Source organism: Juglans regia, chromosome 12 (genome assembly GCF_001411555.2).
Source record: "Juglans regia cultivar Chandler chromosome 12, Walnut 2.0, whole genome shotgun sequence".
Taxonomy (NCBI): Eukaryota; Viridiplantae; Streptophyta; class Magnoliopsida; order Fagales; family Juglandaceae; genus Juglans; species Juglans regia.
Window position 1 is genome coordinate 23,193,109 of NC_049912.1, and position 72,089 is coordinate 23,265,197.

General features: G+C 33.2%; 2 protein-coding genes across 2 annotated transcripts; both read left to right on the forward strand.

Annotated features, from left to right (window-relative positions):
- The first annotated feature begins 20,271 nt into the window (after nucleotides 1–20,271).
- LOC118344041 (protein VARIATION IN COMPOUND TRIGGERED ROOT growth response-like) lies at nucleotides 20,272–21,026 on the forward strand. Its single transcript, XM_035683788.1, has 2 exons — nucleotides 20,272–20,813; nucleotides 20,960–21,026. Exons 1-2 carry the CDS (start codon nucleotides 20,272–20,274, stop codon nucleotides 21,024–21,026), a joined length of 609 nt encoding a protein of 202 aa, XP_035539681.1.
- Nucleotides 21,027–50,804: 29,778 nt separating this feature from the next.
- On the forward strand, nucleotides 50,805–51,335 carry LOC109017930 (TIR domain-containing protein-like). The gene is made up of 2 exons (XM_019000115.1): nucleotides 50,805–51,142; nucleotides 51,272–51,335. The coding sequence occupies exons 1-2, from the start codon at nucleotides 50,805–50,807 to the stop codon at nucleotides 51,333–51,335; spliced, it is 402 nt and encodes a 133-aa protein (XP_018855660.1).
- The last annotated feature ends 20,754 nt before the right edge of the window (nucleotides 51,336–72,089 follow it).

A 72,089-nucleotide genomic window follows, 5' to 3' on the forward strand; every position in this document is an offset into this window, starting at 1 on the left:
ATTCACGTTACTTTCTTTTTTGTTGTTGGTTTTATTTTATTGCTCTATGCTTTATTATTGTTGATTTGTATAAAAATGTATTGTTTTGTTATGATCTGTCGGCATGTTCCATGCCAGTAGAAGCTCCTTATAGTCTGTACTCTGTAGCTCCAACCAAATCACTATTCTATGTTTTAGGGTAACAAGAGTTGGTCAAATTAAAACTTGGGGGAAGATTCAATAAGACATGTAATTGGGAACAACTTGGAGAGTCGATCACTAGGAGCAATATTTAGCTACTGTACTTATATTTCAAAGGTATGCTTTGTAGATTATCTTAAAGAATGGAGAAGTAGAGTATATTATAACAGAGTTTTGTAAAATGTTGTTATCTGTATAATATCATGTCATAGCCATGTTATAGTTGATGTGAAGTGTAAGAAAGAGTAATGCTACAAACAGATCCTAATATTGTCACAATCCGAGAAAGTGTTAACTGCATCCAATTTTCTAAAAGGAATTGTCAATATCACCATGAAGACTTTCATGATATCATTTAGGTAGTCTAGTTTCACCAAATAAATTTGTAGGACTTTGTAAACAATAAAATGTCTTCATAGTCATCCAATCTATTTGGCACATCATCAAAATCTGGAGATACTTGAAATTAATCTTGGCTTCTTTCTGTCCTTTTGACCCTCGTTTTAATCTTCTGCACACTTGCATCTCTAGGTCTTGAACATGAATCTATCATCTTTTATTCGATTGTTTTATGATATTATTAAATGTTGCATATTCCTTGTGTCACGACTCATCCATCTTATCATAATCATATAGACTGTATATTTTCTTAATAAATTATTTGTGATTGCCCAATACAACAATATTACATTATACAACTTGGTAGATCATGTGAGGTTTGGATAAGTGACATTACATATTTGCATCTCTGCTGCATTCTTTCCCTTTCTGCTTGTTTTAAGTACTTCATATACTTATTATTGCCCTTGCATTCTTTCCCTCTCCACTCATTTTTTGTGGAAAATGTTCTTTGAGAAGCATGATGACTACAAGGTAGATGGAATGAAATATTTCTTTTGTTCCTGAACACTTTTTGACTTGAAACTTTTTGTTTTCTGCAGGATATCTTTTAGTCCAATCACTTGAAGTTGTTATTTGGTGTGAGATTAAATCATTGATGGACATGCTACTGATTTTGTAATACATATATTGTAATTTTGTATTTTGTAATGTAATGTATAAATAACAAATAATGCATGCAATATGTAGTGGAATGTATTGTGATACATGCATAGATGAATATTGGAATTTTTTTTTTGTTTTTTTTGTTTTTTGTTTTATATGCATTTAGTATTTTTAGAATAAAACAATAAAATAAAGGCTTTTATATATATATAAAAAATTATGGTTTGAAATTTTTGTTTTGAAATTATGCGTTTCAACTTGATTTTCAACGTTTTTTATTTTGAAATTTTTTAAATAAATATAGGTTTTTACATAAAAGAATTATGCTTTCAAACATGCATTTTTCTTGAAAAATCTTTAATAAAATATAGGCTTTTATTGAAAAAACTTATGTTTTTAATTTAATTAGATATGAACTTAAAAAAAAAAAAAAACAGGTACAATTCGGTACCCAGATTTTCGGGTATCTAAAACCCGGGTTCATCCCGGTACCAGACCGGGTTATAAACCGTGATAATCCAAGCTGGAACCCAACCAGGATTTGAAATCCGGGTTCTGGCCTGGGTATACTCAGATACCAGGTCTAAAACCCAGATGAACAGTGCTAGTATGAGTTGTCTCCACCCGAAAACATAGTATTAAAACCGAGCTCCAAGTATGAAGAATTCTCTCTAATTTCTCTAAACTCAAGCACAAACTACTAGGGAGATATATTGACTTTAGTATCGGAGACTCCCTGGCCTCCACCAAGGCCCTCCACTCCTCGTGTTTTTTTTAAGTGTGCAAGTGAAAGACTCAAGACCCGAATTACTGGAACTCGGCTCAAAAGCATACAGAACACAATGTTAACAATGTTCTCCTAAAGATCTTGACTCTTGAAGTAGGTTCGCACTTGAATCGCCCATTCCACATAAATATGTTTCTCAAGTAATTTAGGAGCAGCCACAGAAAAGGCAGTCGTACGGTTTGTATATTACAATCTATCTCTAGTGGGGAGCATAAATATTAGAAGAAAATTAAAAAATGTCATACGGCGGCATGAAGAAGTAGATCTAAGAAGTGAACTACTTGCTGTCGTGAAGATGAGTTAGGGTAAGTGCGGTCATGGGCTGAGGACCGTGGGCTTCGTAATGGGCTGTTGAAGAAATAAGAGGAATGATGGACCTGAGAGATGTTGTGGGTCTCAGGCTAGACAGGACAGGCCAACTATATTAGTTACTTGTTTAGTTACATGCAGTATTGTAAGGGCCTTGAGTCCATATTAGAGTGAGGACTTATTAGTAATTCAATGCTTTCTAGTATATTAGCAGGCACAGTGTTCACGCCTGAGGAATTGGAATATTATTCTGTTATTGTGTAGTGGAGGTGTTTTCCTCGAACAAAGCGTGGTTCTCTGTTTTATAGCAAAAATACAGTTATCCCCATTTCATTACTCTCTCTACATACATCAATCTAGTACATTCTATTACAAGTGGTATTCCAGAGCCCATGTCCTGCTTTTGTGTTATCAATGGCTGAAGGCACCCGTTTGAAGGATCTTCAGGAAGGCTTCACTTCCTTAAAGAAGTCTACCGAATCCCAACTGAGCACTTTTGGCATGGAGCTCCTTGTAGTACGCAAGCAAATGGACATTATGATGCAACAGTTCTCTTCTTGGGCCTCAAATCTGAAAATGGGGAATGCAAAACAGGCAAACAACAATGGAGAAAAGGGTGGATAGCATATGGTAAATCATTCTGGTGAACTCTTACCAAGATCTGTGTGGCTGGATTTTCTCATATTTGATGGTGAGGACCCCCATGCTTGGCTATACAAGGTAAAATAGTTTTTTATCCTCCACAACACATTGCTTGAGCACCGTTTGAGATTAGTCTCAATTCACATGGCTGGTAAGGCTTTAATTTGGTTTCAAGGCCTTGATGAGTCTGGTTTGTCAGGTGAGTGGGAGGAGTTTGTCCATGCTCTCCTCATACGTTTTGGCCCTTGTAGTTTGGAGGATCCTATGGAATAGCTCACTAGACTAAGGCAGGAGGGAACAGTGGAGGAATATAAGTCTGCATTTGAACTAATTGCTAATCGCCTTAGGCGTTTATCTTAAATGGATAACCTAAGTTGTTTTGTTAGTGGACTCAAGGATGACATTCGTTTGACGGTGAAAATGTTTAATCCTACAAGTTTAATTACAGCCTATCGTCTTGCCCGAATCCAAGAGGAAAGAGTAAGCCTACACAAAAAGCCAAACACACACCCTCACTCCTTTCACTATACTGAACCAGCACACATCAAATACCAACCACCACAAACCCAACCCACGACAGAACCAAACCATTCCTTCAACAAAGTTATAGTACCTGTCCAGAAAATCAGTCCAAATCAAATGAAAAGCAGAAGAGAAAAAGGCTTGTGTTATCATTGCGATTCTAAATGGCATCCTGGCCATCGTTGTAGTAGCCCAAAGTCGTATTTGATTGAGGAGGTGGTTGAAGATAGCGAGGAACCTTTAGAAGATACCAGACAGCTTTCTGACCAGCACGAAAAGAAAGAGTTGTGTAAAGGGGAGACGACCCTACACAAAACTCCTGAAATTTCACTACACGCCATCATTGGTTCTATGAACCCTAAGACTATGAGGGTGAAAGGCAAGATTGGGAATCAATGAGTGGTCATCTTTATTGATTCAAGAAGTACACATAATTTACTGGATCCAACAGTACTATCTAGGGTGCACATACCTCTAGTGAATGAGGATAAAATCAGGGTCAAGGTAGTGAATGGTGAGATGGTTAATAGTGAAGGCAAAGTGACGGGAGTGAATGTTTCTGTTCAAGGCTCCTGTTTCTTGGTAGATATGTATGTTCTGGTGTTAGCTGGGTGTGATATGGTACTTGGTGTGCAATGGTTGCAAGGTTTCGGCCCAATATTATGGAATTTCAAAGAATTAACAATGCAATTTAAAGTCCAGCAAGTTGCTGTCCAGTTAAAAGGAGTCACAGGTAACACGTGGATTGAAGAAGGACCCATCCACAAGTGTAGCCAAATGGAAAGTAAGGGAATTATTTTGCAATTCATTGAACATACAGCCAAACACCAACCCAACCAGATCCCACAATTACTCAACGACTATCCTGACATTTTTGCCACCCCAAAAGGCTTACCCCTAGCCCGTTCCCATGATCATGCCATCCTTTTACAGCCAGGAACCAACCCCATTTCTGTCAGGCCCTACTGATATCCTTATTTCCAAAAAGACGAGATCGAAAAGATTGTTATGGAGTTGCTGAACTCTGGGGTTATTAGACCCAGTCGAAGTCCTTATTCCTCACCGGTTTTGTTGGTAAGGAAGGTGGATGGGTCGTGGCATTTATGTGTCAATTATAGGGCACTAAACAGTGCCACTATTAAGGATAAATATCCTATACCAGTGATGGAGGAGTTGCTGGATGAACTACATGGTGCTAAGGTATTTTCAAAGCTGGATTTGAGGTCGGGCTACCATCAAATACAGATGAAGCCCGAGGATATCCCAAAGACGGCCTTCCGGACACATGAAGGGCATTATGAGTTTCTAGTTATGCCATTTGGCTTGACTAATGCTCCATCAACCTTCCAACGCTTAATGAATCAGGTTTTTAAACTGTATCTCAGAAAATTCATTTTAGTATTTTTTTTATGATATTTTAGTTTATAGTCAAAATGCAGCAGCTCATTTGAACCATTTAAAGATTATTTTTTATGCCTTGAGGCAGCACCAGTTATTTGCTAAAATGAGCAAATGCAGCTTTGGTTTAAATGAAGTGTCGTACTTGGGCCATCTCATTTCTGGCAAGGGTGTACAGGCTGACCCTGAAAAGCTGAAGGTAATGCTAGATTGGCCTACCCCACAATCAGTTCAAGACTTGAGAGGTTTTCTAGGCCTCACGGGGTATTATCAGAGGTTTATAAAAGGATATGGGGTTGTTGCTGCCAGGCTAACATATTTGTTAAAGAAAGAAGGTTTTAAATGGACTAGTGAAGCACAAGTTGCCTTTGACAGCTTGAAGACTGCCGTGACCCAACCCCCTGTCTTGGCATTACCAAACTTTCATTCACCTTTTGTAATTGAGTGTGATGCATCAGGGGAGGCTATTGGAGCTGTTTTGATGCAATCAAGAAAGCCAATAGCCTTTTTCAACAAGGCTTTGAAAGGTAGGGCTGTGTGTATGTCGACTTATGAAAAGGAACTTTTTGCACTAGTTTCAGCAATGCAAAAGTGGCGCCCCTATCTGTTAGGCCAGGCTTTTGTTGTTAAACCTGATCATCAAAGCCTCAAATTTTTGTTGGAGCAGAGAGTAGGAACCACTATGCAACAAAAGTGGATTTCTAAACTGTTGGGATATGATTTTGTAGTGGAATTCAAGAAAAGAAGAGAGAATGTTGTAGCAGATGCCTTGTCTAGGCAGAGGGAGGAAATTACAGCAACACTATCTGTGATATCCCTACCTAGTTGGGACTGGGTGGAAGAAATTAAGACTTTATATGAGGGGGACCCTATTGTACAAGGGTTATGGAAGAAACATCAATCTGGTGATTTAAGCATCCCTTATACAGTGAAGAATGGATTGCTTTTATATAAAAACCAAATCTATATTCCAGCAATTCAGGGCCTAATTCAAAAAATATTAGAGTTAATCCATAGCAGTCTTATGGGTGGACATATGGGGTTTCACAAAACCCTACATAGACTTAGGAGGGATTTCTATTCGCCTGGCCAGAAAGCTAATGTGAAGCCATTTCTAAGGTAGTGTGATATATGCCAAGTGGTGAAGGTAGACAACTCCCTCCCCTGTGGGCTTTTACAACCCTTGCCCATTCCCTCTAAACCGTGGGCAGATATAATGATGGATTTTGTTGAAGGGTTACTTAACTCTAGAAAATTTAATGCCTTTTGGGTGGTGGTGGACAGATTTACGAAATATGGCCATTTTGTTCCCATTTCTCATCCATACACAGCAAAGGTGGTGGCCCAACTTTTTATGAAGCACATGTTTAAGCTCCATGGAATGCCACAGTCAATAGTTTCGGACAGGGACCCCTCTTTCACAAGTCGGTTTTGGAAGGAATTATTCTCCTTACAGGGGGTTCAACTAGCCTTCAGCACTGCTTACCATCCACAAACAGATGGCCAAACAAAGGCAGTCAATAAATGGGTAGAAAACTATCTAAGGAGTTATGTGGGGGGACAGACCAAATGATTGGGCTCAATGGATTGAATTGGCAGAGTGGTGTTATAATTCTAGTAAGCATGCATCCATAAAAATAACCCCATTTCAAGCATTATACGGGTATTTTCCCTCTAAACTAAGCAATTGTATTCCAGGTTCAGCAAGGTGGGAGGAAGTAAAAGTTACATTGCGGAACCGTGAGCAACTGTGGAACCTGTTCAAACAGAAAATGGTTATGGCCCGAGAAAGAATGCAGAAATACGCCAATAGCAAGAGGAAGGAACAAAGTTACCAGATTGGGGATTGGGTTTTCCTCAAATTACAGCCCTATCGGCAGTCTTAAATCAGCCGGCGCCAAAGTCTTAAACTTTCACCTCGCTATTACGGGCCATACCAAATAGAACAAAGGATCGGGGAGGTAGCCTATCATTTGAAGCTTCCAGCCGTAGCACAGATTCACAATGTATTTCATGTTTCACAGCTCAAGCCCAAGCTCAGCCAAGGAGTGTTACCACTAACAACACTGCCACTGATAGACAATAAAGGAGTTATCAAAGCAGAACCAGAGGAAGTATTACAGAGGAGATTAAAGAAGGTCAAGAACCAACCTTTAGTGGAGATGTTGATCCGCTGGCAAGGACAAAAGGTAGAGGAGGCTTCGTGGGAGCTGCACCACCGTCTTTGTGAAGCTTTTCCCCACCTTGTGGGAAAGGTTTTTTGAAGGGAGAGAGAGTTGTCATACGGCGGCATGAAGAAGCAGATCTAAGAAGTGAACTACTTGCTGTCGTGAAGATGAGTTAGGGTAAGTGCGGTCGTGGGCTGAGGACCATGGGCTTCGTAATGGGTTGCTGAAGAAATAAGAGGAATGATGGACCCAAGAGATGTCGTGGCTAGACAGGATGGGCCAACTATGTTAGTTACTTGTTTAGTTACATGCAGTATTGTAAGGGCCTTGAGTCCATATTAGAGTGAGGACTTATTAGTAATTCAATGCTTTCTAGTATATTAGCAAGCACAGTGTTCACGCCTGAGGAACTTGGAATATTATTCTATTATTGTGTAGTGGAGGAGCTTTCCCTTGAAGAAATCGTGGTTCTCTGTTTTATAGCAGAAATAGAGTTATCCCCATTTCATTACTCTCTCTACATACATCAATCTAGTACATTCTATTACAAAAAATGATCATGTGTTCAAGAGCATAGAGAGACCGCAAATTTCGTATAGAATAATTTTCAACATTGATTTTCTGAGTACATTAATTAATTACAGTCCTAAATTTATAAATAACTTGAAAGTGAAATCTAATACTAATATCAAAGACTTGAGAAAATATAGCATGCTTTTTCTTAAAAATTTATATCATTGATCAAATTAAAGGATATAGAGATGATCAAGTAATTACTTGCGAGGCAGCAAGCTGGAAGACGGGATATTTTCCAAAACTGTCGCTAGTAGCTGTAAGTCTCACTTGGCTGTTGTTGTCACCGGTACGTAGTACTCCCTGAAGATATGATGGTTGCACAACTAACGTGTGGTTACCAACTTAGCATGACGCGATCCAGCTAACGTGTGGTTGTTATAAATAATGTGCACTCTTTTTTGAAAAAAAAAAAGGTTGTTGCTATAGTCATCGGTAGTAGATGAACCCTATCCTGAAGAAATGAAGGCCGCACAGCTAACGTGTAGTTACCCATAACATCCCGTACCATATCTCTTACTTATGTAAATGAACATGTGATCACATTAATGATATTTGACTTGTGACAATGAAGATGTGATGCATGTTTACGGTATTTATTACCTTTCATGATTTTGATTGATTGCCCATCTTTTAATTGTACGTACGTAATCGTTTGGAACGAGGCCAAATGGGCATCATATGCATGCATGCAGCTGAAACTGGAAGAAATCTTATTGGATCATGCAGTACTCTTCCTCGCCAGCTGTAATATGCACTGGCAATAGTCTTGCATCTTATTGGAGCAAGTCGTCCTCTTCGCCATTAAATTAGATTAGACAGTGTAACAACCATTGACAAGTTGTCCATTGACGGCGAAACAAGCCCAAGACTATTCAATCCGGCTGTGTGCAACTGTAGCAACAAATATTATAAATATAACTGCTACACAACTTAGACTTCAATTACTTAGCTTGACAGTAAAAGCCATGTGCATTTTATCACCTTGCTCGTGAGCATATAAAACAAGTACTACAATTTACTTTAATCACCGTGAATAATCATGAAAATGCCTGTCAAACAATTAATTAAGGAGAAATGATTTATATGTGTAAGTTTCACACATTCTATTTAAAAAAAATGAATAAATTTAAGATCTACATAACAAAATATACTTTTTTAATAATAGATCTAACTTTTTTCATATGGAGAATACAAACTTTCACATTATAAAATTATATCTAGCATCACTCTTAATTAAGCAAATCAACCTCTCCATAATTCCAAAAACATAATATTGTCAGAATGTGCTTAATTTTTAAGTTTAGCGTAATTGGATACGGCAATATCTTGACACACGTATATTTGAGATATATTAAATATAAACTAATTTACTTTGAGAAGCCCTTTGTCAAAAAATTAAATATAGCATGGTATCGGAGCCATGTTAACAACCATGTTTGCAGTCCGCCACGTCATTAGTTATGTCTGCTTCTACATTCTCAGCATTCTTCCACTGCCTCTGTCTTCTCTGGTTGTGCCTTGTCACCGTTATCTAGATGTTGCTCACTATCGCCAAACATATGTAATCGTTGAAAGGACTACCACGTCTGCAGTCTGCTACGTCAGCAACCATGTCTACTTTGTCCTTCTCGGCATTCCTCTGCTACCTGTCTTCATGGCTGATCCTTGCCACCGTTCAGGCGTTTCTCACTACTATCAGACATCATATGTAGATGCTACAAGGACTACTACAAAATTTCTTAATCACTATGCCACATCAGCACAATAAGACTTAGTTTCGTTATTTGGTTGACAATCTCAAGTTGGTTTTTTATACACCTTGCATTTGAGGGGGCTGATAGTGTATATGTGAGTGTGTTAATTATGTGTATGAATATGAGTCTGACATTTCTTGAGTGAGACTTTTGTATTGTCTTAATCTCTTATATAAAAGCTATATTAAACTATATTAAAAGATGCACCATGATGTAGAGAATACAATTCTAACAACATGCATGTGATGTTATATAAGTAAATCAGTTATATAAATATAAACACTAACTTCAAACGTGTTGTATTTTTGAGCTGGATTTTGTGGAGGGTTAAATTCAATGTTGTTGTAGCATGGGGCAGTGTCTTATAACAGGTTATAGATTGGTTATGGACCTTCGTAGCAGAGGAGCCTTTCTCTTTAAATTATTATCACTACAACAGAATGTGCCTTTTGTGACAAAGGAAACTGTCACCAAAAAAGGACAAACCGTCACTAAACATATTTGGTGACAGTTTGAAACCGTCACCACAACCGTCACCTAAAGTGCGTCACAGAAAACATTTGGTGACGCTTTACTGTTCAACCGTCACAAAATATATTTTTAGTGACGGTTGGAAGTGTTCCGTTTGGTACAACGTTCGAACGTTCATATTTTTGTGATGGTTATAAACTGTCACAGAAAATAACGTTCGGACGTAAAATAAAACGTTCGGACGTTATACCCGACCGATTGGCGTTCGAATGAGATAATTTGACGTTTGCTGAATATCGTTCGAACGTATCATATTTACATTCGGACGTTCACCCGACCGATTGGCGTTCGAATGAGAGAATTTTATGTTCGTTGAAAATCTTTCGAACGCAATATATTTACGTTCGAATGTTAATGCGTCCGAACGTTAACTACAATAAACGTTCGAATATTTGTTCGAACGTAAACGTAAATGTTCAAACGTAGCGTGTATAATGTTCGGACGTTATTTCGAATGTAAATGAATGAGCGTTCGAATGCAAGTTCCTTGTTCGAACGTTAATCGCTTTACCGTTCGAACGGTTTGTTCATTTTAGCGTGAATACATTCGAACATACAGTTTGACGTTCGAACGATCAAATTGTATTTACGTTCGAACGTTTGTTCTGTGAACCAAAGTTCGAACGATTTTTATTTACATTCGAACGTACAGATCAGAAATACTAATTTCATAAAATTTAAAAACATAATACCAATGTTATATCATATTACATACCCAATTAACAATAACAATGTCTTATAAAAGCACAAAATTAGATATTAAAACTAGTCAGAAATATTGATAAAATTTATTTCTTCTTTTTCCCTCGCCCACGGGGATTCTGTTGCAACGACATAACACGCTCCATTTGCACCATCATCTCTCGTTGCACTTGCTCTTGCACTTCACTGCGTATTCTTTCCTCTTGGTCTCTCTGTTGGTCCTGCAAACGCGTCTCTAAATGAGACTGTCGTTCTAAGAGAGACTCTAACTCTTGCTGTCTCGACCTCATATACTCATTAAGTATATTTACTTAATTCCAACTCTACTTATTTAGTAGGTTCAAGACTTTTTTATTGAAGAGTATTTTAAAGGTTATATTAAAATTTTAATTATTATCATTCTTAAAGTATAATTTTAATTGTTATACTTAAATTTCAAAAGTTTTAATATAATTTTAAATATTATAATTCTTAAAGAGTTACTTTTATTTGTTATTACTTAATTTCAAATTATATTATCAATATTTAATTATTACTATTCTTAAAGTTTCTTATTTTAATTATCATACTTAAATTTCAAAGGTTATAATATAATTTTAATTATTATAATTCTTAAAGAGTTACTTTTATTTGTTATTACTTAATTTCAAATTATATTATCAATATTTAATTATTACTATTCTTAAAGTTTCTTATTTTAATTATCATACTTAAATTTCAAAGGTTATAATATAATTTTAATTATTATAATTCTTAAAGAGTTACTTTTATTTGTTATTACTAAATTTGAAATATTATTATCACAATATTTCAAATTTATATTTCAAGATATTCCCAATAACTCACAAACTATTTACAAACTATACAAATAATAATCACAATATATTCACAATAACATTGTATATATTCACAAAACATGTATTAACAAAGCTTAAGGACAATATATTTGTAACAATGTAAACATATTCAAACGTCATTCACAAATAATAATTTAAATTGCTCAAGTTCATATCACAATATATTCACAATAACACACAATATATTCACAAAATAATATGTCACATGTATTAACATATTCACAAAATAATATGCCACATGTATTAACATATTCCATATCACAACAAACTTTACAATAATTCACAAACTATTTACAAACTATACAAATAATAATCACATTATTTCAAGAGTAAGCATAAAATCACATGCAACAACATATTGATAAAGTTTAGAAATATACCTAGCACTCACATTGTTCTAGCCTCTTACAAATCAAAATCTTCCAACTTCCCAAAACAACAAATCCTTCAAAAAAATACAATACTAATTTATTAGAAATATTCTATAACAAAAACACAATATAAATATCATAAAATTCATAAAAGGACAATAAATTAAAATTTTTTCTTACCAAGACTCAACTCTCTCTCACTCTCTAACTCAACTCTCTCTCACTCTAATCCTCTCTCTCTCTCTCTCTCCTGCAGAGCCTCGGGCCATAAGGAATTTCTAACCCTCTCACTCTCTGTTGCGTGCACGGGAGAAGAAGAAATGATATATTTCTCCCGTGCGCGTACTGATTATGTTCTAATATATAAGTTCATACGTTCGAACGTTTAAGTTGTACGTCCGAACGTTATATTTTAAAATTTTCCCGCCCAGAACGTTTGGACGTTTAAAATACACGTTCGAACATAACCTTATTCTAATGTAACATAAAATGTAGCGGGAAAGTTCCCGCACTTTCCTTCCCTATGTTCGAATGTAGCACAATTTTCCGTTTGAACGTTCTAAGATTTTCAGATGAACGTTCGAACGTCTAACTAAGACGTCCGAACGTACATTTCATCAAAGTGTTGCCATATTTGAGCGGGAAATATCCCGCACTAATTTAACTAACGTTCGGACGTTAACAGATTTGGCGTTCGGATGTACATAATTTTCTGGTGATTTTCATTAATTAACGTTCGCACGTATAGTATAAATGTCCAAACGTCTGAATAATCACGCAGATACCTTAATCGAGCGGGAAATTTCCCGCTCTTGGTTTAACGTTCGAACGTTAACTTGAAAGGTTCGAACGTACTATTCCTACTATACTTATTAAATGAGAACATAAATCATGTATATTATATATAAACTATACCATATATATATAAATCTTAAGGATATATATTAAATTGTTATTTATTAAATTCTAACTTATATACTAACTTATAATATAATATATATTTTTAATTGTATATATCTATAACTCTATACTACACTGTATAGTATGCTAGCATAATACTTTAAATGAGAACATAAATCATGTATATAATATATAAACTATGCCATATATATATAAATCGTAACGATATATATTAAATTGTTACTTATTAAATTCTTACTTATATACTAACTTATAATATAATATATATTACATTGTATATATCTATAACTATATACTACATTGTATAGTTTGATAGCATAATACTTTAAATGATAACATAAATGTATATAATATATAAACTATACCATGCATATATATAAATCTTAAGGATATATATTAAATTGTTATTTATTAAATTCTAACTTATATATTTAATTATAATATATATATATTACATAGTATATATCTATAACTATATACTACATTATATAGTATGATAGCATAATACTTTAAATGAGAACATAAGTGTATATAATATATAAACTATACTATATATATAAATCTTAAGGATATATATTAAATTGTTACATATTAAATTCTAACTTATATACTAACTTATAATATAATATATATATTACATTGTATATATCTATAAATATATACTACATTGTATAGTATGATAGCATAATACTTTAAATGAGAACATAAGTGTATATAATATATAAACTATACTATATATATAAATCTTAAGGATATATATTAAATTGTTACTTATTAAATTCTAACTTATATACTAACTTATAATATAATATATATATATTACATTGTATATATCTATAACTATATACTACATTGTATAGTATGATAGCATAATACTTTAAATGAGAACATAAATGTATATAATATATAAACTATACCATATATATATATTTTGCTTTTAAGGATATATATTAAATTGTTACTTATTAAATTCTAACTTATATACTAACTTATAATATAATATATATATATATATATATTACATTGTATATATTTATAACTATATACTACATTGTATAGTATGATAGAATAATACTTTAAATGAGAACATAAATGTATATAATAAAGAATATTTATGTGTTAAATCCATATCACAGAATATTTACAATATTTTTACAACAATATTTATACACATATTAATTTATCAATAAACACCATAAACTCATAAACTATTCACAAAATTTACAAAAAATAATCACAATTATTTCAAGAGTAAGCATAAAATCACAACAACATGTATAAACATATTGCTAAACTTCATAAATATAACAAGTACTCACGAACGTCAAACCAATTTGGCTTAATTGTCAATAATATTATATAACATCTTAATATATAATATAAACAATTATAATATAATATATTATAGATATTATTGTTGAAATTAAATTGACAAACATTCGAACGTAATTATTATTACGTTCGAACGTTCTGTGTATATAAGGCCAAAACCGAACGTCGAAACAACATTTCCAAAACGTCATCAACAAACGTCCGTTACGTTGTACGCCGCCACGCCTCCGTCACCGCCGCCGTCAACTCCGCCACAACCGTCACAAAAAGGTAGGTATTCATCTTTTATTCAAATAACATATATTTTATTGAGATTTGGATTAAGTTTTGTTTAAAATGGGATAAGTGGTGGCCGGATATTCAACTTCATTTTCCGGCCATCACGGCCAGCCATTGGCCGAATACTCACCATAAATGTTTCTTGAAGTGTATACTTCATTTCTACGGTGACATTTCGACATTTAGAACCTTGTAGAGAAATTTTTGAGATTTCAATAATGGTTGAGTCGACTCAGCTCTGCATCGTAACGTTCGAACGTTTCACCGAGACGTTCGAGCGTAACCTTCTTACATTCGAACGTTTTATTCATCAATTTTCATAAACGTTTAATGTATACTCTAAATATTATTAAACGACATACGTCCGAACGTTATATTTTACTTTCGAACGTAAATCACATACGGTCGGACGTTTAATTATAACGTTCGAACGTAGTGATTTTCTACGTTATTCATGCTTCGACGTTCGGATGTTCGTATTTACGTTCACACGTAAAACAAATATGTTTGAACGTAAAACATAAACGTCCGAACGTACTTCAGCCAATATTTATTTACTGTTTATGTTCGAACGTCTATGTTTTACATTCGAATGTATATGTTTTACATTCGAACATCAATTTATTTACATTATTGATCGTGCGAACGTATAAACTAACGTTCGAACGTTTATCTTTACCGTTCGAACGTGAAAGACAAAATTTTCGAATATTAATGCAGAGCAGCTTCAAATTAATACAAAAAAATGCATTAATGTAAATAATTTTTTTTCCTTTTCTATTTTCAGGATATGGCTCTTCCACTGCATACTAGGAAACGAGGGAGGAAATGAGCCACGTCGGACACTGTGCGTATCGGAGCTCGTATTGTTATGGTAGAGCGAGAGGTCATGATTAATGAGTTCAACGAACTCTGTTGGCAGCAGACGAACCTGAGAGATGTTTTCCTCAGTAGAGGCTGGGGAAATATTTGCACATTGAGGGGGAAGATGTACCCCTCAATGGTTCAAGAATTTTATATGGGGATGTGTGACATGCCTCATGATGCATCCTCTCACACTGTGACTGTACGCGGTGTTTCCATTGAGGTATCACCAGATGTCATCGGCGAGCACCTTGGGATTCGTCGAGGAGTTGAGACATTTGCACATTCAACACCCCGTGAGGATGTAGGCACTTCTACATCATCTACTGGCCAGGCATTTGAGTCAGCATCAGCCAGAGATGCAGGCCAGTCAGAGGCTGAGGATACTGGCGTCGAGGCTCGGGATGATGACCGAGACGAGGATTTCTACATTCTCACCTGGAGGGATCGCATGCAGATCGAGCGGAAGAACGCCTTCAACCAGAACAATCTGCTGCATTTCTTCCGCATGTTGCACCTTATTGTTGCAACAAATGTCGATCCCGTGGCTCATAAAACCACATTTAGTCGGCTTCGGGCACAATTTTTTATACGAGTGGCACGTGGAGATCCTATAGATTTTCCACTGCATATCTTTGAGAGGATCCGTTACGAGGCTAGCATCGTCTCCACAGATAATCTCCCATACGGTGTCCTCATCAGCCGACTATTACTTGCACGGGGAGTGCCGACCCAGGCAGAGGAGCGGGTCAAAGATCAGATGACATGACCACGCATCGACGTAGCATTGGACAGGCGAGGGGACGTCAGCCATCCCCTGTAGAGGATCTAGTTCCTCCGACGCAGCCTGAGCCAGGTCATGTCGGGAGTAGTAGTCAGCATACGTCGAGCACATCTGCAGGAGATTTGCGGCCTGCTTGGGTTGATGCGGTCATCTCACAGCTGACTGCGCATATCGATCATAAGATCGATCGATCGCTCGAGGCTATATCGGCGTCTGTTGCCGAACTCACCCATCGTGTAACTATCCTCAACGACAAGGTTGATACCTTGACTTAGGAGGTACGGAGTTCGACTTTTGCGGATAACGTTATCATCTGACTGTTGTTTACTACATTTTATTAAATCTTGTATTTTATTTTTAATATTTGTAATGAAAAATATTATTGAATATTTCTACCGTTTGTTAATTTCAATTTTTAATCTTCTTTGATGTTATATTTTTCAACTTTAATACTAAATCACTGCATTTCAAATATATATAAACATAAATATATATTTATATATTACAAATTGTGTATATATAAATATATACAATTCAATTTTTTAGACTTGTTCACAAATTATGCACAATAAAAACCACATTATTTTTAAATTAAAGTCATTTAATTTAAATTTACAATGAATGTTCGAACGTTATTACTTAACGTTCGAACATTGACAGAAAATTTTTACGTTCGAACGTTAATTAATAACGTGCGAACGGTTGCGCCAAAACATTTTACATTCAAACGTAAACAGACATAACGTTCGAACATATATGTGACGTTCGAACGTATATTTCCCATATGTTGGAACGTAAAAAAATCTCATTCTATCTTTAGTGACGGTTTTCAGAAACTGTCACAGAAAATGCCTTTTAGTGACAATCTACGGACTGTCACAATTTCCCAACCGTCACTAAAAAGCAATTGTGTTGTAGTGAATTCTGTGTTGCTATTGTCCTTGTTGAATACACTTGTTTCCATTGTTTCAATATCTAGTAACATTTGATGCACTCTGTTCAGTACTGATTTAGGTTCAATCAAAATGCTTTTGAAAATAAATTCATTCCTTCCCCACCACAAATTCCAAAAAAACTAGAGACAGTTCTTCCATTTATTTCTTTTGCAAGTTACTGAACATATCTTCTAATAGTACCTTTAGACTCTTACATGATGCCTTGCTTTTTTGAATATTCATTGAGCATTGTCCCAAGATATCATTTGCCGAGATGCATTCTCATAGAATATGTTCTGTGGTTTCTGGTTCTTTTAAGCAAAGAGGAAAAATGTGATCTTCCAATGTCTTCTTCTTGCACAAGTTCACCTTACTAGGTAGAATGTTGAAACAAGCTCTCCACGAGAAATTTTTTGTAGCATGAGGGATATCTAGTTTCCATATTCTGGTCCAGTCTTCTACATTATAGGATTTTTGTGAACTTTGGCCTTTTTTATTTTTTTTCTTTCTTTCTTGAAGCTTTCCTTGTAGATAATAAGCATTCCTAGCTGTAAATATTAATGTTTTGAATACCGTACCGGTGACCATTTCGATTGAGGCATTGAAACGAGATATTTCGGTATCGGTATTGTTTCAGATATCATTTTGGAATAGTTTATATATAAATAAATTATATATATAAATTATATTTCAAAAGAATAGTATATATATAAATTATAAATAGTTTGGTATGAATTTAGGGGTTTAAAAATAAACTTGTAGTTTGAAGAAATGAAATAAAAGAAGAAAAAGAAGAAAAAAAGTAAAGCCCGAAATATCGGTCGATACGGGCCGAAACGGCTGAAATTTTGACCGGTACGAAACTATACATTTCTCTGTACCAGCTACGTCATAGAAACGATATATTCCGACCATACCGGCCGGTACGGTATGAAATTCAAAACATTGGTAGATGTACCATCTTTTGTACTTCTCCACATCAGTTTGTCTAGCTTGTTGTAAAGGCTAATAGGAATCTGGCTTATTGTTTCAGCATCTTCCTTTGAAAAGACTTCTTTCATTAATTGAGGCAGTGCAACGAAAGGTAGCGAGGAAGAAAGGGGCAGAGAGGGTCGATCTCGAAGGGAAAGGGCTAAGAGGGCATACGACTCTTTGATTGTCTGTGGGTAAGCGTATTCAAATTATCGTATATTTTCCTATGTGGCTTCAGTTGAGTTGAGGGCTGATTTAGTGGGATTCTCAGCCCGACCGCTGGGAAGCAGTTCTCATTTTATTTAATTATGCAAGTATCTTGTCTAATTTTATTTACATAAGTACATGACATCCCTAATCTAAGGAAAGATGGTGTTACATTTTATCTCTCCCTTATCAATTTCTCCCTCCCGCTTTCTCTTCTTCCTTTTCCTCAGGATTTTAGCCGTCGTCCATCATTGCTAGCCCCTGCCCAGCCGTGAGCCACCAAGAACCACCTCGGCAACATTGCGAGTCACTAGCTGCACGTCGCGCCCCTTCTTAACCGCAAACCACCACTTGCATCGCACCAGCAAGCCACCCAGTCTACCTCCACCTTGAGTAGCACCATAACAGCCACAACAATAGCATAGACAACACCGATCGCCACCACCATGATGGTCAGCCACCAACCATCGTGAGCAACAACCATTGCAAGCCCACCTACACTGCTCCACCCAAAATCATGATCGAAGAACGATGAAACCAGAGTAAACCACCACCCTGATAGCCCTTGCCCCTGCACCCTGAGCTCGTTGTCGCCATCCATCACCATTAGGTAAAGATCTTATCTTCGGTTTCTGTCTCCTTCGGGTGGCGGGCACACTGCGACGCCATTGTGGCTAGGGGGTTTCTTGCTAGCCATCACCTATCTCGCATGGGAGATATGTTGTCTGCATTGGTGGGGTAGGTTCGAGCTTGCCATGGGGTGATGAGTGTCATGTTGGCGACAGAAATCGCCTCTAGTGGTTTCTGAGGTCTCTCCCGATGGGCCTCGTGCCTAACGGCGTGCCAACTCCACCCTCGATATTGAGCATCAAATTTATGTGCGCAGTGCCATCAATGCACCAACGAAAGGAAAAATGGCTGAAACGTAGTTTTCTACCTCAAACAAAATTTACTGTTGATAAGGCGATGGGAATCGTGGGATGGATATATAAAAGAATATTTGATGAAACACAACAATCAAATTGCTTTGTACCAAAATAAAAACTAACCAATGGTAAAATAAAATCACTCATGCATTACCGCTTCAGTGCACAGAATTTCAGGAAAATAAATATTCATTCACCGGAACTACTGTAGCCATGATTGACCAAAATAAATATTATGCTTATTTATTTAAACAGAGCGAAACCAACAACAAAAGCTACAAGAAATCCATTATCTTGTGAAATTGAAACTCATCAATCACTAAGATCCACAAATCCAGTTATCCATAATAACTAGCCTTCCAAACGTAGCAGCAATTAATGAAATTCAATCTTAACGAGCTAGGTTTGGTTTATAAATCCATCTTAATTCATCTGAACTCATCATTATAATTTTTTTAAATTTTAATATAAAATATAATAAATAATTTAACTTTTTCAAATTTCAAAATAATAATAATATTAAAAAATAATAATCTAACGATATTTTATCATCTTAACTCAACTCAATTCAACATTCCAATACAGCCTAATACTTCGTACTTAAAATCAACGCAGTAAACCAGCCCTTCAACATTACAACGCTCGGGGATATATATAAATATTTATATATATAAATTTTGCTATTCATTAATATCTTCACACAATACATATTACATTTTATTTATCTAATATAATTTATACGATAAAAAATAAAAAAAAAATAATATGTGATTTGCGAAAATAATGAATATATATATATATATATATATATATATATATATATAATGTACTTTGTTCTTCTGCCGTTTCTCCCGTATGCTGTGGCCACTGGCTCTCTCCACCACGTCAGGTCTGAAGTGAAAAAGCCAGTGAGTTAGCTGTCCATCACATTTAGAATCTCTAGGAGAGGCACTGAGTATCATTAGAATATCATTCTCTTTCTTTTCAAATAATAAATTCAACGGGAGCTTCGATTGCCAAGTGAAACCACAATATAAAATTAAAAATCCGATCGAATCCACAACAAATTTTACGGGAGTTTTGTTGGGTATCGGAAGTTTTGTTTTCAATGTTCGCTTAAAATTTCCTATCTTTTAACTTCCACGCATTGCAATACTCATGGAAGATGGCGTTTTAATTCGAACGCGTACTGGCATGCGGCATTACTCTTACATAGCTGCTGCTTAGGTTATTTTTATAATTAAGAGTAATGCTAATCGCAGGGAAAGTAGCGGTGATAGCAGCCACGTCGAGGTTACAAGCTTTGTCCAAGTGCTTTTCTCGTCCTTACTGCAGGCCGAACCATATCCAAACAGTACCTGTACCAGTACCCCCACACGACGTGTTCATAAGCCACCGGGGGCCCGATACCAGAAGAAACCTTTCTGGTTTACTCTACGACCACCTTCTCCGGCTTGGGCATAGGCCTTTCCTCGACTACCGAAACATGAAAGCCGGTGACAAGTTGTCGGAAAAGATCGATACCGCCATTCGAGATTGTAAAGTTGGTGTTGTAGTTTTCTCACCCAGATTTTGTGAGTCCTCCTATTGTCTTCATGAGTTGACTCTGCTAATAGACTACAAGAAAAGGGTTATACCCATCTTTTATAATGTCAAACCGTCCCAGCTTCGGGTTGGGGACATATACAATGGAACTTGTGTTTCAGATCAGAAAGAGCTTGAGATCAGATTCAGCAGAGCACTTGAAGAAGCTAAAAATATCGTTGGACTTGACTTCAATTCATCAAAAGGGTCATTTTCTTTCTTTCTCCCTTTATCTTATCTTGATTGGTCTTTTCAATGACTGAAAAAATATTTCGTATATTTTGTTATCTGGTTTTGTAGAATAGAATGTCTCTAATATTGCTCTATCTTTTTTGTTCTCTTTTCGTTTTCAGATATTGGTCAGAATTCCTACAGAGTGCTTCTGATGCCATCATAGAGCAGATCAGTCAGAGTTCCTGAAAGTGTATAAAAAATATTCTAGTATGGTACGTCTGTCGAAAACTCAAGTTTCTGATTAGATATCTGTGATTCTGTATCCCGGACCTTGGGAGTTAAGCAATTTTTTTAAAGTAGTTGGGGGATTGCACCCCAACCTTTAGACCCCTTGGCGCTTCTCTGAACCAGGGGGTCCCTAAGAGCCGGGAGTGGTGCACTGGTGCCATTCGGCGCAACCATTGGCTCTCCCAACCCCTAAACAATCAAACATATACATAGTACACGAGCCGTGATAGAGATAAAGATCGGAGACAGGATACGGAAAGTCAACGGTATCCGGATTATTGTTCACGCACTTTTGCCTTCTCTGCGTCCAGTGTCCTTGAAAAATTCCATGTCTGAAGAATTAGTTTTCAAGTTTCTCTCGTTTTCTGGCAAACCAAACAGAACATATATATATATATATATAGCTTCGAATCACACCTCGAAAAAGATTTGGTTGGGAGCGTATATAGGGGAAGAGAATAATTAGGAGCAGATCGAAGCAGAATATTATTACTGTTGAGTATATAATACACACAGACGCGTATAGTACTGAAACGTACGGTTTTATTTGAAGTTTTTTTTATTTTTGATGATCAGGTAGAAACGTGATTGCCTTGAAATTAAATTCATGTGTCACGTGTGCGAGAATTTTATGGTAGTTGCAGATCTGCTAAGAGGACCAGCTCTTAATATCATAAATTATATATATGATCAATGTGTGACAATCTATTTCAATGTTCATTTCAGTATATATATCATGTGTAACGCAACTGGCTGCTTGTGTTGGATGGAGATTCCCAAAGGAGGAAAGACGTAAAACGCCAATGTGCCTGTTCGGCGGTTCTCTTTCTTCGGACGTGGATGTGTTTTATTATTTTGTCAATATAATAATTGTAAGTTAAGACTTAAATTATGTATCTACATTTGGATAATTGTGATCGAAGACGTACGCGTAGAAATTAAGTCATGTTAAGTCGTTGACTGTTCGTTTTCTACAACTAACTGTGGCTACTATGATCTGATATATCTTGTTGACCTCGGGGCATGTTTATGTATATGTAAATATATACAAAACCACTTAATCATTCTGACAACAAATGGAGTGGTTAAAGAAGCATTTAATAGCTAGCTAGCGAGGACTTCCGAGTAACTTCGATAGGCACGGCGAGCAAGAATGTCCAAATATATACCGTTTGACTGTTTTAGTGGAAACTCTCTTAAGTTATCTCCCAATTGGATTTGAAGGCCCCTCAAATACGCCAACTTTCCATGCCTATCTGGTTTTTTATAAATTTTTTTCTTTTTCCTTGAAAAAATTAGGGGATAAGTGTTGGAATTTTTTATTGTTGGTTCCATCGCTGTTAATTCACTACAAGAGATTGTATTTTTTGAGATGAAAATTTTCTCGAATCTCTTGCAAATGTTGCATTGTACGGACATGAGAGAGAGGGGGATGAAAATAGCACTTGCTTTGAGGAGAGAGAGGGACGAAAATTATTGAGGAGAGAGAGGGGAAGGGAGAAAGAGAAGAGACAGCAACAAATGTCAAAGGAGGTGAATGGGAGAGATAAGCTGCAATCGGTTTTATTTTTTAATTGTGAGAATCCATACGAGGCATAATATTATTGGACGGACGACTATATTCGAGAACGACATTAAACGCCACACAGCCCAAAAAAAAAAGAAGAGTGTGAGCTTTGAACGGCGCCATGCGTGTTTTAAAATTAAGAGTTGCCCGCGAAACCACAATATAAATCCGATCAAAGGACGATGCTACTTAGTACTTAAAGTACTTACTTACCACAAGGTTTTTGCATGGTGACTTGGTGTCGAAAGTTTTGTTTTTCCATTTTCGCTCAAAATCTTCGTTCTTTTAACTTCCACGCATTGCAATTGTCATGGAAGATGGCGTTTTGATTTGAACACGTACTGTTAGGCAGTAATCCAAAAATACAATACATAGTACACGAGCCGCGATAGAGATACAGAACGGAGACAGGACGCGAAAAGGCAAAAGGTGGATTATTGTTCACGCACTTTTGCCTTCTCTGCATCCGATGTCCTTGCAAAAGTCCATGTTTGAACATTTGTACATACACACCCATCCACCCACTTACCCACGTTGGTATGTGTACAGAGGCGAAACTAGAATTTAGTGAGTGGGGAGCGATTAACAAAATGTATTATATGTAGAGGTAAACAATAACTAACATTTAAGGTTGTAAAGTGTGTCACCGATATTAATTTAATATTAACCATATAAGATTGTTATCTAGGGACAAACTAAATTATTAAAGTCACTCATCTAAATCTCTCACTTGAACTCCATCCGACTCAATTGAACAATAAAAGTTAAGATAGAAACAACCATGTAAGATTTTTTGAAACAAATGATAAAAATTAAGTAAATAAAATTTTTTTTTTGTTGAATCTAAAATTGAATATTGTATAGTCTTTATAATATAAATAGAAATAACTATATGAGATTTCTTACATTCACTCCTAATTATTAACTCTATAGTAGTATATATATACTTACTAACAAAATTAATCTAAACAAGTTAGCTAGTAGAAGACTTGAAAGGAAAAATTTAAATAAAAAAAAAAAAAATGAGATTATAAATTTTCCAAATAGCTTATAAAAAGAGACCCATAGATTTTCTCATCTATTAATATACCGCCTTCCCCCTTTTTTTTTTTTTTCCAAAGCAAGCATTCAATATAACGCCTGCTTCACGTGTGCTTTTCATGCGTATCGTTTTAATTTGTTGCCTAGCGACATTTTCCTGTCTCCATAGCTAGCGCATGCACAGTACTTTTACTGATGAACATGTCAATTATCATATCAACCAGCTGTGATAATCTATTTTAGTTTTGTTTCTTTCCGGCCCCTTGAAAATTTTGAAGTGATAAGCAGTGTTGAGATTTTGTCTTGTTGGTTCCATCGCTGTTAATTAACTCAAATTTTTTCTGGTCTTAATTAATAGGACTATAATCTCTTTCGGTTTTACTCAAATTTGATTTTTTTTTTCAAAAAAAAAAAAAAACCAGCTCGGGCGACCTGCTTTTCAATTTCTTGTCATTTGACTTTTTTCTGTGTTTTTTTTCAAGTAATTTTTAAATTATTTTAAACATTTTTTATAAAAAAATTTACAAACTCATTTAAAAATATTTTTTTATTAATTAAGTAAAAAAATTTTAAAAAATAAAATAAAATAGAGACCAGTGACTTACAGTCATGGATGTCATTAATTAACCCAGACTTCCTGTTAGGACCAGTTATATATATAAAGCTTTTTTTGTCCTGATTCAGAATGATTTGCTGCGTAGTCATCACGTTCAAGCATTTAACAATAACTATCACGGTCCAGATGACGGAATATTGTGAATCCAGCTTTTGGACCGGTGCCTGCATGCATGATGCAAACTCGTTAATTTTGGAAATGTGGCTGATATTCGCAGGACAGACTCACATGAGCACAGGGATATGGGACGCCGATTAATTAGAGAAGGCAATACCATCTTGGGTTTGGAGCCCCTAGAGTGAACAATATCATTGTTGACAGCATAGTAACTCATGCATATGATACCTATCAATGTAATTAGATAACCACTCTATTCTCTAATTAAACTTCACAACAATGAGATATTATTTACCTAAGAGAGCCATAAAATAATGAAATTCCAAAAAAATAAAAAATAAAATTTGAGTAAAACCGAAAGAGATTCCTGAAAAAAATTTGAGAGAAAATGTGGGAAATTCCAAAAGCTGGTGTCTGCATGATGCAATCCAGTGATGACAATAACTGGAATGGATACGTACGGAGCAATCATTCTAGATCAGGACAATAACTGATATTGTTAAATGATGTGATGATGGTCCAGATGACGAAAAAAAGAAAAAAAAAAGCAGTTTTGACACGCAGCACACTAATTTCTGTGCTGCATGTCCTGCTTTTGGTATTTCCCATGTCGTCGCTGGATGTCCAAAAGTTATATATATTTATATATTTATATATTTATATATTTATATTTTTTTTAAAATAATATTAAAAAGAAATCATTATAATAATGTACATTTTATATTTATTGTGTGACTCTAGTTAATTATTTTCAACACTCACTTAAAAAAATATATAATTTAGATGATGTCATATTATGTATATAAAATAAATATTTCTATTAATAATTTCTATCTATATATATTTTTTTCATCATCTGGACCGTCATCACATTCAAGCATTTAAAACAATACACATACAAACCTGGTAAGTGGGTGGATGGGTGTGTACAAATGTTTATAGTTATAAATTGTATAAAATATTATACAATCGTTTTTAAAAAGAATGAGATTATTATTAAAAAATTAATTTATTTTTATATAAATTTTATATTTATTTATTTATTTTTAAAATGACTGGTTGACGTTTATATACTCTGCAAATATAATTTCTCAAATACTTCAGACACGGACTTTTTGCAAAGACATCGGACGCAAAGAAGGCAAAAGTGCGTTAACAATAATCCACTTTTGCCTTTTCGCGTCTTGTCTCTCCGATCTGTATCTCGATCGCGGCTCTTGTACTATGTATTATATGTTTGATTGTTATTTCATAATTAAAATAACAAGTTTTGATATTGCATATTGGTTAGAAAAATCATCTTCACACTAAATATTACATATAATTTTTTTATTTTATTTTTTTCTCTTATTAAATATGTGGTGTTTTGATGAAAAGTAGAAGAAATTATTAGTATAAGAAGAATAAAATAAAATAAAAATAAAAATAATGTATAATTTATAAGGATGATGAGGATAAAACTCTTTAATTATTATTTGGCAAAAGTTATTCAGACTTCTGGGATGCTCTTTAAACCAAAAATATCCCAAAGTTAGACCGCATAAAGGGTGGTGCTACGGCTCTCGCTGGGGCTGCAGCATGTATTTACTATTTACATATATATATTTTTTTCAAGTTGTTTTTTATATAGATTTTTTTAATATTTTTTAATATTTTTAAAATATAAAATAAATTAAAAACATCATTAAAAATATTTTTTTAATCAAAAAGTAAAAAAAAATTATTAAAAAATATTTTCTTAATCACAAACTAAAATAAAAATTATAAAAAATATTTTTTATTTTACTTCATAATTAAGAAAGTATTATTTAATAATATTATAATTTTTTTTATAAATGATGATGTTAGAGCCACCGTTGGGGCTTCCTTGGGAGCTCCCGCTGGCTCTAACATAACGTTTTTTCATGTATTTTTTTAAGTTATTTTTTATATAGATGTTTTTAATACTTTTAAATATTTTTAAAAAATTAAATAAATTTAAAACATCATTAAAAAATACTTTCTTAACCAGAAAGTAAAAAAAAATTATTAAAAAACACTTCCTTAATTACGAAGTAAAATAAAAAAATATTTTAATATTTTATTTGGTGATTAAGAAAGTAATTTTCAATAATTTAATAAATTTTTTATTTTTTTAAAATATTTAAAATTATTAAAAAAATCTATATAAAAAAAAAAAAAACATATAAAATAATACAGGAGCCCCCCGCTGGGGGCTCCGGGGCCTCTAGCATTATTCTCTCATAAATTGACATTCACGTCAGACCTGACATTGTGAGGGCCAGTCGGCGCTTACGGTACCTTTTTTTTTTTTTTTTTTTTTTTAAATCTGGGCACTTACGGTACTAGAATCGTTGAAAGGGGCACTTTCTTTCCTTCTTTTTTATTATAATTGATTGCATGAGAATCTTATAGGAACATGCATGGCATTGGAGAGTTCCAAATTCTACAAGAAAAATGGCCTTTTCCAGCGCTCAAAATCGCCACAAATACCCTTCAGAATCGCTACATTTGATCATTTGTGGCGATTTATAAATCGCTGCAGGTTCGCCACAATCCTAAAGCCATTTTTGATCAATTGCGGCGATTGGAAAAAATTGTCAGCAAATTGACGATTTCCAGCGAATTTAGTCTGTCGAAAATGTTCAAGAAATCGACAGAAATGGCCTTCCGATTTACCTTTAAAATCGCTGAAAACAACTATTTCCGGCGATATATCGCCACAAAAACTTAATTAATCGCCGCAAATAACTTATTATTTTCTCAACGATTTAAAATTATCGCCATTAGGAAGTATTTCCAGCGGGTAGGTTTCGCCGCAAAAAAGTTTTTGTGGCGATTTTGTGTCGCTGCAAATAAATATCTGCTATGAAAAATTATTTCCGGCGGTCAAAACTCGCCGCAAAAGATGTTTCACAAAATAAAAAAAAAATGCACAAAACAATATAGATATGCAGTCTACACATGTAATTACCTAAGACTGATCCCAAACAGATATTTGGCATTACTGTAATGTGAAATGGCTTGTCAATGACCCATCTACTTAAATTTTATGCATCTATAATGGAAAACGAGAACAAAAGGATATAATAAAAATAATAATAATAATCTATCCTGCAGATGAGTGACAATTAAAACTGAGAAATTAAAATAACTGAAACTGAGATGTGCATGTTTTACTTCTGAAACTGAGATGTCGATTTGATACATTGTAGTTCCAGAGAGGATCAGAGCACTTCATGACAGTTTTCTTACTTCACAGAATGATGAAGCACTACTACACCAAGCTGCTAAGGACTATGGTGAAGTAGAAACTGATGCTGCCAACCTCAAATACATGTTTTTTTTTTGGTTGGCCCATATACAAGGGTAGTTTTCTAACTCTTTTTCGTAAATAGTACTGCATGCTGAATTCTTTTGTCAACTACTAGTGGGCATGATGTGTATATAGTACCCCACCTGGCTTTGTTGGTTTTTGGGTGGCTGGAGGCTCTCTTAGGTAAGGTCCCTGCGTTTAAGTCTGTCGTTTAAGTCTTCCTAGGTATGGTTTGGACTTTGCTTGTATAGATACTCTCTACATGTACATTAATCATGAAATGAAGGTGCATATGTATGATAGATGTACCTGACTTGTGGCAGCAGTAAAAATCCTTTCCTCAAACCTAATGGCTATTTTCCTGAGTTGCCCAATACCTTCTTGACCAGAAACGGATAGATGCCTCTTCAATGTATCCATTCTACCAACATAAGAGATATATCCTTAATAAGTTACCAGCCATACAGGCACAAAGAAGCTATTAACAGAACATAATTCCAAATTGGTAAACCATGATAGCACAAAAAATGGACAAGAGATAATATACATAATGTTCTAACCAATATTACGAATAGCACAGTGTCCCACTCAATATATATCAGTAGAAAGCACACCTTTCTTTCACATGATAGACCACCAAGTGTTCCTGAGCAGATTCTATTCCCAATACTTGGTTTTGGAAGATGTGTTAGAAGTCTTTGTTTCTAACTTATAATATAGTATTGATCCATTGTAACTCCTATACTCGGGTAGCTAAGAAAATATATACCCATGTAAAAGAACACACGTATTTTCAGCCATTAACACCATATCATAGTTGTAACGGTGATACATAAATCACCGTTTAACATATGCACACGCATTGTGAAGCATGTGTATTTGATGAATTTATTTGAGACCCGCTATTTATGACACTCAAAGTGTATATGTGAACTAACACCATCCATTGATGCCATCATATCAACTATAAAAAATTGATTGCCTTGGCTGTCTACCACATCAATTGGCAAACCATTCATGTGGTCATACCTACTGCTTGGCAAACCTTAGTTTCCTCTGGGGTTGAAGTACATCCAAATTGTTCAATGAACCATCACTCATTGAACCACGAATATACTTCCTTATGTGGAGAATGGTATCTGCAAAAGAGAACACATAAGGTTGTAAACACACCTGAACATGCCATCATATAATCAATGGAAAACATTGGAAAAAAAATTCAATCATCTCTTTCACTATTCACTAAACCTGCGAATGAGTCTTCTTTCACCGTGCTGCAATTCTTCCATGGCCACAATAGATCAGATCCTTACCCAACACCCTCTAGCTAATTGGAACAACCCATTGAACATATAACCAAACGTCCACACAGTAAATACCCAAAAAATTCCCTCAACTATCCAACGAGGGAATTGATGCAAAAGTAGACAACCTTCCTCTTCACTATATAGATCTAAATATGTGGACTTGTGAAAATATCACTCATATATATATGGTTATATTTCCCAAAAAAAGACTTAATGTTGTGAAGCACTTAATGTTGTGAGAGCTAAAAAAGACTGCATAAAGAACCATCACTCATATAATTCCCTGAATCTAATATTTATATGCAAAACATATACATAGAGACCAATATAATTGGATTTTGGTTCCTATATATATATATATATATATATGATGCAAATAGCAAGTTGAAAGAGTTGATCTGCTAGAATGCATGCAGTGCTCATCAAATAACTGTTTTCTTTTGCTTACTGATCTTGTACGTACTGATAGCATTAATTCGTACCCCATATATACCCATCAGGCAGTACTTCATGACTTTCTTTAGAGTCTATTCATGTATAAGATCAGTTTAGCAAGTGTTCATTCCTTTCACTGATCATTTCTTTAATTAAACATGTTTTAGGGGAACATCCTGATCTCGAACCCCCCTCCGGCAAGTAAGCATGTAGCTTATACATGAGTCTTATGATCAAACAATTGCAAGCTAATATTATTATATATAGTAATCCAATTATATGTACATTTTCCATATATATTCAGTGATGAAAAGTGTTAGAACATCCATGCACCTTATAATTTCAATGACATACCTTAATTTAGTGCAGTAGCTAGACATTTTAATCAATTAGAGATAGAAGAATTAATATATATATATATAATTCAATCGATTTGAACAAGCATGCACAAGTCTTATTATTGGTCCATATAGCTAGCTAGCATGGATATTTTTCAGACATACAAAGCGACGAAAGGGCTCTTGACATCTTGTGGCATTAATTGGAGAGGTGTCAGATCAGTTTTTGACCAATCTGAATAATATACTTTATATAGTATTTTTCCCTTTGTTGGGTATAAAAAACTGCTGTTTTTATTTTCAGAACATCAAGAATTATGGAAATAACATTATCCAATAATTTGAGTCACAAATATATATATATGTATGTATATATTAATAAAAGCAAGACTGAAAGTAAATCTTGTGTACATCAATCAGTATATATATGTATGAATATACATCAATCAGTATATTCATCAAGAAATATTATTTACATACATAAATCTTGTGTACTAAGTTGCACCAAAGTTTGAAACAGACGACATTTAAGTACTTTAGGAGTCTTGGTACAACAATGAACATGTGAAAACACTAACTTACAGACAAATGAGCAGGAGATGTAGAAGTTCCAGATTTTGTTGACCGTGTAATGAAATCCTTGGTACAACAACTCACATGTGAATATTTTCCTCTTTTACTGTCCGGTAACTTTTCTAAACTAACACTGGCCCAAAGATGACACCTTAGAGAACTGAAGTCTAGAAAGAAGTTATGAGGATTGCACAACAAGGTTGGCACAGTTAATAATAGCATCCCAACAATTAACTAACAAGCAATTAATGCAGGTTGTATGTCTGTCCTACGTCGTTTTCTAGAAATGGATGTCTACCTAATTAGTCAAGGAGCATTAACAAGAAAATTAATCGTTTTAAGGATCTCCTAGCTACAAACCATCAATTGGTTTTTCTTCATGAACAATATTAATCCTTGTGAAAATGTTCACAGTTAATGTAAAATAATCATTTTAAATTTCCCATTTTCTTTATGTAACTAGGATTTAAGTACAACATAGACCACAAAAGGCAGAAGTCATTTTTCCTCAACAGAAATCTAATTAACAAAAGATAAAACCCACAAAAGGAAACTTACTTGAATGAAACTCATGTCATGTCATGTACATCAAGCTCTTGAATGAAACTCACTTAGATCCTTTTGCAATCCTGCCAAATTATTCCATATATCATCATTTTCACGTGAAATAAACTTATAGTATTATGAGAGCAAATGGAAATCATGGTCTTGTCTCTCTCAAAATATACAGAGATTAGTGAATGCTTAGCAACCACATGTTTACAATGAAACCAATGTCAAGCTAAGTCTAACAGCATCAAATCTACTCAATACAATGATTTCTTATGTTCACTCAGAAAAAGCAACAAAAGCCCCCAAGTGTTAATAAGAAAACTTATTTTATTCTCCGTTCTTGTAAGCAATGGTATCATTTTTTTTTTCACAGATCACCTAGCATGTATCCTTTAAACGCATGTATAGACCTTATAACCAATTATCTCCTAGAAATTCAAGCCCATGAGAAAGCATTAGTAGTGTATACTGTCAAGGCTTTGTATTGAAGTATTGATTGAGTGTCCAAGCCAATAAATTACATAAATGGTTTCAGATTCATATCCTATGGGAGATAAAAAGAAATTAATAAAACACAGGAACTCAATCAATGACAGGAGCAGAAACTAAGTAAAACTAACCCAACAATAAAGGCACAATCACCAACTTGGCATGAAAGAAAAATCTAAGGAAATACATAACATAATGCACAAAACCTCACAATATATGTCTCATTACATAATAGAGAGAACATTACAAGTATATTCAGAATTTAGGACCATCAATTTTTTGCAAGATTTTCTTCACTTTCTGCTTACATCCGATATATTGAGATAGATTTCTTCATGCACAAGCAAGCCAAAAATAAAAACATAAAAGCAAAGGTAAATACTACTAAAATGGAATCAAATACCAAGCCTAAGATGAGTACTAAACGAGCACCTGGAAAATGGAATCAAAATGAGTACTAAATGCCTGTTAAATGAGTACCTGGAAACGAGCACTTGGAAAATGGAATCAATTTTAGTACTAAATGAGTACTAAAATGGAATCAAATACTACTAAAGGCCTGTTAACGAAACGAGGGGAAAACCTCAGTTGCCTCATGGATGAATACAGAAAAAATATTGTCCAAAGCAATATATAAAGACAGAAAATTAATAAATATTGTCCAACGCAATATATAAAGACAGAAAATACCCAATAAAATTGGCAAGCCTCAGTTGCCTCATCTGCCCTACTACCCGCGCCTCCTCCTCATTTGGTGGCAGTGGGTTGCAAACAGAGCAAGGGAGGGCCTCGGGCTGCTGGGCTAGGCGTAGAGGAGAAGGGGCTCTGATGGAGGACTGGCAACGGCGTCGAGGTGTGGGTGGTTGCGAACGGTGCCCCCAGCGACGGCGATATAGCGAAATCCGAGAGAGAGAGAGAGAGAGAGAGAGAGGTGAGGCCAGAAAGAAATTGGCGTGGGGGCTGGGGGAGAAGGAGGGGGTGGCCGTCGAGGTGAGGTCGCGGAGATGGGCTGTGCGCGGCGGAGGCTTGAGGGAGAAGAGGGACTGGGTAGAGAGAGGGTGAAGGGGGAGAGACGGCTGCAGGAGGGAACGAAATGAGGGGAAAACCTAAGGCGGGGGTTTTAAATTTAATGAATTTTTCCGGCGCTTTCGACTCGCCGCAAATAAGTTTAAATGGGCGCATTCGTTTTTACAGCGACAATTTTCGCCGCAAATAGTACATATTGTGGCGATTTTATTTAATCGACGGAAATTTAATAAGCTACAGTTAATAGAATATTGTTGTGACGACACAAATCGCCGCAACAGGTACAAATTTCGCCGCAAAAAATCATTTGTACATTTTTCTTTCATCATTTCCCATCATCGCACCGAAATTAAGCGGCGACTTAAAAATCGCTAGAAATAACCTATATTTGCGGCGATTTTTCTTGCGACGATTTTAAAATCGCTGGAAAATGCCAGATTTCTTGTAGTGAAACCGATGTCTCCTGAAGAAGGGAGGCGTGTATGTGTATCGATCTATTTGACTACACTTGGTTCTTGATCTTTGAATGAAATGTTACTCTTTAAACTAATAACTATTAATTCAAAAGTTACAAGTAATGGGTTGTGATCTTTTATAAAGTACCATTTCATTCTAGATATAATGATATCACTTCCCAAACAATTACATACTACCCAAGAGTACCCAATAAAATATTATAAAGTTTTTAAAGATATCACTTCCAAAACATGGCCATGATCTTCCTGCACCAACCTATTAATTCCGTTCAGTAAAAATTAAGATCGACAACCAATTAATATAATATGTAAGTGTTTTGAACTAATTAATTGGGTCCGTTTGCCTCCTGTTGCAACATTAATAACATACATCGATCTCATCTTATAAAACCAATGGCTACAGTTGCCGGTTGGAAAGTCAAATTCCTTAATTTGTCCCATTTTCTTTTCCTTCTCTACTCATTTTGTTCAAACCTCTCACAAAATGCAGCATGTAATAGAAATGGACATGTGAAAAATGGGAACTGTGACAGTGAGCTGCCACTTGACAGCAATGTGGAAATGCATGGCACAAAAGAGAAGCTGCACTGCAGCTGGCCACTCACAGTGGCAGTACAACCTATTCACAGCAGCACTAAATGACAGATGAATTGATATAATGCACTACACACCTGTAACATTCACACATGTGTACATGTATATTCTTTGTAATTCTCTAGAGGATAAAACTAGCTAGCTTTTTGTTTATTTTCTGTAGTATATGTATATATATACACTAGCCTTTTGTATGTCGGGTATAGAAGTTATGAATAGTAACTAATATATAGCATTACCCTCACTATATATGTATCAACTTTTTCTACTATTCTAGTACCGTAAGTGCCGACTGGCCCTCCACGATGTCAGGTCTGACTGAATGTCAATTTATGGGATCTAAGTACTTTGGGTAGTGGCTCTTCGGCCCACGCCAAGCATTGTGTCTCTTCGACCCATGCATGGTATCTCTTCGGCCCAAGCATTGTGCCTCTTCGGGCCTGGCCCATGCGCCCCTTGGACTAATTCCATGCCTTGTTAAAATTAAACAAGGCAAGTGTAGCTATGGTGGTTTGAACCCATACCATTTCCTTTGAAATAATACACCCTTACCATTGAACCAATACATCTATTTGTGATAATAATTTATGAAAATAAATAATAACCCACATTCAATAAATTCACATATTTAATATTACAATCTATAATAAATATAACAATCCTCCATTTAGATTACAATGTTAAATTTTCAGTCAAATACTAATATTCTCATGCATAGAAGAATGTATCTTTCGACTTAAACCTTCAATTAGTGTAAGTATCTTAAATTCTTAACAAAGTCAATGGTGGCCTAGGCTTAAACCAAGACTTTTTACGCTAAGAACGGAAATATCACACACATGATTCTATCCAATTTTAGCGAGATAACTCACCAATTATTTGCATTAACCCACGTGCTCCATCCTGGCATTCATGAACATTTACAAAAATAAACCTTAAACTTTTGCTAGAAGTTATCTCCACCTCTTATGTTCACATATGTAAAGTTCCTTTCTGTGTCTCTATTACTTCAAATACTTATACAACTATTGAACTTCATTAAGAGTATAATACTCATCCTACATTTAGCGTAACAGGCAGTACTGACCATCCTGGAAGGGTTTATCACATTAAATTAAATTTTAGTACTATCCTAGCCACATAACTGTAACTTGTTATTTGACAACTTTAAGTCAAATATCAAATTTCTTATCCACTCTGCCTCTTTGCCCGCTGTCGCCAAGGCTACAAATTCAGATTTCATTGTACAATGTGAAATACATATTTGTTTCTTAGAAGCCCATGAAACAGCTCAACTACCAAGGGTGAAAACCCAACCAGACATAGCCTTATTATCATTTGCACTAGTAATCCAACTCGCATCACAATATCCTTCTAGTCAGTAGGAAAATTGGTATAATACAATCTTAACGAACTAGTTCTTTAAAGGTATCCAAGGACTCTAACAATTGTTTTTCAATGCTCCATACTAGAATTACCTGTATGTCTAGAAATTTTACATATTGCAAAGGAAATATCTGGCTCAGTGCAATGCATTGCATACATTAAACTTCCAATTGTACTGGCATATTCAAACTGAGCAACCGTTCTACCAGCATTCCTAGTTAATTTAAATGAAGAGTCATATGGGGTATTTGCTTTTTTAATTTCCAAGTGTTGACATTTAAGAAGCATTTTCTCAACATAATGAGATTGACATAAAGCATAACCCCCACTATGTTTATTTACTTTGACACCCAAAATAGTGTCAACTTCATTAAGATCCTTCATTTTGAACTTTGAAAATAAATACTTCTTAGTTTCAAATATTCCTTCCATATTTGTTCCAAATATAAGCAAGTCATCCACATAAAGACATATTATAATACCATAACAATATGTGAATTTAGAATAAATACACTTATCAACATTTTTATGCCTAAATCCATGAGATAAAATTACCAAATCAAATTTCTCATACCATTGTTTTGGTGCTTACTTTAATCCATATAATAACTTAATTAATTGTTAAACTTTCTTTTCTTGCCCATGCATAACAAATCCCTCAAGTTATTCCATGTATACCTCTTCAGCCAATTCATCATTTAGGAAAGCAGTTTTAACATTCATTTGGTGTACATATAAGTTATATATTGACATTAGTGCCATAAGCACTCTAATGGATGTAAATCTAGTCAATGGGGTATACGTATCAATAGTCTATACCCTCTTTTTGTTTAAAACCTTTAGCCACTAATCTAACCTCAAAAGTTTGAATAAACCCATCTGTATTGATTTTTCTCCGAAATACTCATTTCCAACCAATAGGTTTTGATCCAGGAGGCAAGTCTACTAAAACCCAAGTATTATTTGACAATATTGAGTCCATTTCATCATTTATTGCCTCTTTCCAAAATGAAACATCTCTAGAAGTCATAGCTTCTTTAAATGTTTTTGGATCTTCTTCTATATTTAATAGAATGAGTATCTTATTTAAAATATCATCTCTATTTCCTTCCAAAAGGAAAACAATAGCCTGAGATGACACAAAATCTAGATTCAAGTTTTTCTCCTTTCTAACTCTTTGACTTTTCCTCGGTTCAGTCAATGTGTCAGGAATTATATAATTTATTTTCCGACTCAAGTTAGATTCTAGTATTTGAGTAGGATTTGATACTGCTTTAGAGTCATTATAGAATTTATCTTTAATAAATTCTACAACCTTTGATTCTACTATAATCTTAGAATCCAAATCCAAAAGTCTATATGCTCTTGAATTCTCAGCATATCCTACAAAAATACTCTTGATTGCCCTTGGACCTAATTTTGTTCTTTTTTGGTCTGGAACTCTATAAAAGGCTAAACAGCCTCATACCCTTAGGTATTCCAGATTTGGTTTCCTACATTTTCACAATTCATATGGTGAAATTTTGAATTTCATAGAAGGTATTCTATTATGCAAATAACATGTTGTGAGCAATGCTTCCTCCCACAAATTAAAAGACAATTTTGCATTCAAAATCATCGCATTTACTATATCAACTAATGTCCTATTTTTTCTTTATGCTAAACTATTTTGTTGTGGGGTATAAAGTGCACTAGTTTAATGTATTATGTCATTCTCCTCACAGTACAAAGAAATCTCAGTAGGAAATCATCGTCTCTATCACTGCAAAGAATCTTAATTTTCTTTTCCTTTTGATTTTCAACAACAAACTTATAAGATTTAAACATATTGAAGGCTTCATCCTTACTTTTCATTAAATATACATATGTATATATTGAGAAATCATCAATAAAAGTAATAAAATATCTATTGCCTCCTCTAGTTAAAATACCATTTAATTCACAAATATCAGAATGCACAAGTTCTAATAATTGTGTATTTCAGTACTATTTTAGGAAAATGTTTCTTTGTCATTTTTGCTTAAATGCAAATTTTACATTTAGCATCATGTCCATGATTATATGGAATTAAACTATGTTTAAATATAAATTTTAAAGATTTAAAATTCAAATGTGCTAAACAATTATGCCACAAAGTAGAAGACTCAACAATATAAGCAGAATCAAAATTTATTTTATTAACATGTAATTTATATATTCCATCACAAGAGTACCATTTTCCAACAAACACTCCTCCTTCGGAAAGAATTACATTACCAAACTCGATTACGGTCTTGACACCTTTCTTACAAAGCAAATTTGCCAATACAAGATTTTTCTTTATTTTTGGGACATGAAGAACATTAACAAGATTAAGTTTTTTCCCATAAGTGAACTAAATTTCCACAATTCCTTTTCCCACAACTTTTGCAGAGTTGTGATTTCTCATTAGTACTACATGTCCATCTGCTGCATTTTCATAATTTTTGAATTGAGATATCTGATTGCAAATATGAACGGTAGCGTCTGAATCATACCACCAATCAGAAGACTCGGTTGTTGTAGCCATATTTAATTCTATAATCATGCTAATGTGCACTTTAGAGACCATGGTCACAAATTTCGAAATCTCATTTTCGATCAGATTTGCACTATTGGGATTGCAATTTTCTTTCTTGTATTTCTTCTTGTACCTACATTCACACTTAAAATGTTCATTTTTTCCGCAATTGTAACAAGTTTTATTTTCTTGTACTTGTCACCATTGTTGGAAAAGTCATTAAATTTTCTCTTGTTTCCTTTAAAATTATCTTGAAATTTATTTTTCTCATCAACAAAGTTCACTTTAGAGCCATTTTGATAAAATAATTTATTCTCACAAATTCGAGTTTCATCTTCAATTCATAAATGTTTTTGAATTTGCTCTATAGTGAAATCTTTTGTTGTGTGTATAAGTTTCTTTCTATAATTATTCTAATTTGGAGGAAGTTTGGCAATAATAGCCTCAACTTGCAAAGGTTCAAAAACTTCAACATTAAGATCTCAAAATTTATTCACCAAAACTTGCACTTCATGGACTTGATCCATCAAAGAAGTATTATCATTCATTGTAAATTTAAAATATTTCATAATAAGGAATTTATCCGTACCTTGCTTTTCGGTTCTATATTTCAATTCCAAGGCATCCCAAATCTCTTTTGGTGACTTGATTGATGTAAATAAATTATAGAGACGATCGAAAAATGTATTTAGAATGTGTCGTCTACATGCCACTTCATCTTCTTTGTGCTTCTTGTGTTTCGCCTTGATTTGATCATTATCGTCAGGTTTGGGTTTTGGAAGTACTGGCAAGTTCGAATCCAAAACATATGCAATCTTCAGTGTAGTAAGAATGAACATCAACTTATCTTTCCAATGATTAAAATTCTTTCCATCAAACCTACCTAGTTTGACAAAGTCTTGATTCATCATCTTGAAAGTCCTCATACCAGATTCTGATCCCATTGCGATTATCACCTTAAAATTGTTGAAGAAAATCGTGCGGATACGGTAATATGAAAATAAATGCGACTTTGAGGCATGTAGAACACTATCTTTAAGGTGATAATTGCTCCCACTCAAAAGAGTTTGCTACCAGGTTACAAGCAATTCACCTCCAGGATACAACAAAGTCACTAATTGCAAATAGTAATTCTAAAGTTTTTCCTTCAGAGTTTCTCTACAAAATTGTGTAAATGACTGAAATATAGGAGAATGAAATGAATAAAATTCGTGGGTCTCATCCCCTATTTATAGAGAATGAAGTGATACCATGTGAAAGATCACAACTATTAATTTGTAACTTTTCAATTGGCAATTACTGATTTAAAGGTCATGTTGTCTTCACTTAAAAACCAAAGGAGTAAATTTGCTCAAGTGGTTGGACACCTCCCTCCTCCAAGGAAGGTCATTGGTTCAAAACCCACCTTTCACCATTTCTTATGAATATATTTTGAAGTATTGCACCCATCCAAGTGGGTCTTCAAATGGGCCGGTTCGGCCCATGCGTTGTGCCTTTTCGGCTCAAGCATAGTGTCTCTTCGGCCCAAGCATTGTGCCTCTTTGGGCCTGGCCCATGCGCCCCTTGGGCTAATTCCATGCCTTGTTAAAATTAAATAAACAAAGTGTAGCTATGGTGGTTTGAACACATACCCTTTCTTTTGAAACAACACACCCTTACCATTGAACCAATGCATCTCTTTGAGATAATAGTTCATGAAAATAAATAATAATCCATATTCAATAAATTTACATATTTAATATTACAATCTATAATAAATATAACATGAATGATAAATAGAAGAATTCAATTAATTTAGTAATAATAAAAAGCATTGTATATAACTGGTCATGTGGATTAAGCTGGCATCACGCAAAGAATCTACAGGGAAAATAATGAAACCCAAGTTTGATTGGTAGCTATGTTTTCTCTGTAGTCAAGTATCGGCCTTCTGGGCCGAACATGATTTGAATATATGATCTACGAGTTTATTCCTGAGAGAATAATGCAAGTTTGAATTAATTGAGGTTAAAGTCATCAAGAAGTCTGGGTTAATTGCATCATGCAGACACCAGCTTAATTTTAAGGAAATATTTTTAAATGAGTTTGTAATTCTTTTTCTTTAAAAAAAAGTGTTTTCAAGGATTTAAAAATATTCGAAAATAAAAAACACATGAAAAAAAATCAAATGACAAGATTTTATGCCTTTCCAACTGCGTGGGGACTCCAAAAGCAACAAACTCAATAGATATGATAATGAAAAATGCTTCTTACAACCGTCCGGTGTAAACGCCACACAATCGGCGCGCCTTTTGATAAAAAAAGGAGACTTTGCGTTCACCCACTCTCCCACTCTCACAATACTTCACTTGCAACCAAGCACAAGACCCTCTCTTCAACCATTTTCACTCTCTCTCTTTCTCGATTCCTTTGGTTTCTTTCTTTTGAGTGCTGAGATTTTTTTTTTATTCATTTTCTTTCAGAGAGAGAAAATAATGGCAGATTTTTCTTCTTCTTCAATGTCTGTCATTAGAATATGGTGCGTATGGTTTATGGGATTATGAATCTGTTTGCAGGAGTAGAAGTTGATGGATTTAAGCCTCTGCAACATAGATGAAGATCTAGCAATTTGTGGACGTTGCGGTTGTTCTTGGGCTTTTGCCGCTTTTTTTTTTTTTGTTGGTCGCTGTGCTTTTGGTTGCCAAGTCTTGAAGTTACGCCAATGGTAATAATCATGAGATTGAGGAGAAAGAAGAGAATAGCGGATGTGAACCAGTTGTTAATGGAAACCCAGATTGAAGGTGTAGAGGAAGAGGATACGAATTACTCAAACATGGCTTTTGCAAAGTAAGAAAATTGCAGAGACAGAGAGAGGATAGTGTCCAGACTCTGGTGTTGGGTTAATCTGGAGTGACTAGTGAGAGGAAAATGGGATAGAAAACAAAGTTTTTTTTTATTTTTAAATATATCGTTGACATGGTATAAAGCCATGTCAAATGATTACCTGGCAATTTCCACCTCTGGTTGTATGTAGAAGAACTGTATGATAATTGATATGTTGAGTAAAAGTACAGTGCGCTAGAGATAGAAAAATGTCGCTAGGCAACTAATTAAAGCGATAAGCATGAAAAGAACATGTGAAGGAAGGCAGTATATCTATAACATTATTAGAAGATGAATGATATATATCAGTTACTATTCATTCTCGCACTTCACACCCATAATTGTTTTTCATAGGGTGTAGAATAGTGGATAGTGGCTGATGAGAAAAATTTTTCTTATTAGAATAGAAGTTTTTCTTAACCTAATCTGGATAGTAAAATCATTGCAATTCATCTCATCCAATCATTATAGTTTTTCTGTACTTTTAAATAAAATATAATAAACAATTCGATTTTTTCAAATTCCAAAACAAAAATAATATTAAAAAGCAAAAATCTATTCATCATCATTTTTCTCTTATCATTTTTTCATCATCTCATGATATGATATTAAATGATATGTTTACAAGTAAAACATAATAAATAGTTTCCAATCATCTAATGCTACATCATGGAATAATGAGAGAATGATGAAAAAAATGATAAATATTTTATTCAATTTTTAACTTTTAATCTCATTTCAAGATTGTCATCAACTCACTATCCAAACCAGTAGATTGCAACTACCATAAAGAAACGCGCACACGCGTGACACATCAAGTAAACACATTTCTGAAAACCGAAAAAAAGAAAAACAAAAAAGATAGAGAAGTATTAGAGACATTCTCTTCAACGAACCAATATTAAACAAAATATATGAAATAATTTGTTCAGTCATTGAAAACAAGATAAAGGGGGAAAGAATAGAAAGGGACCCTCTTGATGAATCAAAGCTAAGTCCAACTATATTTTTAGCTTCTTCAAGTGTTCTGCTGAATCTCTCAAGCTCTTTCTCTGAAACACAAGGTCCATAGAAACAGTACAATGGTCGAGGACAATGGTCGTCGAATCTGATCTATTTACATATATGGCAATATTATAGTGAAAACTCGCCCAATTAAAAGACATATTAAATTCATGCAAATTAAATTCATCGCATATCATGATCAATAAATAAATATATATATATAAACACCGACACTTTTTCTTACATAATCTTCTCAAATTAAAACACAGTCACTAAGACCCACAAATCAAACCCATAATTAATAACGAAGCCTTCAATTGGAGCAACAAAAATAAGAAAATCAACTATTACTTCACAAACAAAATAAGGAAATCTCTCCCCTCATTAATTTTCCGCGTCCCTGATCCCTCTCCTCAAAGAAACTGCTATTTTCATCCATATCTCTCTCATGTCCATTTAACGCAACACCCTTGCAGTTGCAAAAGATTCGGGAAAATAACATTGAATAAATTAAAGAATGAATAGAAAGTAGATGTGAATTTTAATGGCTTTCTCTAGTAGAAATTCAGCAAGAGTGATTGATATTTTCTACATGTGCGAAAAAAATTCAGATCTGGATTTGTTCCTACTGGTATGTCTTTTCCATCCTTGATTATTTACACAAAAAGTTTTCATTTTAACATTTTTTTATTTTTTATTTTTTATATCTTTTGTTGTGAATTGATCTGTACTGATTATATTTTTTTCTTATTTATAAAGAAAATTATAAATAAAAATGAAACTTTCAGAAGATTAAATGAAGAATTCATATAGAGTAATGCTACATACAATCATGGAGTGTACAAGCACCATGCAGTCACTTTGAAAAAGAATATAGTCCACTATTAAAAAATTAATTTTTTTTTTCATGTGAATCCCGTATTTATTCACGTTTTCAAAGTGATTGCAGTGCTGAGGAGAGAGAGGGGAGAGGAAGGGAGAAAGCGATCGGGAAGGTATATGGAAGAGAACTTGCATACAATCAATGCTCATTAATTTCCTAATGTAAGAAATGGACACTCATAGTGGGCAGTCATTCACCCCCATTTTGGATTAGAGACTTGCATTACAAACGATTTCTCTTTCAAAATGGTTATCCCTAGTTCTGACATCTAGATTGTGGAGTATGTGGGTGTTGCTCTGGTATTACTACGTAGGACACTCCACCATCGTCGGGAGGATTACGGATGAACAACGACAACGCCAGAGAATCTATGGAGCAACTGCACTAGATCCAAGATATTTCTGACTAGGTAATATCACTTCTACTGTGTACTTTGATCTAATATTTTTAACATTGGTATCAAAGCAATTAACTATTGTTCCTGATTCATGTTTGGCGTGTATGTAGTGATTTCATTCACTGGATTTTTTTTTTCTCGTGCACGATGAGATTCTTTTTTTTCTCTCGGTAACCTTGGCCACCTGAGAGGTGGTGGCGCACCTCGCTGTTAGGCCATACAAGACATCAGCTTTACATGGATGCACTGTGTTCACCACAGTATACTGAACTATAGGTAATGGGAGCACCTTGGTGCTGTGCGCTCCAAAGGGCAGCAGCGTCCACCTGAGGTGCTACGGCACCGTGTCCCAATGTGTTTTGCTGCACGCAGAGCTATGCGCACTGTGGTGGTGCAGCAAATAAAACGGCATGCACCAACAAGGTGCCACCACCGCAGCACACACGAAGGGCCGCAGCACGCGACAATTTTCCACGAGGTGCAGAGCACTTGGAGGTGCAAGAAGCACCTAGGAGCGGCATGGCTCCTCTGCTACATGCAGAGCTGCGAGCGCCTCGATGAAGGTGTTGTCATCTGATGCGCAAAGAGCAATGCACACCATGGTGGTGCTGCATTCTCTGTTGCGCACAGAGCACGGCAACTCCATTTTTTGGTGTTGTGCGGTACTACGCGACAAGCTTCGGGGCACCAAATGGATGCTGCACCTCACAAGGCGTTGCGCACACCAACTGGGTAGTCTTCCCCAGCGTTGCTTGCGACAGCTGAAGACAGCATGCTGCCCAGTGTCGCTGTGAAGAAGCAGCACCTCAGAAACACTACCATGGTTAGGGGTGTCAAATCGTGTTAACAGGTCGTGTTCGTGTCGTGTCAAGACATGTATATTATACTATATAGGTCAACCATAATCCGACCCGTTAAACTTATCGTGTTAAAATCTCAAATCCTAACACGACCCAATAACATAACGGGTCGTGTCGTGTCAACCGATTTTGACCTATTTATGTAAATGGATTGAAACAAACCCAAAATTAACCTCTTTAATCTAGTTAAGTTTAGCATAATTTTATATAAATGTTAAAATTACAATATCTATAAAAAATATAAAACTAACTACAAGTCCAAAATTACAATCTAAACAATAAAAATATCGAAATTAAAATCCCAACAATTTTATTTTTTAGGTATAAGGGTATAATTGTAATTTTAACTTTCTTAACGGGTTGACCCGTTATCAACCCGTTAAGCTATCGTGTCTTAACGAGTCAACCCGTTTTGACCCGAACTCGTTAAGGGTAAACCCTAACCCGCTTTTATCGTGTCGTGTTCGTGTTAGGTTAATGGGTCGTGTCATATATTGACACCCCTAACCATGGTGCAGCATGGGGGTGGTGCTGCCACAGCTTGACGCCTTTGCCAGGAGCTTCAGAGTCTCAGTTAGTGGCTACCGCATTGCAACAGGCAGCGGTTACAAGCAACTGAGAAAAAAAAAATCTGTTACAAGAACACTTTAACCGTTGGGAGCTAGGAAGAAGAAAATTAAATTCACGCATATTAAATTCATCACATATGATCAATATATATATATATATATATATAAACACCGACACTTTTTCTTACATAATCTTCTCAAATTAAAACACAATCGCTAAGACCCACAAATCAAACCCATAATTAATAACGAAGCCTTCCATCATCAATTGGAGCAACAAATATAAGGAAATCAACTATTACTTTACCAAAAAAAAAAAAAAACCTAAATCTACAACTCTATTTTAAATTGAGGTTATTTTATAATTTACACTCTTCTTGATATCTCAGAGGCCAAAACATCCTCTTCTTGATAAACGTAGTAATAATAATAATATAAATTAAATAATAATATATAAAATATAGATAAAAAGTAAGTTAAGAGATCCACATGGATTCATGTGTAAGCATATATGTATATATATGCTGGTTTATAACTCTACAATTTAGCTCTATTATGTTCACAAAGAGATCAGGAAAATAATTTCAGACCTTGATGTAGCTAGATGTGTTATGTTAAAAAAATTAGTTTTACAATAATCTAACGCATTACAACGAGTCACGTCAGTTTCTGATTTTTATTCTAAGAGATTTTTTGTAAAGCAAATATTTTTCATGCAATATATATATATATATGTGTGTGTGTGTGTGTAGAATATTATATAAAAAAGAACGTGTCCAGTAAATAATTAATATATCTAACTAGAAGCTTTTTTTTCCATAATTCATTTGAAGAAAAGACACACACCCATTGGATCATTTGTATCTACATGATGCATATATATTCACATGCATCATGTGTGTGTGTGTATTATACATACATATAAGAGAAACATTGGTGTGTATATGACGTAGTATTTCAAAAAGTAGGAAGAAGAAGAAGTTGAAGAAGAAGATCGAAGACAATAAATGTAGTATTTGTGGAGCTAGGCCATATTTTAACGTTGTATATTTGCTTGGTTTCAGAAAGGAGAACAGATGAAACACATGGCTCAGGACGCTGTAGACAGCGTGAAGAGCACACTCGGAGTGGGTGACAAGTAATGTTGATAATAGAAGATCCAACATCTACATATCATAGTCCGTTGTTGTTATAGTATATCTTTTAAGATTCTGGGTGGCTTGTAATAAAGCTTCTCCTTTTTTGTTTTTTGTTCTATTTTTCATTTTCGATTCATATATAGCCATAGCGGGAGATGTAATAAAGGCTTAATTACAATATTAATGCAGATAAGAAGCTTTAATTTGCCTCACCTTCTTTATATCTGATCTAGCTCTCTCTAGATGCATAGCCATAGCTAATTAATTTTCCCTGCAAACACCAGTTTATTATACATACATATCTGATAAAAGAACATGAGAAGCAAAATCATGACTTGCATGAGATGTATTATAGCAGGTGAAAGATAGTAATATCTTCCAGGGAGTTAAAGTTGTGATATCAAATAGTTTTCCTAATGTAATGGCATCTAGGGGCTCCGACAGAAGGGCTCTAGGTCTACGAGTTAATAGCTTGTGAGAGATCAGTTGCATGCTTGGCCTGGATTGTGGGCGGGCGTTGAGGCATGCAAATGCTAGCTTAGCAATGGTGACCACTTCCTCAGTTACTCGACCTCTAGGATGTGAGAGGCGCTGGTCCAATACTTCCTTCAGTGTTATATTCTCGGTAGTTGTTGTCGTTGATGATGATGATAATAAGGAGATGAAACTGCCCGGATGCCTTCCCATCATCACTTCCAAGGTTACCATCCCAAAGCTGTATACATCACACTTCTCACTCGATTCCATTGTGTAAGAAAGCTCTGCGAAGAAAATATTAGCACATCTATATATGTTATATACTTTGATCATGAAATAAGATTTTAATTCTCAATATGTAGAAAGCTGTACATGGTTCATTTCCACTAGCGTTTGGTTTGGGATAAAAGAGCAGCAACGGCTTGTCCATTCACCTATGCAATATTTATGGGTGAGTCCATGATCACAAGTAATTGAAAAGCTTAACTGGAGCCGAATACTCAAAGGTGCCTACATATAATGTCCAATTGGATGAGTTAGGCTTCAAAATCCTTGCTGTGCCGAAGTCAGAGATGCGAGCCTCATTTTCCAGATCCAACAGAATGTTGTTACTTGATATATCTCGATGAATAATTGGAGGTGAGCGAGCAGTCATGGTGCAGGTAGGATAAAGCTTTGGCAACACCTCTTACCACGTTAACCCTTTTGATCCAATCGAACTGCATTGCTTTCACCTCACTACTTATACTCTTTCCCAAGCTTCCTCCATCTAAGTACTCGTACACAAGGTATTAGTATCTTGCATGTGAACAAAAACCATAAAGCTTTGCAATATTCCTACGTCTCACTTCTGCTAAAGCAGTAATAATCTCACTTGTAAAGGCTCGGTTGGCCACTTCTCCATCCCCTGATTGGTGAAGTTTCTTCACTGCAAAAACTTGATCGGTTGACACCTCTGCTTTATAAACATTTGTGAATCCTCCCTCTCCAATGCAATGTCTTGGGTTGAATTTTCCTGTCGCTTCAACAATGCTTTGATGTGCCATTTTCCCATCATAACTCCAAATTTCAAATAGAGTTTCATTTTCTGCATCCCTTGGCTCATGATCTGGCTTTCTCATATTCTGGAAGCAAGCACAGTAGATTGTTGCAATGATATAAAGAAGAAACAGAGTGCCAAATAAAATAACAACTCTGAGGCTTATCTTTCCATCAGGTCTTTTGCTCGACAACGAGGGGCAAGCCTTCAGAGCTGTGTTGTTGCCGCACAGACCTCTATTATGTTCTAGAGCTCTCATTGGTACCTTGCTGAAAGCTTTGTTGTCAGGTAGAGGACCCTCCAATCTATTGTATGATATATCCACCCATGTCAAGCTTGACATTTCACTAAAAGTCGATGGTATCGAGGCAGACAGATACATATCGATCCGAAGATCACACTTTGCAAGATTATGACTAGAAAAATTAGTGGAACAATGAACTTTTGTAACTGCCTGGAGCATTAGTTAAAAGATTTGAACAGTCATTAGATCTTACCGGGATGAGAGAAATGCGAGCAACGTGAAGATGGGGGGCAGCAACACTTGTGGGAACAGCATCTATCAATTTTATTTTAAATGGGGAGCAGTGATATTAATTAAATGTAAAATTCAAACCAAAAAAATTAAATATTTCTGATGAAGTGAAAATATCATATTAGCAACACAATGTTCACATATAGATTATTAGAGAAACAAAAAAGTACCAAATGTAGAAGGAAATCTAAAAGAATCAGTTATCTGCCAAAGAAAATTCTATTTATAACGTCAACGGGGAGAGCATAAGCTGGATGATCTATTGCTTTCAATCCTGGATATTCAAGAAGTGATAGTCCTGCAACAACAAACATGGACGACTTTTTTATTGTAAAATCAAGGAATCTCTAACAAAGAAGCAAAATCATGTGTAGGAAAAGTGGAACCAAGAAGTGATGCATGTAACTAAAAGTTCAACATGAGCATCAGCGACAAATTTGAGGATTAATGAGCGCATGTCATATGTATAGATAGGTCAAAAAGGAAAAATGAGGAATTTAAAAAGGTAGCGACGCATCAATATTAATTACCAGCCATGGAAAGTATACGGGTCATCATCAATTTATTGGGAGGCTTCTTTTTAATGGTCATCAATTTATTGGGAATCTGCTTTTTAATAAATGTAGGTCGGACTGGATATAAGATTTAACTTTATTTTGTTATGAAAGGAGAAAAAGCAACTTGGTGCACCCAAGATGTCTCACGACATCTCTATTTGTTTTTTGTTTTTTTGTTTTTAAAATGAAAAACAACTAAAAGAAAAAGGAATAGTCTTCGTTCTTCTTCTTCCACCGCCCTTCCAACATAATTTGGCACACGAGATCTGCAATCTGTCGGATTCAACGTGTCAAAGTCGTTCAAACACAATTTGGGTGTTTGAGGAATTTAAAAAGGTAGCGACGCATCAATATTGACGTGTTTTTTTCTTCAGTAGTCTACGCCATTTTGGCTGAATAAGCAAGCCTCTGTTTGCTTCTTGAGAAAATGTTGGGAAATGAATTACACGGGTAGAGAGAGAGAGAGTAGAATATAGAATACATAGAAGATTGATGATGCAGCTTTAGTATGGAATAGGAATTTTATAAGGTAATGAGGCGGCCAACAAATTAAGAAGAAGAATTAAGTTAATTTTAGAGGGAGCAAACCTTGAAACATTTGTCAGCTTAAGCCACGGCTAAAAGATTTTCTGAGTTGCACCGAAAAGCTGGAGAATAATAGACATAAAGAAGTTCCAGTTGGACCAAATTAGGCTTCTTTTGGTTCATGGCTCCATCTTAACTCATCTCAATTTATCATTATAATTTTTTCAAATTTTAATAAAAAATATAATAAACAATTCAACTTTTTTAAATTTTAAAATAATAATAATATTAAAAAATAATATTCTAACAATATTTTATCATCTCAATTCAACTCAGTTCAACATCAAAACGCAGCCTAAAAAAGAGAATGGATTTTTGCAAGTTAGGTTTGCAGCCAAAGTCACGACCATGGATGGATAACGCAGCCTAAAAGGGAGAATGGATTTTTGCAGGTTAGGTTTGCAGCCAGAGTCACAACCATGGATGGATAACGCAGCCTAAGAGTATCCTCATTGGCTTGGCCAAATGCATCTTTAAAATTTAGCTAATATCACACTTTTTTACATTTGTCTATTCTATTTAAATTCAATTCTCACATTGAATTAGTCATTCACTATCTATATACTAATAAAATATTATTAAATTAATAATTTTTTATTTAATTTATTTGTATCACATTTTATAATTCTATCAATTTAATATTAATGATAATTATATTCTAATTAAATTAATATTAAAAAATCATATTTTCAAAAATCATTTAATGCTAATAACAAAAAATATTTGATTAAATTCATCTAAAATTCTATCTAAATTTCTTAATTACAAACTAAATAGTATTTTTACTTGGAGTGAGAAATTAATATTTTAATATTTACTTAGAGTAAGAAATTAGTATTTTAATATTTAGTGAATCAATTATGATTCTTTATTTTTGACCAACCACTATAGCAGAAGTTCATCTTATTTTAGATTTGGCCAATCTAATATCAAATATTTTTTACATCAATTATATAAATTTTAGTTAACTTTTTTATTTAACTAAGCCAATGTAAATGCGATTTTTGAGGTTAGGTTTGCCTTCAATTTTTCAGGACCAATGCGCTTTGGAATTTCAAAGTATGACTTTGGGTTTTGGGTTCTGGTTCTGGTGTACTTTTGGTTTCTTTTGGTTTTGGGTTCTGGTTCTGGTTCTGATGTACTTTTGGTTCTGGATTCTGGTGTGATTGAATGGATTGATATCAGATTTTTATTTAGGCTGTCAAGAGTATTGGTAGTGATTTATGTATTTTTATATGTAAAATTTTTTTTTTTTTTAAGAATGATTTTGTATATAAAAAAGAATTTTCACATTGGTTTATGTATTTTTTAACTAAATAATAATAAAAAAAAAATTTATTTATTTCCTAAAATTATGTTTTTATATATATTTTACTATTAACATTCACTTTATATTATCAACTTAATAAAAATTTTATATATCAAAATTATCTTAATATAAATTGTATAAAGTTGATTTTAATGGATAAGAGAAAAAAAAATAGTAAAATAATATTTGAAAAATGAATAATAATTTTTCAAATTTGAGATGCATAAGTTAAAGTAGATGAAATAAATTTAAAGATAAAGATGGGCAGTGGCAGCAGGACCACAGCATTCTTATCAACTCTATATAAACACCGCCACTACTGCCGGCCACTGTCCACCTCGTCCTTGCTGCGCCGCCACAAACCACCAGCCACAAGTTGCCGTTAACGCTTCTGTCCCTGCGGACGGAACGAGAGAAAAGGAGGCAACCCACGGCACAGTCTCACGTCCAACGCAGCAGTAGCCGAACGGAAACCACCGCCGTGCCGAGATTTCCCCCTGCACGACGGAAGCCACTAGCCACTGCCCAGCTCCAGGTGAAACCGTAAGCCACCAAAAAAAAAAAAACATACCCCCACATCCCACGGTTTCCGTGAACCAGTTACTCTCCACGCACGTCCAACGGTGTCAGGCACCACGTCGCAGTCGCCTCCACCGTACAACGTCAAGATCCTCCACAAATCCGCCCTACTCCACAGTCGCCCAGCCATGGCAAATCACCAAATGTAACACTGTTCTATTTCTCCGAAAACAGAGGACTCCCACAACTTGAACCCGCCACCACCACATCTCGGAGGAGCCACCACACGCCGCCAGCCCCACCCCGACGCCGCCACCTGCACAGAAAGTGCCGCCAGGGGTGGGGTTTAAGAGTAATGTAATATTACTCTTACATATATAACTGCTGCTTAGGCTATTGATGTAATTAAGAGTAATGCTAATCACAGGGAAAGTAGCGGTTATAGTAGACACGTCGCGCGCGGTTACAAGCTTTCATCCCCAAGTGCTTCGCTCGTCCTTACTACAGGCCGAACCATGTCCAAACAGTACCAGTACCAGCACCATTACCCCCACACGACCTGTTCATAAGCCACCGGGGTCCCGATACCAGAAGAAACATTGCTGGTTTACTCCACGACCACCTTCTCATGCGGGGACATAGGCCTTTCATCGACTACCGAAACTTGAAAGCTGGTGACAAATTGTCCGAAAAGATTGATACCGCCGTTCGAGATTGTAAAGTCGGTGTCGTAGTGTTCTCGCCAAGATATTGCGAGTCCTACTATTGTCTCCATGAATTGGCTCTGCTAATGGCGTACAAGAAAAGAGTTATACCCATCTTTTATAATGTCAAACCGTCCCAGCTTCGGGTTGGAGACAACGTATCCAATGGACCTTGTGTTTCAGAGAAAGAGCTTGAGAGATTCAGCAGAGCAGTTGAAGAAGCTAAAAATATTGTTGGACTTAGCTTTGATTCATCAAGAGGGTCCCTTTCTATTCTTTCTCCCTTTATCTTATTTTCAATGACTGAACGAATATTTCATATATTTTGTTAATATTGGTTCGTTGAAGAGAATGTCTCTAATACTGCTCATCTTTTTTGTTTATTTTTCAGATATTGGTCAGAGTTCCTAAAAAGTGCTTCTGATGCCATCATAGAGCAGCTCGGCCAGAGCTAATAATCTCGTATGGTACGTACTTTTGTCGAAAACTCAAGAAATTGTTAACAAATTGTTGGTCAATCATTTTTGATAGACCAATATTCTTGGTCTGCTTTGTAAATTCCATGAACACCATTCTAGGAATGGTAAATGCCCCCGTCATATACTAGATTTTTGTTTCACCTTCATGTCTCTTTTGTCTCTTTCAGGACGCGGTTTCTGCAATTAAGCCTGAAGGCAAATTAGCAGGAATGGTACGGGTACCAGACAATGATATTATCAGATAGTGATTGGACCGAGTTTGATCAGAACTTCAATAAGTGGCTAGGAGTCTCTCAGTAATTTACCCTTTTTATTTGTTTGAAAATCTTGTAGGCCCCTTCATTTGTGTTTCTTGGTGGTGTTCATTTTCTTTTACGGTTTTGAGACATGGAGGAAATGAGATATATGACTTGGAAATTTTTTTCCATTCCTCTCACTTTTCTTTTTAAAATATCGATTTCTGCTTTGGAGTTATTTGTATTATATTTGGTGTTCTGTTAAGGTGAGATTAGTTCGAACTTATAGTGGTTAGGTGTGATCACAAGCTGAGAGAAGAAGGTAATGAAATATAGATAATTTTTTAAAATTTTTACATAAAATATAATAAATAATTTAATTTTTTAAAATTTTAATACAATTTTTTCAAATTTTAAAATAATAATAATATTAAAAAATAATATTTTATTCAACTTCTAATTTTATCTAAAATTATTTTATTTTATTTAATATAAAAAGATATTAATAAAAAAATAATGCTAGATACAAGTTTTAAATAAATAAGTTTCTTACCAGTATTTTATAAAATAATAATTTTTATTAATAAATAATAATTTTTTTATACTTTTTAAAATGCGATCTATTTTTTTATAAAAATTTATATAATAATTGTCTATTTAGAAATCGTACGAATCATTTCTCTCTAATTTTTACAAAAAAGTAATATTTTTACAAAAAAGGAAAGAAACAGCCGTCATCCCAGTTGGCACTAGCATCGAAAAAAGGGACTGTCACTAACGTTATATCCTTCCTCTTCTAGAAAAGGCCTGTCACTGTCGTACTCACGAGTCATGATCTATACGGAAAGAATAATATGAATCCTTCTTTCTTTCCTTTTCGGGTATTGCGACTGAACTGATTCTTCTCAGCTGCTAAAGTAAACTCGTTAATTTTGTTTTTAGTTAATAATGCTGGATTGTGACAAAATTTGTTGGTAGTCACTGATTTCTATTTTTTTTTTCTTTTACTTAATTATTAAGAAAGTGTTTTTAAATGAGTTTGTAAATTTTCTTTTTAAAAAAGAATTTATAAAATACTTGAAAAATTTTTAAAAAAAAAAAAGTCAAATGTCAACATTGGGAGATAACTTAAAAATTAAAAGAGTTTCGAACAAAAATGTCAACGACATATATCTATTGTATATAATATATGCCAGTAGAAGCAGCTAGCTTAGCTGTCGTCTAGCACTATTCTATTAATTTTGCTCTTGCTTTTGTATATGTTTTACCGTTTAATTAATTTGTCCCTCATCTAACACTTTTCTGCCAATTTTGCCCTTGCCTCTCGATTTATTTCCCCCTTTAGTCCCTCTGGTCAGTTCGCATTTTTACATTTCTGCCCTTCAGTTATATTTGTTTACCGTCTTTATCTCTTATTTGTTTTCTTTTATTCCTGTTTTTACTTTTTTATCCCTCTGTTTTATTGACATATTTACGGATTTGCATATGTTTTTTACATTTGCCCTCAGAATTACAATATTTTCGAAAAAGACCACTTTTTTTTTCCTATGCTAAGTCCTGCCATCTCATCTACTTACCCACCATCTTTATACACAAGTTTTGGTATTCTTGAACTTACAATTTTATCTATTTACCAAAATCATAACATCTTTCGATTTTTGAAAATCGTGTTCTCTGCTTCTCACGATTTGCATTGTCTGGTATGATTTTTTATTTTCCTTATTCTGAGTTAAGTTTTTTTGATTGCTTATTACATATTTTGCTCACAGAGCACTTAGATGTAAAAAAATAAATAATAAATAAATACATACGCTCTTACAAATGTATGAAAAACATTATAAGGCCAAACAAAACAAAGCCAAACAATAGGAATAATCGAAATTGTCTGTGGTTCACCGCTCTTGTTTGTTGTTCATTAATCTTCCATTTGTATCTCCGTTTGTGTTACATTAAAAGGTGCTAACTGTTAACGTATACAATATTTGAAAAAAAAAATAAAGTAAAAGTAAGATCTTCAAATATGAAACAATATTACAGTGACATGTGGAGAAGAAATAAAATGAAAAGATGTAGCACATGTTTGGATCTAAAGAGATTTGTTAAACTCGGAAGAAAATTCATACTAACAAGAAAAATATCAATATAAATCGAAAGAAAGTAAGCTTTTCAAAACCTGCAAATTACACATATGTTCAGATCACATCCAAACAAATATGCTAAAATATGCTAAAACAAGAGAAAAATATATATAAAAAGAGAAATCAAAGGATAAGAATAATTTCAAATAATCTAGAGAAAAGAACAAAGCCAAATTACAACAAGAACAATCGAAATTATTTATTGCTCACCGCTGTTATTTTTTCTTTAATCTTAGATTTGTATTTCTGTTACTATCTTACGTTAGAGGAATTGCTAACTGGTAAGATATACAATATCTGAAAAAAGAAAATTAAAAGTGGATGCTCAGATATGGAACAATATTACACTGAGGTGGAAAAGAAACAAAATCTTGTGATTTCTTTAACTATTTAAAAAAATAGTACACTACATGTTGTTGATCTCCTCTATTTGGACAATTCTTTTATTTGTCGTCTATTTTTTGGTATGTTTTTTTCTCTCTAGTATAAAAACTACTTATTCTATTTATTTTGTAACAATTTTATTATACATTATATTTGTCATTCTTTTACTACTTTTAATATATTGGTGATCATTCTAACAATAACAATATCATAAAATATATCTATCAAATTTTTTAAATATTATTAAAAAAAATTACTAAATTTATTCCTATCTTCATGTATTTTATAATATTATTAAAAACTCAATTACTAAAAGATAACCATTTCTTTTAACTGTTTCTATTAAATAAGTACGAATCCGCTTGTTAACAGTTTTTTCCTCCATTTTATTTTCATAAATGTTCGTCGACTTTCTTTTTATTAATATAATTATATATTTTTCAAAAATAAGAAAATATATTTTATTTATAATTTAAATAGATCTACGTATTCATTAAATCACTTAATGTCTTTAATATATTGCCTATTCTATTTGCTTATACTTCCTAATTTCTTATATTATTAAAAACATTTAAAAATATAACTGTTTACAATTAAAAAAAAAACACATTTATTAAAAGATAATCATCTCTTTCATATTTATATAAATGTAGATGTATTTAAGAAAGATGATTTTATGCTAATTATATAAAAAAAATATTTACATTTTTTAGTGTATTTCATTTTAGATGCTATTAAAACAAATTTTAAAAAATTTACTTGAAAGGCATAATTAACTTTCATAGTCTTTCCAATCCATGTAAAATGTTATTAGAAAAATTTTAAAAATACTATTTCCAAATTTATATTATATTTTAACAAAAATATTAACAGAAACAATTTTTCAAGATATAATTTTAAATGTTACACAAGGTTTAATTCCATTCATAAAAAAATTATTATAATTATATAATCAATTTTTTAGGTAATATGACAATTGTTCATGAAATGTTAATAAAAAAAACTTATTAACAAAATAAATTATAATAAGTTAATATAGTCTTATTTAAGAAATAATAATACATTTTTGCAGTTATTCTTTTCTTTATAATATATTGTTTTGCAACAGGCCTTCTGTACCTATTTGAAAACGCCCAATAAGATAGATAAGATGAATTATTTACTTAAGTAACAAAGAACTAATATCCTGCCTAAACATTATATAAAGAAAGAAATATGGTATCTCATGTTACAGCCAATTATTTTCGCTCAAATCATTAAAACCTTGAGTAGAAACCTTAGGAGTAAATAAGTGCAACACAAAATAAATCAAAGTGCTGTATGGATACTCAAATCTGTAAAGAAATACAAAATAGAAAATATTTGAATGAATTCTATATTAATTCGAATTACAGAGCTTGTTGTTTACAACAATATATATATATATATAAACAATTGTAACGGATTTTCTAAATATTTGCAACACGTGAACATAATTTAAATGTCTAGACAGCTATTATACAATTATCTCTAAATTTCAGCAAGAATCTTGTGGAATAATTGTTGTGTTATCTTCTGTTACATGTAGGTATGGTAGACTTGATTTCTTGGTCTTCGGCAGGATCTTTATTGGAATGATTCTCCTAATCTTCAACAGTGATTTAAGATGAAATCGCTTGATCTTCTACATGCCCCCTCAATCTGAAGGGGAGATCATGGACATTCAGATTGTTCTTGACATCTATGAATTTCTTTGGTGATAGGGGTTTTGTGAGTTCATCTGCAAGCTGGTCATGGCTTGAAATGAACTGAACTTTCAATTGTATCCGATTAACTTGATCTCGAACAAAGTAGAAGTCGATCTCTATGTGTTTTTGTTCTGGCATGGAATACTAAATTTGATGTAAGATATGTAGCACCAATGCTGTCGCACCAAAGAGTAGGTGGTTGTCGAAGTAGAATTCCCAGCTCATGTAATTTTGATTTTATCCACATTAGCTCAGCTATAGTGTTTGCTAAAGTTTTGTATTCAGCCTCAATGTCGCTGCGTGCCACTGTTAGTTGTTGCTTACAGCTCCATGAGATCAAGTTTGGTCCTTGAGAAATGTAATGAACTCTTACTAATTTACTGTCATCGCGGTCTGTTGCCTAGTCCGAATCGGAGAAAGCTTGAAGATCAAGATTTGTAACTTTTGAGATTAACAAGCTTGTTAAAACAGTATATTTGAGATAGAGAAATATTCGCTTGATGGCTTGCAAGTGTGTTTCAAGAGTATTTTATTTTAAAAGAATAAAATATTAAACAACGATGTTTAATGTAATAAAATAAGTGTGGTGCAAAAAATATTGAGGCACTTCACTACAAGAAAAATGGGTTTTTGTGATCATTTGATTGCGACGAAAAGATTATTTGTGATCAAAACAGACTCATTTTAACTTTAAATAATCATTTCGCTAGAATTAATTGGTTACAAATAAACAGTTTTCTTGTAGTGCTTGTGCAAGAAAATATAAAGCGAAAGGGTTCTACAGTCCGCACTGCAGGGGCACTTGTTTTAAATTTAAATTTTTATGTTTTTTAGAATACTTATTTTTAAACTTTTGTACGTAAAAGTTGGAACCATTTTAAAATAATTTCATAAATTAGAGTAGCTTCATTTAATTGGTTAAATCTATTTTATAATAAAAATAAATTTATAATTTAACAAATTACTTTAATTTATAAAATTATTTTTATATAATTCCATTATAACCAGAATTTTTTTTTCTATTTCTAAACACCACGTTCAGATTTGAGTGACACGTGTACTCATACACAAGGTAAATGGTTTTCAAACACCCAATTCTAGTTGCGGGTCCCATAAGACATATATAATTTCACGCAAAAATGTTATTACATACCTCCAAAGTGAGTTTTATCAAACTTACCCTCGCCGCTGATATTGACCAATGGTCCAATTGAATGTTAAGTTAAGAGTAATATTATATATAGTCGTAAAATGTATAAATATAGTACAATTATTTTAAAAAAGAATAAGATTTATTATTAAAAAATTATTTTATTTTCATGTTGATCTCATATTTATTTATTTTTTTTAAAATGATTGTATGATACTTACACACTCATGACTACAAGTATATTTCTCTTAATCTAAAGCTAATGATTTGTCATTATAATCAACATGTGATTATATTACTACTTTTTAAATAATAAATAAATAAAAATAACAAATGGAATGTTAGTTAAGCAGACATATGTAATTTAAAGATCGACCGACTTTCAAATATTACTACTTTTTCAAGGGACTCCTTAAATCAACGATTGACAAGGAAAAAAGGTTCCGATCATCTCAACAAAGTCTCGTACAAACTTCGGAGTTTCAAATGACAGATAAATAATTGCATCATGAGTACTCTGAGTAGAACTAATGGCGGCCGGTGCGTATCAAGCATCTGCCGTAATCTTTGAAAAAGGCAGTACTTATTCAAGATTAGAATAATGAGAGTTCACCAACTCTTGTGCAATCGCCTCACAACTTAACTAATAAATAATAATAAAAAATGAAAAGAAGGATAAAACAGTATTATAAAAAATTATTTTATAATTCTGAAATGTAATCATTATTTGTGAATATATACTAAACCAATGGTAAATAAGTTGGAATGCTGTCGTTGTCCGGCAAGATTATGCACCGCTCACAATCCACACCATTAATGTTCTTAATTAGTCAGAAATAGCCAAAGAAACATAAAATACAAACTTTTTTTAGAACTCACGTACATATCAAGGTTAGCTAGTGTTTAAATTATTTTTCATTTTTCATTCTTTACTTCTCCCTCTAATAACCATTCAAATTATTTATAAATGCTTCCAATTTACAGAAGCGGAGCTTTCTGGACCAAATGTATCCACCCACCCATGATTAGAGCATTAACATTAGAATATTGATCATCTTATTCTTTAAATTTTGATTGATATGTAATTTTTTCACTTTTAATTAATCATTCAAAACTTAAAGTCTACATTAGATTAGTCATCACACTCTCTATAATAACAAAATATTTTTATTTTTTATTTTTTTATTTTATAATTTATTTTTATTTTTCAATTAATTTTTTGTCAATAAGATCCATCTCATTATCTCCATGTCGATTTTCATATTCTTCGTATCATTTCTCCTCTTTTTCTCCACTAGTAATAGAAGCCTTGGGCAGTAGCCACATACAAATATGCAACATCAAATGTGATAACCCAACAGTAAAGCATGCATATTGGACACAATCTTGGGTAGACACAATGTTACTGAAACAGCAGCCACATACAAATATGCAATATCTAAGATAACCCAACAAATGAAATTAAGAACCTACAAATACAGTGCTATTGAAACAACAGCCACATACAAACAACAACCATAGAAAATGCTATCTCGTATATATTATTTTTTTCCCTTCCAAATGCTTGTCAAGTCAAATGAGCAGGGAAATAAATAAAGGTGCTGCCATATAAAAGTAGCATTGAGCTTATAGCGATGGGACTTTCAACTCCTACCTTACTAAGAATCTTAAAGCACAGTAATCCTGCTTATCCTTTTTGTCATTGACATTGTCACATTCCAAATTGTCTATTGGGGTCAAATGACTCTAATACAACACCATTGTATTCACTATCCTCATCTTCACCCTTGCCTCCACAAAAAATAAAAATAAGAACTTTAAATACAGACAGATTTACATGAGCCATTTTGCAGAAGAGTAAAACAGAATCTATTCTCTATGTCTATATGTAAAAGAAAAACTTATGTACAATCATCAACAAAGGTAGGTCTGCTATTTTAGCTATTTCCTTAGAGCAAAATAGGAGCACAGAGGCACCTTTACATAGACCCAATCTCCAACCAGAACTAAGATTTCAGGTGATCAAACCATCCTCTCCTAAAAACGATACAGAAAAAACCTTTATTTACTGTCTATTTTAGCTATTTTTTTTCTCTTCCACACTTGGTTTATACCACTGCTAGTCTGCTACTACATACAAAATGCCTAGACTTTTTTTTTCTTTTTTTTCAAAACACTAACACACAAGTTCAAACCAACACTCACAGCAGTTTACAGAAGCTGCTGAAAACAAGCAGCATAACTAGAAAACAGAAACGAAATTAAGCCCTATCGTGTTCAAATCAAAACTAGAAATTGAAAAACTCTTGCTGAAAATGAAATCAAATCCAAACAATAAAATCAAGAGTAAAATCAAGGCTAGGGGTTTCAAATTTTATCGTGTTGCTTGTCGTGCTAGAGAGAAGCTGTTGTGGTGTCGTGCTGGAGACAAGATGTAAGTTTTTTTAGCCGCGGGAGAGAAAGAGGGAAGAAGAAGAGAAAGAAGAAAAAAAAAACTAGAAGAAGAGAAAGAAAGAAGAGGAAGGCAGAGACGTGAGAGAGGGAAGAATAAGAGAAAGAAGAGAGAGAAAAAAATCATGGGAGAGAAAGAGGGAAGAAGAAGGCAGAGAAGCGAGATAGGGAAGAAGAAGAGAAAGAAGAGAGGAAAAAAAAAGAAATCGCAGGAGAGAAAGAGAAAAGAAGAAGGCAGAGACGTGAGAGACATAGGGAATAAGAGAAGAAAGAAGAGATGCGGGAGAGAAAGAGGGAAGAAGAATAAAGAAAGAAATCACGGGAGAGGAGCCAAAAATAATAAACAATTCGTTTAGACTTGGTAAAGTTCTTTTCATCTTTGGAAAGAAAGATGATATTACTGTAGATCAAATTTAATATGAAATGGGTTTGAAGAAGCAGATGTGAGTTACTTATCTATAAAATTATTTAAATTTGAAGATGAAATAAACTTTGAAGAAGCCAATGCGGATGCTCTTAGATCATTGACCGAAACTTGAAAATGACTATACTAATATTTCTTATGTTTCGTTATCTAGTTCATAGATGACCCATGATTAGATCATTGACCAAAACTTGAAAATGACTGGACTAATGTTTCTTATATTTTGTTATCTGGTTCATAGATGAGAATCTCTCTCTGAAACTGGAAGTCTCCTACTTAATTACCTGTATCTAATTAAGACTCTCCTAGTCGTAATTAAGCCTCAACTACCGAAACATGAAAGCCGGTGAGAAGTTGCCAAAATTGATTAATACCGCCATTCGATATTGTAAAGTTGGTGTTCCAGTGTTTTCGCCTAGATATTGTGAGTCCTTGTATTGTCTCCTTGAATTAGCTCTTCTAATTGAATACAAGAAAAGAGTTGTACCCATCTTTTATAATGTCAAACCATCCCGGCTTCAGGTTGGGGATATATACAATGGAACTGGCCGCCGTGTTTCAGAGAAAGACCTTGAGAGATTCAGCAGAGCACTTGAAGAAGCTAAAAATATTGTTGGACTTCGTTTCGATTCATCAAAAGGGTATGTTTCTAATTTTTCTCCCTTTTTCTTATTTTGAATGCTCATTTTAATGACCGAACAAATAGTTCATATATATATATATATATATATATATCTAGACATATTTTTTGTTATCTGGTTCGTAGAATAGAATGTGATCTCTAATTTTGTTCGATCATTGTTTTTTTAGTTTTCAAATATTGGTCAGAGTTCATACGAAGTGCTTCTGATGCCATCATAGAGCAGATTGATAAGAAAGATCATTTCCAAGTTTATCGCCTAGACGCATCCAACTTTTGTTAATTTCTAAAAATATCTATCTATTAGTAACACGTACATAGAAAATTCACATGCATGTCATGCTCCAATTCTCACTACTCTTTTTATAAGGTAGTTGGTCTTATCTCATTCGAGATTATATTATCCATATTGCACATAGTTCGTCACTCTACTACTTTCCACCTCAGTAGAAATTTCGGCAGCACCTCCCCATAGTTCTCCAAGTATACATGTTCACATAAAGGGATTGTGACCCTACGATCAGTATACCCGAAGAATAGTAGATGAAGACACTGAAACTTCATACTAAACATGTTCAGTAGAAGTAGCAAGAAGGTGCAATACAGATAATGTAATCTCAAACTGTCCACACTGTATAATTCAGGAATTAGTGGACACCTAAATGTACACTAATTTCGGAACGGGTTTACGGTTATTTATGTAATGTCACACAATTTCTATAAAAAAAAAAAACAGATGAAATAATATTTCCATGTTGTTTGAATTAACAATGTCAAAGAAATAGTAATGTTATATTGTGAAACTAGATAGAGATGAAAGAGTATATTTACAAGTTTCCTATCATTAGACAACGAGGGAGAATGATCTTGAAGAAATGTTTAAATTTTAGTCTAATTACTTAACTGTTACAAACTCTCCAGCCTTGACAACTCTCAAGGCCGGAGAGATTTTGATAGTTAAGCAATTTGACAGATATTTTTTCAAGATAATCCCCCACGTTGTCTACAAGATAGGAAGCTTGTGAGCATATTCTTCCATCTCTATCTAGTTTAACAATGTAACACTATTATTTCTTTGACATTGCTAATTTATAAAAAAATAATAATGATTTATCTCGGATTATTATTATTATAATTTTATAACAATAATAATCCGAGATAGTATTAAACATATATATATAAAATCCGAGGTTCCAAATCATTATATTATTAAATATATATATATATATATATATATATAGATATAAATAAAGAAAGTAAAATACTCTTTAAGAAAGAAGTCTTGAACCCACCAAATAAGTAGAGAGTTGGAATAAATAGATATACTTATTTAAAGTAAAATAGAGAGTAAATAAATAAGGATCAAATAAATACTTAATTATACATTATATATTTATTGTTTATATAAATAAATAACTCACTCAATTAAGTATATAAATATTAGTAAACATTTTAGACATAATAACTAATTATAACTAATATGTGCTTATTTTTGTAAGCAATTAAAATAAATCAACTTATACTAAGTTATAATATTAATATTAAGAAATAGATAAGTATCAATTATAATAACAATTATATAATAAATACTAAAATTAAATAGGTATCAATTAATAAGTAACTAAGATATATAATAAGAATTAAAGTGATAATTTAGGAATAGTAACAATTTAAATTATATAATAACAATTTAAATTGTAACATTCGAACGTTTTAGCTCATCACAATGCAAGAAAATCGAGCGGAAAATTTCTAGTCCAAATTTTTTCACATTCAAACGTAAATAATGTACATTCGAACGTGAAGGGAGGACATTATTCAATAGTTAGTATTTATTAATATTCTAGTTATATATATATATATATATACTATAGTATACATATATATATTATATAACACAACATAATATATTATATTATATTATATATTATATACACTATATTATAACTAATATATAATATGTTATAACTAATATTATAACTATTAAATCTTTTTTTTAGTAGTTATTATTTTCTCGACTTTTTTTTGAAAATATTATTCAATTTCTTTGTGTTGAAACCCAATTCAATTTTTGAAAACATTCAAACGGTAGTCTATTAGTGTATAGTATTAGTATATATCTATTAGTATTAGGATAAGTACTAATTAATATACGTATTATAACTATTAAATATTTTTTTAAATAGTTATTGATTTTCTCGATTTATTTTTGAAAACATTATTCAATTTTTTTTTTTTTTTTTTTGCTGAAACCCAATTCAATTTTTGAAAACATTCTAATGGTAGTCTATTAGTGTATAGTATTATTATATATCTAATAGTATTAGGATAAGTACTAATTAGTATACATATTAATATATATAGTATTAGTATATATATTTTTGGTACATAAATATATAGTATTAGTTTAATATTATATGTTATATAAATATATTTATATACTATAAATATATAGTATTGGTATATAAATATATAGTATTAGTTTAATATTGCTAATGGCCAAAACGGAATAATTAATAAAAATAACAATAATAATTTTATGAATATAATAATAATATCACATATTTAAGTTAAATCTGTTGATGTGTTTGATGTAATGTTATTTTAGACAACTTATTAAGAACACAATACATTCTTAAAATCTAATATCAATTATTGGGAATTAAATTTTACATTTTTAACAAATTTCAAATTACTAAAAATGTTAATCTTGAACCTAATATTATTACTTATAGTTAATAAAAAAATAATAGTTTCATTAATATTTAATTCCATTACTTTATACTTTAATAATTTATCCAACGTTATTAAAATTAAGATTTATTCCAGAAGTTTTAAAATTATTAATAAATTGTTTTATTTAAAATTACTAATATGATGTACACATTTAGAAATAAAACATTATAGTATTAATTAACAAGGAATAAATTAATATATAACATAGACATTTGGCTATAAATAATAAAACTAACAACAACAATATACTATATATAGTATATAGTATAAATATATAGTATAGTAATAGATATAATATAATATAATATTATATATAGTATGCTATATGTTATAGTATACATGTATACATTATAATATATAACATATATTAATAATATAATATATTATTAATATATTTTTGGAAATTCAATCATGAAACGTTCGAACGTAATATTTTCTCACGTTCCAACGTTTCCTTCCATGTTGGAACGTTACTCAGAATGACGTTCAAACGTTTCGTGTATATATGCCCAAAACTTAACGGAGAAACGTCATTTTTACTGTTCTTCTTCTTCCACCGTTTGCACGTCGTCACTAAACCATCGCCGCCGCTGTCAAATCCTGCCACAACCGTCGCAAAAAAGTAGATATCCCTATTTTATCCTCTTACATGTTTTTTATTTAAGATTTAGGAGGAAATTGTTTCAAAACAAAGTTAGTGGTGGCCAGATTTTCAACTCCATTTTTCGACCACCACAAGTTGTCATTGGCCAAATGGTTACCGTAGAAAAGTTTATTGAAGTGTATACTTCATTTCAATGGTGGCATTTCACCACTTAGAACCGTGGTATGTGATTTTTCGAGATTTTTTAGAATGGTTGAGTCAATTCAGTCATTCTATGTCGTAACGTTCGAATATTTTGACAGAACATTCAAACATACGACGTTTCAATTACATAGTCATTATGCCTTCCACGTTCGAGCATATATTTTTTACATTCAAACATTACTTTTTGTAACATTTATGTTTACATACAACTTTTTAATTTATTCGTCGTTATGCCTTCCACGTTCAAAAATGTTTATTTTACGTTTGAACGTAAAACACATGCATTCGATCATGTCACGTATACGTGCGAATGTAAAACACATATGATCGAACGTATAATATCCATGTTCGAATGTGTAAGGCATAAGTCATGGCATTCGAACGTACCACATTTCAAAATTCTTAGTCGTTATGCCTTAACGTTCGAACGTTAATTGTTATGTTTGACCGTTAAATACATACGTGCAAACGTTTTATCTAAACATTCGAACACATGTTTTACTATGTTTGAACATTAATGCGGAGCAGTTTAAAATTAATACGAAAGATGCATCAATAGTACTTATAATTTTTTTTTCGTTTTTATTTTTAGGATATGGCTCATCATTTGCATACCAAGAAACGGAGGAGGGAATGAGCCACTTAGGAGACTGCTCGGATTGGGACTCATACTGTTATGGTGGAGCGAGAGGTCATGATCAATGAGTTCGAAGAGCTCAGATGGGAGCAAACGCACCTCAGAGATGTCTTCATTAGTAGAGGCTGGGGAAATATCTGCACATTGAAGGGGAATGTATACTCCTCAATGGTTCGAGAGTTCTATATGGGGATGTGTTCCATGTCTCAGGACACATCCTCTCAACCATCATTCTACATGGGGTTTCGTTTGAGATTTCACCAAATGTCATCACCGAACTCCTCGAGATTCTTCGAGGAGTTGAGACATCGACTACAACTGACTCTCTAGCCTTGGTTCGCACATCTACATTTGCACATGGTACACTCGATGCAGATGTAGGTACTTCTGCATCATCTACTGGTCTAGTTGAGCCATCATCAGCCAGAAATGCAGACCGGTCAGATGCCGAGAGAACGGACCTTAAGGCTCGGGATGATGACCAAAACTAGGATTTCTACATCCTCACCAGGAAAGACAGCATGCAGATCGAGAGGAATAACGTCTTCAACCTAATACATCTGCTACATTTCTTTCGCATGTTGCAACTTATTGTTGCAACAAACTTGGATCCTATGGAACATAAGACAACATTTAGTCGGATTCAGGCATAGTTTTTTATACGAGTGGCACGTGGAGATCCCTTCGATTTACCATTGCACATCTTTGAGATGATCCATTAAGAGACGAGCATTGTCTCCACGGATAACCTTTCATACGGTGTCATCATCAGCCGGTTATTACTTGCTCAGAGAGTGCCACTCCAGCGGGAGGAGCGGGTCACAGATCAGATAGTCCCCTCGACATAGCATTGGACAGGCGAGGGGATATCCTCGACGTCAGCCACCCCTGTAGCGGATCTAGTTCCTCCGACGCAGCTCGAGCCCTGTGTGGGGAGTAGTAGTCAGCAGCCGACGAGTACATCTGCAGGATATGCACTGCCTGCTTGGGTTGATGAGGTGATCTCATAGCTGACTGCGCATATCGATTGACAGATCGTGGCTGTAGAGGAGTCTGTCGCTGAGATAGTCCATCGTGTAGGTATCCTCAAAGATAAGGTTGATAGCTTGACTGAGGAGATACAGGGTACGAATTTTGCGAACAACGCGTTCGTCTAAGTGTTGTTTACGAAATTCTATCATATTTTGTATTTTACTTTTAATATATGTAAGGAACAATATTATTTAATATATCTATTATTTTTTAATTTCAATTCTCAATTTTCTTTAATGTTAGATTTTTTAACTTTAATATTAAATCACTGCACTTCAAATATATATAAACATAAATATATTTATATATATAAATAGATAATTATATTTTAAAATTTGTGTATATATAAATATATATAAGTCAATTTTTTAGACTTGTTCACAAATTATGCACTATAAAAATCACATAATTTTAAATTAGAGTCATATTTAATTTAAATTTATAATTAACGTTCGAACGTTAATTACTAACATTCGAATATTGGCGCCAAAATATTTCACGTTCACTCGTAAGTAATCACAATGTTCGAACATAAATTTTTCCTACGTTCGAATGTCAAAAAAATCTCATATATCTTTAGTAACAGTTTGGAGACTGTCATAATTTTCCAACCATCACTAAAAAGTAATTATGTTGTAGTGTATATTTACGACTTTATTTACATAATTCTACGGACATATATATATATATGTCAAAATTTAAATTAAAAAATAAAATATTGATTAAATGGAAGTACTGTTACTTAATATATATAATATTTACGTGTAGCACTGTGATTAAAATATAGCGAGCGAAATTGAAGGTGCCATTTAAATCCTATCTAATAATATATATATATATATATATATATATATATATATATATATATAAACGAGATAGACAAGTCAATTTGTTCTTGTCAAGAATCGTGGTCCTTTCACTACATCTGGCCCGTTGTCGTCGCAATATATACTTTCGCTATCATCTGATCAGGTCTAATTAATGGAATGTCACACAATAGATCTATATGTGACTGACATTCCATCATAGAATGACTGGCGCCGAAGCATGTGCTTAGAAATTTTTAGGACACATCGGTGTCCAAGCAACCCATCTGTGAAGTAATGCATCCTCGATCGGTCAACCGTCCATTCATGCACCCTAATTTCTACGAGCTAGCTAGGTTTAGTCTTTTCCATCTACGTGCCGGAAATTCGTTTTCTTGACTCAACTTATATATATTGAGGCGACTAATTTGCAGCGAATGTATGATTTTTTCCTGCGACTATTTCTTATCGTCGGAAATTAAATGTCATTTTTCTTGTAATACGCCCCACAATTGACTTTGGAATGCTGAGTTCGTAAGAAATGAGCCAAACAAATTTGGAATTGCAATTGAAAGTTCACCAAGAATATTAATTTGTTCTAGAGCCTTTAAGAACATGAGGAAAAACCAAAAATAACAGAATAAGATCAAGACGACCTCAAAACTTCTCCGCGATCAGCAGGAATATCAATGTTCAGTTTTGAGATAATCAACAACGGGTGGCAACCATTAGAACCAAAAAAAAAAGGTCTTCTAGCTAGGGCCATCACTTTAAAAATGGGTTTATATAAATATATATATATATATATATATGTAGTACATTAGTTAATTATTAGTGACCAACTTTTTAAACTTGAGTAACAAATTTAATTCTTGCAACCTTTTCATGACATAATCTTTAGACCTGGATAAACCCTCAAACCTAGCTGGATGATTAATGACGTGCATTCAAGCCAAATCTCCTAGTACAAAAGTTATGTGGTTTTGGCCTATTAAAATTCGATTTCATCTATTTTGTCTCTTAATCTTTCCACGCATCCATTCTTCTCTATATCCGCACTATAAGAAAACTGCTTATTTGCAACCAGTTAATTCTAACGAAATGACTATTTGTAACTAAAATTAGTTGCGAATAGTCTTTTAATCGTAATAAATTAGTCACAAAAGTCCATTTTTCTTATAGTACCGTAGATGTGTTATTGTTTAATTTGTAACTTTAGGACTGTTTGATAAGTTTGAAGTTTGGAATCTTCAAATTAGCTGAGATTTGGAGGGGGATTTACTTTTTATTGACAGCTACTGTAGGGTTCGTTGCAAGATCACGTCACTAAGTATCAATATTGGAACCTGTTGGTCTGATTGTGGTCCAAAAAGCCGTTGAATATTAATTTGTTTCATTATTGGATATATCTTCATCTCCATCTTATAGTCAATTTTTCGTGCTTAAATTTGTAGAAGTTGTATTATGATCATGTTTGAAGTCATGCCCACATGCATGTTTTACCAAAACCAATGTTCAAGTGCTTAAAAAACCAACTTGTGTGCAAATTGCATGCATGCGCGTAGTTCTCTTCGTGTGAACAACAATATTACATGTACATTGAATTCTTAGTCTCAGATCTTCTTAATTTTCTGATCTCATTAATTAGTATTTCTTAATTAATCCACATATACTCGAAACTATTTAGTTACATATATATAATATAAGCTGATCAAGTCATGTCAGATATACATATATATATATATATATTATTATGAAACATAATTGTTAGTTACACCATCATTTTGAATAAGGTCCCAAATTCATGTCCAAGTTTAATGATTTTGTTACACGTTTCTTATAATATCCAATTACAAGTTCATCCGCTCTTTCAACCGTCGATTAATTAACCATATCTTATATTAACTCACTAATCCGAAGAAAATATCATCTTGATCATGCTGTCCAGCATTACAGGGATTAATTAATTTTTCGTCCAACTTGCAAGGGGTCCTGCCAACAAGTCGATATTCCTTCTAGAGAATGCACCTTTCTAATATTTTTATCATATATGGATAGATATATATATATATATATATATATAATATATATATATATCCTTATACTTAAAAGTATGGGAAATGCTATATCTCCCGCTGGGAGCTCCCGCTTGGAGCTCCCGTTGGAGATTAGTGTATTTTTTCTGTGTTTTTTTTTTAATTATTTTTTATATAGATTTTTTTAATAATTTTAACTATTTTTAAAAAATAAAAAAATTTAAAATATTATTAAAAAATATTTTTTTAATCACGAAGTAAAATAAAAAATTATATTTCTTAATCACGAAGTAAAATAAAAAATTATAAAAAAATATTTTTTTATTTTACTTCGTGATTAAGAAAGTATATTTTAATGAATTTTTTTTTACTATCTAATTAAGGAAGTGTTTTTAATGATGTTCTAAATTTATTTTATTTTTTTAAAAATATTTTTTATTTTACTTCATGATTAAGAAATTATTTTTTAATTTATATTTTTTTACTTTCTAATTAAGAAAATATTTTCTGAATGATGTTTTAAATTTATTTTATTTTTTAAAAATATTTTAAAATAATAAAAAATTTATATAAAAAATTACTTAAACAAAACACATATAAAATATACTACACTCCAGCGGGAGCTCCCAGCGGGAGCCCCCAGCGGGGGCTGTAGCATCACCCATTAGTACAAGGGAAATGCTATATCTCCCGCTGGGAGCTCCCGCTTGGAGCTCCCGCTGGAGATTAGTGTATTTTTTATGTGTTTTTTTTTAAATTATTTTTTATATAGATTTTTTTAATAATTTTAAATATTTTTAAAAAATAAAAAAATTCAAAATATTATTAAAAAATACTTTCTTAATCACGAAGTAAAATAAAAAATCATAAAAAAATATTTTTTTTATTTTACTTCGTGATTAAGAAAGTATATTTTAATAATATTTTGATTTTTTTTTTACTTTCTAATTAAGGAAGTATTTTTAATGATGTTCTAAATTTATTTTATTTTTTTAAAAATATTTTTTATAATTTTTTATTTTACTTCATGATTAAGAAAATATTTTTTAATATATATTTTTTTACTTTCTAATTAAGAAAATATTTTTTGAATGATGTTTTAAATTTATTTTATTTTTTTAAAATATTTTAAAATAATAAAAGATCTATATAAAAAATTACTTAAACAAAATACATGTAAAATAACACTACACCCCCAGCGGGAGCCCCCAACGGGGGCTGTAGCATCACCCTAAAAGTATATATAAGATATGAACAGTAATGAATAGAAATTCTTGTTTAATATTTTTATTCCATCAATGCCCTTGATAGTTAGGTGTTATTACGATTTTAGCCTTACTTTTTGTGTTTTACTTTTTCCATTTACACTTTGTCAGCCACTTTTATTTGATTTTTCATTACGATTTTAGTCTTCTGGTTTTGTCAGCCAACCCTTCATCTTGGATATCTAGATTTGACCTAACGGTGGAGGTTAAAACATTGAAAATAAACTAACTAAATAGATAATTAAAATATAAATATCATATCATACATTTAAAATTAACTTTAATTTATAAAATACTAATATTTCATCATTAAATAAATTATGAAATTTTGCTAAATATTTTTAAGAGAGTAAAACCATATAAATAATTAATTAGGAATTTTAATATAATTTAAATCTCATAATACTTAGGATATTTACTAATCAATATTTTGTACTCTTTTAATCTTAATGATTGTGAACTAACATCTAATTCAATTATTCAAGATTTTGTGCTGCATATAGGGAGTCACACTTTATTTACGGTTTGGACATATTATTTTCAAGAATTTTGTTTTTTCTTCTAATTAGACAAATGTGAAAAACGTGCTCTGCACGTTAAACCACTGCTAGTAGATATAAATATATATATATTATCATAATATCATATATATTTTCTTCACCATACATTTTCGATCTTATCATTTTCATGTTCCTTAGCTCATGAGTCTGGACTATTAAAACAATCATGGATATATCATGTCTTCCACGTATCCATATATATATAGGATGATAATTAAGATGATAATTTAGGTCTCGTTTGGTTATACAGTTTAGATGAGATAAAATGAAATATTTTTTTAAAAGTTAAATAAAATATTATTATAATATAATTTTTTTTTAAGATTTAAAAAAATTGAATTATTTATTATATTTTATGAGTTTAAAAAAATTATAATAATTATATGAGATTAAATGAGCTTATAGTAACAAAACCAACCTTCAAATCTGTCACTCAACCTCCACGTACAAGGCCTGCGTTTTCCCAGCCAGGGATCGAATACCCAGATAACCTTCTGGTAAAACTGTTACCTTCCCCAACGCAACCAACACCATTCAACCATTATATAGGAAAAAACACAATATTTATCAAAGCAAATTTTGAATCCTTTCATAACTAGAAACGATTGAAGAATCTCTTTGCTTTTTTATGTTTCGACGATTTTGTTTATATTTTACAGCGAGTATTTATTGACGAAAATAAGCATTTCCAGCAGTAGTCGGATTAAGTGGAGGCGATATTTGCAGCGGCTAATTCTATCCTTTTGCGGCTAAATATATTGCGTCGATAATAATTGTATTAGCAACGAATATGGAAGATCGATGCTAAAACTTTGTTGTATCCAATTTTTGGCAAACACAGTGAGATGAAAGATGTTGCAACAGCTTATTTGCAGCGATATAATGAGTTATTGCGTCGAAAATGAAGCGCGGGTAAAAGCATAATTCCTTGTGGAGTAGTTTTTTCCCGAATAACTTATTTATGTTTATTTTTGCCTTCTTAGGAAATATTTTGTTTCAAGTTTTTTAAGTGATTTTTATTTCAATTTTGGCCAAATTTTTTACGGGATTAATCTTGTTTACAACTTACATAATTAATTTTCAGGCAATAATTTAGATTTTTCCTTTTTAAAAATTATCATAATTTTAGATTTTATCATTAATCAATATTTTTCAAATTTTTCTATCTATTTTGCATTTTTTTCTGATCAATCTTAATTCCTAATTTATTTTGATTAACTAGTCATCGGAATAATTCTTACTTTGTCTGGCGTCACTGATCTTACTACATTCAAGCAAAGTCAAATCTCTTCCAATGTAGATATTTGATAACATCATATATATAAACTCCCAGGAGATCCGATGTGTCTTGATTTATCAATTCCAGCAAAGTCCCCCTCCCAAAAAGAATTGATCAAGTAAAAGCACGAAGAATAGCAATGCTTTTACTCATGACGGTATAATTGTCAATCGTGTGTATATTTATATTGGAGCAGTAACGGATAAACACAAGGTTTTGAACAAATGGATTTTTTCCTCTTGTTTGTGTTTTCATGAGTTCTTCAACTATGACTTCATCAAGATCTTATGCTTCAACAGCGGTCACTTTGGGTATAATACATGAGCAATCTATTATAGGATAAATAAGCTTTTTGGAGGGCTTAAAATAGAAAGTATATGAATAATGGGGACAGAACATCATGAGAAAACAGATTTAATTA

Excerpts from the sequence above, each read along its gene's own strand:
- LOC109017930 (XM_019000115.1), top strand. The coding sequence starts at position 50,805 with ATGCGGGGACATAGGCCTTTCATCGACTACCGAAACTTGAAAGCTGGT. Across the intron at positions 51,143-51,271 it reads AGCTTTGATTCATCAAGAGG|ATATTGGTCAGAGTTCCTAA; the intron begins GTCCCTTTCTAT and ends TTTATTTTTCAG.
- LOC118344041 (XM_035683788.1), top strand. The coding sequence starts at position 20,272 with ATGCTAATCGCAGGGAAAGTAGCGGTGATAGCAGCCACGTCGAGGTTA. Across the intron at positions 20,814-20,959 it reads GACTTCAATTCATCAAAAGG|ATATTGGTCAGAATTCCTAC; the intron begins GTCATTTTCTTT and ends TTTCGTTTTCAG.